General features: G+C 31.5%; 4 protein-coding genes across 4 annotated transcripts; 2 read left to right on the top strand and 2 right to left on the bottom strand.

The window, feature by feature from the left end:
• The first annotated feature begins 4,324 nt into the window (after positions 1–4,324).
• Positions 4,325–8,354, top strand: LOC123202542 (fructose-1,6-bisphosphatase, cytosolic-like). The gene is given in 13 exon segments (XM_044618472.1): positions 4,325–4,744; positions 5,672–5,719; positions 5,849–5,923; positions 5,991–6,052; positions 6,158–6,224; positions 6,353–6,466; positions 6,676–6,762; positions 6,949–7,019; positions 7,099–7,164; positions 7,468–7,532; positions 7,535–7,553; positions 7,683–7,758; positions 8,056–8,354. Coding segments are annotated over 13 exon segments (1,020 nt in total). The 5' UTR covers positions 4,325–4,585; the 3' UTR covers positions 8,167–8,354.
• A 12,538-nt stretch (positions 8,355–20,892) lies between these two features.
• Positions 20,893–41,110, top strand: LOC123203199 (exocyst complex component SEC5A-like). The gene is made up of 21 exons (XM_044619446.1): positions 20,893–21,398; positions 22,100–22,245; positions 22,644–22,738; positions 24,676–24,870; positions 31,241–31,368; positions 31,461–31,619; positions 32,145–32,249; positions 32,759–32,833; positions 33,174–33,311; positions 33,445–33,636; positions 34,364–34,507; positions 35,446–35,572; positions 35,645–35,855; positions 36,472–36,587; positions 36,673–36,907; positions 37,940–38,033; positions 39,116–39,193; positions 39,446–39,502; positions 39,581–39,730; positions 40,389–40,598; positions 40,770–41,110. The coding sequence occupies exons 1-21, from the start codon at positions 21,060–21,062 to the stop codon at positions 41,010–41,012; spliced, it is 3,237 nt and encodes a 1,078-aa protein (XP_044475381.1). The 5' UTR covers positions 20,893–21,059; the 3' UTR covers positions 41,013–41,110.
• An 828-nt stretch (positions 41,111–41,938) lies between these two features.
• On the bottom strand, positions 41,939–44,054 carry LOC123202670 (sm-like protein LSM3A). The gene is made up of 3 exons (XM_044618678.1): positions 43,832–44,054; positions 42,597–42,692; positions 41,939–42,316 (listed from the first exon to the last, which is right to left on the bottom strand). Exons 1-3 carry the CDS (start codon positions 43,946–43,948, stop codon positions 42,236–42,238), a joined length of 294 nt encoding a protein of 97 aa, XP_044474613.1. The 5' UTR covers positions 43,949–44,054; the 3' UTR covers positions 41,939–42,235.
• A 13,765-nt stretch (positions 44,055–57,819) lies between these two features.
• Positions 57,820–60,254, bottom strand: LOC123203628 (WAT1-related protein At1g43650). The gene is made up of 7 exons (XM_044620072.1): positions 59,987–60,254; positions 59,837–59,899; positions 59,631–59,747; positions 59,305–59,542; positions 59,072–59,230; positions 58,489–58,640; positions 57,820–58,114 (listed from the first exon to the last, which is right to left on the bottom strand). The coding sequence occupies exons 1-7, from the start codon at positions 60,193–60,195 to the stop codon at positions 57,967–57,969; spliced, it is 1,086 nt and encodes a 361-aa protein (XP_044476007.1). The 5' UTR covers positions 60,196–60,254; the 3' UTR covers positions 57,820–57,966.
• Between the last annotated feature and the right edge of the window lie 11,835 nt (positions 60,255–72,089).

The raw sequence follows: 72,089 nt of genomic DNA, 5'->3' as shown, positions 1-72,089 counted from the left end.
ACCCCTAAGGTTTACTTCCTTCTCCAGCCACTATCGATGATCGACGTTTTCCACCGATCTCCCTTCTCCGGCTACAAAGAACTATGAAGGATAAACTTTTGTCGTCTAGATCTGGACAACGAAGTATCATCCAAGTCTGGAAGAATAGATGAAGGACGATGTTTCATCATCCTTCGTCGTCTCGTCTGGATGATGCGACGAGTGACAAAGGACGATGAAACGTCGTCTGGGTTGTGTGACGAAGAGATCCCACTAGGAGAAGGAGGAGGTCGGAGACGATGTAGGAGAATACGTCGAAAGATGAAGTTGAAGAGTGAGGGTAAAACTGCTGTTTTTGAAAGTTATAGGGGGTGGCTGAGTTTTAAAAAATACGAAAACCCTAAGTTTGGGGGTAAAAATATTACTTTTTAAAGTTTAAAAACTTTAGGTAAAGGTAAAATATTAGTTTCTAAAACCTTGAGGGAGCAAAAAGTAATAAATTTTATAACTTTAATATAAACAGTAAAATAACTATTTTACCTCTTCCTTTAATAGAAAAAATTAACAGAAGTTTGGTCATGGATAAGAATTTTGGGTTTTCATCTCTCATGGGTATGGGTTTGAGATTAAGCTAAAAGATAGGTGGAAAATAATCTTTTTCCCTATATAATATATGATGATAATGGTATATTAAATTAATATAATATAATATATGTATTATATGATATAATATATTTTATTAATATAAGTTTTTAGAGAAAATAATAATGTGATAAAAGTATATATGAGAAATTTTAAAATTATTTGTAATATTTTTTAAATGATGATTTGTTAATTATAATTTGTTAATTATTTTATTTTTTAAAAATTATATTATATGATATAATACTTAATATATAATAAAAACTTAAAATTTTAATATATAATACGATAGGTAATCCGATTATTATGTTATTAGATTATTATGGTATATTAAATTAATATAATATAATACTTAAATTCTATAGCATCAAACTGTAGGTATGTGACAAAAATTCTTATCAGTTGTATACATTAGGAAAGAAAGAGGGTAATGTTATAAAGTTAATTGATAGATGGCAATGATAATTGCAAATATATATAAAGAGAGAAGAGAACTAAAGAGAAAAAAGAAGTAGAAGCAGAAACGAAAAATGAAGGGAGTGGTTTTATGAATGAGAGTGGAGTGTTTTTTTCGTATATCCACAAGTGATAAAAGTGGGGGTTTATATAGCAGTTTACCGTCACCCTTATCACCTAATACAATTGACAAACTCCCTTTATTTCTTCTTCCTGTGTCAACCCTCACCATTTTTCTTCCTCCATATGCTTGCAATAATAAATGATTTCCCACCACTTTTTCTTGACTTGATTAGGTGGAAAGCCATCTGGATATGTAACAGGTAAAACATTTTTAAAATTGAAGAGGACTGATGTAGACAATAATAAAAAGGGAAAAAGACTATTTTTTATTCAAATTTTATTACAATCTAAGTCATATTTATAATAGATAAAAAATTCAAACTCTCACTCATGATCAAATTGCCATCCAAATTTTTAATTAGAGATAAAAGGTAAAATCATCACTTTACCTATAAAATGTAAAATTTTGAAATTTTTATCATTTCTCCCTTCTAGATTTTAGAAACTAACACTTCAACTCATCCTCAAAGTTTGAAAAGTTTTATTTTACCCCTAGGGTTTGCTTCCTTCTCCGACCATCACCGACGGTTGACTCTTTCCACCGATCTCTCTTTTTTTACTACAAAGAACGATGAAAGATGAATCTTCATCGTCTAGATCTGGACAACGAAATGTCATCCAAATTTGGAAGAACAAACTGAGGATGACACTTCATCGTCCTTCGTCGTATCGAGCAATGAAGGACGATTGTGCGACAAAGAGAGATCTTTTTGTCTGTTGTAAGATCTCTTCATCATCTGGGTTGTACGAAGAAGGGAGATAAGTGGAATGTTGCACTTACCCCTAGATAAGCTAAACAAAACTCCACTTATCTCCCTCTAGTGTAAAAATCTTACACTTATCTCCTATTTACACTAAGCTTTACAAGTGACCCTATTTTTTCGCTAATAGTGTACCATATATTTCATTTAGCCCTTTAGCTTGCAAACTTTGTACATACTTAGACATTTCAGTGCATCAAGGCAATTATAAATTCCTTTTAACTTTTGAATCTATCTCTTACCTCATCTTCAAAGTTAAAATACTCTCTTAAAACCCTAAACACTTAGATTATCAACAAACAATCTACTCATCTGAGCTCGATTCAATTTTTTTTATATGTGAGCTATAAATTATTTATCGAACTGATAATATTTAGATTCAGGGCAAATCTAGACATAGATTAAGATTAATCTCTAATAAAGTATTATGACCACTCAAATGACAATCAAGTGTTCGTCGTGGGTTGCAATTTTACCTTTTATTTTACCGTTTCTTTTACTTAACCAACAAAAAAAAAAAAGTTTCAAAATACCATGCTAAAGGTGTTTCAAAGTTTAACGTAATATACTGAATTTCGAACCCCAGACTAAATTTGGCAAACATTATCCAATACTCATAAAAATTCTTTCAATTTCATGCAAACAAATTTCAAATTCAATGAATCTAAAATAAATTCACAATTTCATAATAAAAATAACAATAAAATTTGGAATATTAATTAGTTTAGTCAACGTTTTTTTTTTCTTTATATACATATATAGTCACATTATTTTTAATTATACACATGTATCCTAAAATATAAAAAATTTTCAACCATAAACCCAAATTAAAATACATTTAAATTATATTTTATGTCAATGAGTAAAACAAATCAAGAAAAAATAATCACAACAAACCTTTTCCCCGGTCTTCACATTAAACAATAAAACAAATCTTCAAAACCAAACTTACAAAGCGCATCCAAAGAGAACGATGGTAATGGAGAGTGATACAAAAGAGATAGACGGAAAACACATTTTGTATAGTTTGGTTGATGAATGTGATAGGTTGTTTGTTGGATTTGTTAGCCAAAAAGTTGTCGAAAAGTGGGTTGACTTTTCGAAAATCCTAAACATGACTAAAAATTTAATTTCTATAAGGAAATTTTTTATCTAATTTGTGTTAGCTCTATTACTTTAGTGTTTAACCTTACCCTAAAAGAATCAAAAGTTGTTTCATTATTTTCACTATTTTTTATCTGTGGACAATAAAAAATATTTTAGTTTTAAAAAATTAAATCTTATTTTTTAGATTTTTATTTAAAATATGATAATATTTTAGTTATATGTAATACTTTTATCTTAAGACAAAAGACTATTTTCTATCGATATTTTATCTTAATCTCAAAAACATACCTGAAATAGATGAAAAATCCAAACATTCACTTATGGACTAACTTTTGTTATAATTTTCTAATAGAGATAAGGGCAAAATAAGAATTTTACCCTTAAACCCTAAAACCTTAAATATTTATATCATTTTTCCTCTCTTAATTTAGAAAACTAATAATTTTCACTCATCATTAAACTTTAAAAAACTGTATTCTTCCCCCGAGGTAATTTCTTCCATCTCTGGTGATCGGTTGTAATTCCCATCGTCGGTCAGCCTTTCCATCATCTTCTTCTCCCCCCACCGATGTTCCCACTTAATCGATTTCATCGGATGAACATAATTCGTCTTCGTTTGATAAAGACCATCGGATAAAGATGACGAAATAGGTCTGGTGAACGTTGACTGTTGAAGAAGAAGATAGTGAAAATGTCGGTAGACAGCAGAAATGACATTCTATCATTGAAGATGAAAGTAAAAACCTTAGAGGAAAAAATGTTGTTTTTCAAAGTTTAATTTGGAGAAAAACATAAGTTTTTTAAATTAAGGAAAAAATAATATAAATATTTAAAGTTTTATAGTTTAATGTAAATTCATGATCCCCCCAACTTTAACAAAAAAATATAAGAAAAGTTAATTTATAGTCAGATATTTAAATTTTTTAACTAATATAAATATATTTTTAAGATTATACTAAAATTTAGATAAAAAATAATTCTTAGTATAGACAGTGACAGCTAAAAAAGTCATAATAAGTAATATCATTACAAATAAATAATTAAATCACCCTAAAAATGTTAAAAGCCAAACAATATTGCCATATTAAATATAAAAATTAAATCAAACGAAATTGACACGTCACTGTCACAATGCCGCACTAAATGATTTACTTATAAAAGGACAGGCCTAAAAAAATAAACGTCGTTCAAATCGGGCACAAGATTAAATAAATATATAAATACGAAAAATTGTCTTCACCTCATCACCTTCAACATACACAAAAATCAACCAAAGAAAAACTCATGACCGTCGCATCAGCTTATGGTGTAGTGGAAGAAGCCGACGAAAATCGTAAACTCTATCTTCAGTGACGACCACCAGCTTTCTCTCACTCACCTTCCACCACGTGTCCTCCGAAACTTTCATTTCCTCTCGATAACGTAATCTCAAACCTCTCTGATATATATATCCTTCTCTCCACCTCTTGTTATAATTATCCTCTCTGATTTTGTTTGAACACAAGAGAGAGCTAGAGATGGATCACGCTGCAGAGGCGCACCGGACTGATTTGATGACCATAACTCGTTTCGTGCTGAGCGAGCAGTCGAAGCACCCGGAGTCACGCGGCGACTTTACAATTTTGTTGAATCACATTGTTCTTGGTTGCAAGTTTGTTTGTTCTGCTGTTAACAAGGTTGTTCTTGTTTTTGTTAAATTATAATGTGAGTTCATTATTTTTCAAAATTTTAATCTAAGGAGTTTTTTGTTTGTTTGTACTGACATGCTTTGATTTCTACAAGTTTGTGATCTCTTGGAAATGTTGAAAGCAAATTTCCTGAACTTGAGACCGTTCAGGATTTTGATCTTGATTTATTAATTTTAATTTTATTGGTTTTGCAAGTAAAATAAAAAGTACTTTTAGAAAAGTACTTAAATCGCAATCAGTAAATGCATTGAAAATGCTTTTTAAAATGTCACATATCATATATTTGTACAAAACACACACCGAGTCTTTTTTTTTTTGTACTTTTAAAATTTATTTTACGAAGTATTTCAGGAAAAAACACAAGCTGGTGAATACATAAACTTTTGTAGTTATTGAAAGCGCTTTAAACCACACTATTACGCAATTTTATGCGCGTTCTTATAATTGAAGACTAAAAGTAGATGAACAAGACCATGGGCAAGACTAACTGGAGAATTGTCACGACTCACGGGCAAGATCTGCCTTAAGATATTATATTTTTATATTTTCTTTACCATTAATACTTTGAAGTTTTGCCGGCCAAGAATTGTGGGATGTCCCTCTTTTCAGCTTTAACTGTGGACCAGATGGGTAATTAGTGTGCAGATTTTTATTTGACAGTCGTTAGAAGTGAAATATGAATGAATTTATAGATAAAATTGCGATATTGAAGTTTTTGTTATGTGATTCAATGGTTTGATGACTTCCGGAATAGGGTCTGAATCTTCAAATAAATAATGGAGGTTTTCTGTTTGTCTTAGTCAATTGTGGTAATCAAAGTGGATTATATGAATAGGTGAAGTCCATTTTGACACCTATTGTTGAATTCTTTGGTCTTAGAAGTTTGATTCAGTTTTAGTATATTTGCTTTTGCAGGCGGGTCTGGCCAAACTCATTGGACTTGCTGGAGAAACCAACGTTCAGGCAAGTATTTGATAAATCTAAGGCAACGCTTATTTATATTATTCTTGTATTTACCTTGTTTCTTGAACTATCTGATTATATTCTTTGAGGTTTTGCTTTAATACGAAATTACTTTCCTATTGACTAAAGGGTGAAGAGCAGAAGAAATTGGATGTGCTTTCAAATGAAGTTTTTATTAAAGCTTTGGTCAGCAGTGGCCGAACAGTAAGTCTTTTAATCTACTTAATTAATACTAAGATGTTTTTTTCTGAAATTTGGGATCTCCTGCCAGTGCATCCTTGTCTCTGAAGAAGACGAGGAGGCAACATTTGTAGAGCCCTCTAAGCGTGGAAGGTGCTTTCTTCTTATCTCTGCTTTCTGTTCCTTCATTTCTGTTAAAATGTTGATTTACACATTCTATACTCTTCTGAGCATGTTGAAATTTTTTTAATAATATAGGTACTGTGTTGTTTTTGATCCATTGGATGGATCCTCTAACATTGACTGTGGTGTTTCCATTGGAACGGTTTGAACCCTCATCTGAGACTATGCTGTATCTTTGTTGTTCATTGAAATTCTGTACTGACAAGATATAAAATGACTATTTTTTCCTGACTAAATTGATATTGCCTCATTGTATTATCTTTCATCTAGATTTTTGGGATTTATGCAATGAAAGATAGTCAAGAGCCATCTCTAGATGATGTCTTGCAACCTGGAAAGAATATGGTGGCAGCTGGATACTGTATGTATGGGAGTTCTTGCATGGTACAGAAAGACTGCCTTTATTATATTATTAATGCTTTTTTTTTTTAAAGGCTTGAATTTGAAAAGTATGTCTTAGAATGTTATTGTCAACTTGATTAGAATAATGTTTGGCTGATAGGATTATAATGGTTTATGAGTTATTCCTAGGAGTATTATTTCCTTGCACTGATTTCTTTTCCCTACTGATTTAAGAAATTTATATTTTGCAGCTTGTATTAAGCACTGGGAGTGGTGTCAATGGGTTCACCCTCGATCCTTCTCTTGGAGAGTTTATACTTACTCACCCTGGCATCAAGGTATATCTTCTAATTTGTTATTAAAAAAACTATGCATTTTTCTTTTGCATTAGCCTGGCTACATCATGCATGTGAATGAGAGAGATCCACTTTCCTAATTGCATGTACATTGTATAATATACATGCCATCTCTGTTTATTTAAAGTGTTGACTGTTTGTTTGTTTCTCATATTACTTTAAGCTCAGATTCCAAAGAAAGGAAAGATTTATTCTGTAAATGAAGGAAATGCTAAAAACTGGGATGGTCCAACAACCAAGTATGCTGTAATCATTTTACTAATCTCTGATTTTTCTGCTCACACTATGTAGTAGTTTCCTGACATCTCTTAACACTAGGTATGTGGAAAAATGCAAGTTCCCTAAAGATGGTTCATCGCCAAAGTCTTTAAGATACGTTGGAAGGTATTATGAAATCTTAATCTAGATAGGGCAATATTTTTTTGTTGTTCACCTGTTTAGTGGTTATCACTACAATTGGCTTCTTATTGGTTATGTACTGTCATTCGATGAAACTATGTTGGTGATTAGTGAAATACATATTCAATAATTTTGGCTTTGCAGGTTTGTTCTTATGCTTCAGATTTGAAATCTGTCACTCATAATTTGTATTTGAGCAGCACAAACATGAATCTGCAGCTGCAAAGTTCATGGTGCTCTCTGCTTTTGACTTACTGTTGATTCTGACACAAACGTTATATATAACAGTATGGTTGCTGATGTCCACCGCACAATGCTTTATGGAGGTGTCTTTTTATACCCTGCTGATAAGAAAGCCCCAATGGGAAACTACGGTTTGTTTTGTGTTACAGTTTCAATGCTCTTTTTAGTTCATTCTAAGCTTGATTACATTCTTTGGCTGCAAACTTTTTATTATTATTGACGATATATTTGGTATTGCTAACTTGATTTGTGTGGAATAGTGTTCTCTATGAAGTCTTCCCCATGTCATTCTTGATGGAACAAGCAGGAGGCCAAGCTTTTACCGGCAAGCAAGGAGTATGAACTTTTTTATTTTTCTGATTTCTTAAAACCGATTTCAATCAAATTAGACCTGTTGTGCCTGACTTAAACTTAAAATTTTGTAATGCCTTAGTTTTGAAACAAAGTGTAAATCTTCTGGGAACTTTATAATACCTGAAGCTGTGTGAACTTGCTTCAAGCATCTTTCTTTATAAAAATTAGTATTTCCGAGGGAAAACAAAAATCTGTTAGTGAACTTATCAATGCTCTTTGGTGTTGGGGATAAAATTCAAATGCCTGGTTGAATATGAACTGATGCCATTGTTTTGGCAGGCGCTGGACTTGGTTCCGAAGAAGATTCACGAGCGGTCTCCGATATTTCTTGGCAGCTATGACGATGTTGAAGAAATCAAAGGATTTTATGCAGCTGAAGCGCTGCAGTAACGTGCTCACCATGACATTTACCTCATTGGATCTCAGTTCTAATCATCTTCTTGTGACCTATCTTCTCTTTTAAGGTTTCTGCATTTTCTAAAATGATAAATTTATCGGTGGACAACTGAAGTCCTATTGATACATTTTAATATTGACTTAAGTGGTAACATTATTATTATAACGGGGTGTTTAGTGTAGCTTATATCTTTTATTATTGCGGGGATGTTTTATTATTATAGTAATTTAACATGTAATATAAAAGATGATCAGATTATTATATATTTAATCTTAATTTTATTTTTATTTATTAATTTTGTAAGGTAGAAATATTTTAATTTTTAATTAATATAATAAATAATATAAAAATATTTTAGAATAACTATTTTTAATAGTTTTTATAATATTTAAATAAGGGAAATTATATTAAATGTCCTTTTTATCCTTTCATTAAGCAAAAATGTCCACTTTTCCTATTCTTAAGTAAAAATGTCCAATTTTCCTATTCATAAGCAAAAATGTCATAAACTTTTTTTAAAATACCAAAATTACCCTTCACCACATCTATATAAACTTTCTCACTCACTCTTATCACACATATTTCTCATATTACTCAAATATTCACTCTCACTTTTATTTTTACTCAATATCAATTAGTACGAATTCGTTCGAAATGAAGAAGTTCGTAATTCTGAATTCGAATAGAAAAAAGTCAGTTCATGAAAAAAGTATTTATATGAATCATAACTTAAAACTTAATTTTATTTGTTAAATCTAGTTTATATGTCATATAAATGGGGCATTTGAATATTAGATAATAATATAGGGGTTAAATGAAATGTTAGAAAAATTGGGGGGTATTTTGATAGTATACAATATATAAAGGATTTAAATAACATGTTAAGAATAGATAGATATATTTTGATACAAGACAACATACAAGGGTGTTAAATAAAAGTGTTAGATAATTATGGGGGGGTCAAATGAAATGTTATAAAAATATGAGGGGTATTTTGATATTAAATATTGTAAGAGCATTAAAAATGAAATATTAGGAATAGATAGAGACATTTTGATATGAGACAACATACAATGGTGTTAAATAAAATGTTAGGTAATTATAGGGGTAAAATGAAATATAAAAAAAAATATAGGGGTATTTTGATATTACATAATACATGAATGATTTAAATAATAGGTTAAGAATAAATAGATATATTTTGATATAAGACAACATAAAAATGTGTTAAATGAAATGTTAGATAATTATAGAGGGTTAAATGATATGTTAGAAAAAATAGGAGGGTATTTTGATATTATATAATATATGAAAGATTTAAATAACATGTTAAGAATAAATAGATGTATTTTTATACTATGGAACATAAATGGGTGTTAGATGAAATATTAGATAAGTATGAGGGGCTAAATAAAATATTATAAAAATATGAGGGGTATTTTGATTTTAAACATTGTAAGAACGTTTTAAATGAAATGTTAAAAATAGATAGATACATTTTGATACAAGATAACATACAATGTTATTAAATAAAATGTTAGACAATTATAAATGGTTAAATGAAATATTAGAAAAATATAGGGGGTATTTTGATATTAAACATTGTAAGAACGTTTTAAATGAAATGTTAAGAATAGATAGATGCATTTTGATACAAGATAACATACAAAGATGTTAAATAAAATGTTAGATAATTATAGGGGTTAAATAGAATATTAGAAAAATATAGGAGATATTTTGATATTAAACATTGTAAAAACATTTTAAATGGAATGTTAAGAATAAATAGATGCATTTTGATACAAGATAACATACAAAGGTGTTAGATAAAATGTTAAATAATTATAAGGGGTTAAAAAAATATTAAAAAAATATGAGGGGTATTTTGATATTAATAATTGTAAAACTATTTTAAATAGTTATTACAGATTTTTTGTTATAAACGATTAATTTTTTTCCAAAAATTTGTCATTGTAGGATTGATAATTAAAATGGATGGTTATGCATCGGTTTGTTACCAAGAAGAATGAATTCAAGGTAATGACAACACAATGAAATATGTTAGAGGATCCAAACAATTGATTAAAATTTCTTATGGAACATCATTTGAGAGATTTATTCAGTTTTTGAAGGACTCTTGCGGTCTTGATCCAATGAAAAACTACTTTCAACTATCAATGAAGTCAAGAAAAATTGAGCTCGACTACTCCGTACAGATCCAAAATGATGAAAATGTCTAGAGTCTTATTTATATGTTTCAATACTTACATAAATGTATTCTTATTTTTGTTACATGTACCTCAATTGAAGGGCATGAGGAAAAAGAAGAAATTAGTGGAGTGAAAAAAAAAAAAATGATTTGGAAAACTTGATCGATTTCAGTAATGATCCATTGTACATTGCAAACTCATGGGCTCATAGAGAGAAAGATAGAGTTCCTGATTGGGGTGACTTTGATGAAAATGATATGTCTAATATTCCTTCTAAAGATGCAAAGCCTAAGTATATGTCACCTATTACCGAGAGTATGAACAGTTTACAGCTTGAAGATCCTATTTCAGGTGGTGGAAATTATTTTAGGCTATTTTTTGACAATGTCCCCACTGATCCATTTAGGTGGCTTTCTGATTTTTCTCCACATCCATCAACATCATCAAGTGGTACAAGATCAATTCAAGAGGAGAATTGTGTAAAGCTTGGTGATATTTTTCATAATAAAATACAATTGAAAAATGTTATGAAACAATTTGCCTTACTGAAAGGATTTCAATTCATGGTCAAGAAGTTTGATAAAGGGTGATGAGATATTAAGTGCAAGGTTGAAATTTGTCAGTGATATATACATGCAACCAAATCTGAAGTCGGTGAAATGTTTCAAATCAACCAAATGGATCCAACTCACACATGTTCAGTTGATCAAATAATGCCACATCACAGACAAGCTAGAGCCGAGCTTGAGCTTTAGGTCAATTAATGAGGTCAAAGTTTGTGTTGATTAATGGAATTTATCACCCTAAGGAAATAATTGTGGATATCGTCGATCAGTATAAAATTGACATTTCATATTCACAAGTTTGACGGAAAAGAATCTAGGCTTTAAATTCATTGAGAGGCTCACTGGAGGAATTATTTATATTCTTACTAGATTATTACTACAATTTACAACATACTAATCCAAGAACCATTACTGCTATTGAAACAGATGATGACCATCGATTTAATTATTTTTTTATGACATTAGGATGTTCCGTTTGTGCATTTAGAGAATATCTTGACCTGTTATTTGCATTGACACTGCTTTCCTTAAAAGTCAATATCTAGGTCATTTATTCCTTGCGATGAGCCTTGATGGTAATAACCAGATATATCTCATTGGTTTCAGTGTTGGTAAAAAAGAAGATCACGACACGTGGTGTTGATTTCTCAAGAAGATTAAAGAATGCATCCACGATCTCTCTGAGTTGGCGATAATCTCATATTGACATCATGTTATATACTCTGCAATGGCTGAAGTCTTTCCAGGTGTCTACCATGAATGTTGTTGTCATCACCTTCTGTGTAACATGCAAACAAAATACAAACGAGATGCAAAAGTATTAACATTTTATTATGTTTAACTTTTTTATACATTTTGATCATAAAGTTCTCATATTATTTACCACCTTACAGGTTGCGGGTGCATATTGGAAAACCGTGAAATCATACACAAAGCAAAATTTGAGACTATGATGCGATCCTTTGATGCGATAAACCCTTAAGCTAGGGCTTCTCTACGTGAGGTTGGATTTGAGCACTAGAGCAGAACACACTTTCCAAGACATCGATACAACATCATGACAACTAATATTGCAGAGTCATTTAACGCCCTTGTTAGAGATGCACGAGGCCTGTCTATCACGATACTCGTCGAGTTCATTTGTGGTACTATATAGTAATGGTTTTATGAGAGGAGAAACCATGCAAGTTCGTACCCAATTGTTAATAACTATGTATTTGATCATGTACTTCTTCCTTTATGTTTGTTATTAACAAATGTGTTGTTAATTTTTTTCAAATTACAGATGAATGCCCTAACTTTGTCACCCCTTGGATAGAGGAGAAGATTAGCTGTCGTTTGTCAAAGTCTGCACACTTGGAGGTTCGGCCAATTATACCTACTCAGTATCAGGTTGTTGGTTTTGGTGGATAAATGGGTATTGTGAACTTCAGTGAAATGTCTGGTATGTGTAGAAAGTTTCAACTTTCACGTATTCTGTGCAAGTATGTCATTGTTGTTGCACGACACATAAGACTTACAAATGTCAATGCATGGGTTCATCCATTCTTTCGCACCGAATTCTACTGTGCAATATATCAGGAACCTATCAATTCTCTTGGAAACTAATCAGAATGGTTACATTCACTAGAAGAAAGAGTTATCCTGCCCGTCGTTCTCAATAGTCGTTGTTCGAATCGCCTTTCTAATAGAAATCAATGTCCTTCGCAAGGAGAAAATGTTACACCTAAGATTTGCAGTCGTTGTTAGGAACCAAGACATGTCCAAACCTAATGTAAAAGTCTAACACCAGTCCTAAGCTCTGCCCAACAATGTTTATCCAAAAAAGGTAAAGGGTCGAGATCTTGACAAACTTCTCTTTAGTTTTGTTACTTATATGATTCATCATTGTTGTACTTCAATGATATTAACCGATGTATTTTTATTATTGTTTCAAATATGTAATTGTTTTCAGATGTGATGTAATAACTTTAGTGTGAATAATTTTTTCATTTCATATTTGTTAGAATGAACTTTTTGAGTATTTAACTAATATCGTAATTTAATGCTAATAACATAATTCAAATATAATATAATTATTTCCGTGATAAGATTATTTCAAAAATGAAATCAAATACAAATTTATATATAATGATAAATAAAGTACATCATACATATAAGCACACACAATAAATATATACATAAGAACATCTGAAGAACGATAAATAAACAATAAGCGAACAAAATATACATCGGTGATCTACTCGATATAGTGGAAATACAACTATAACGTTCGGGAAAAATCGACACTACATAACAATGTCAAACACTAAAAAAAACGTAACATAAACATGTCATGGAGTTTGCCCAAAAGTTGTCCATAAATTCATCACCTCTAATAATGTGGGTATGAATGTTGTGTAAGATCGCATCCACCATTCGAGAGATCCCATATTCCCTGAGTATAATACCTCAGAGTCATACACCCTAATCGATCAATCACGAAAATCTATAACTTCGACCACCCAATGTGCACAATCACAATTTATAGGAATGTAAACCTACAAACAATGACAAATTAAAGTATATTATAAACTAATTCAACGTAAAATATAATGAAAATACTATTATACTATACCTTATCGGTCATCCCCCATGGCTTGTAAAACAATCACAGGGTATAAGTTGCCTCAACCATCCTCGTGAAGAGTCTAAAAACTAATACTCCCTATCTGGTGTGGTCTGCCAACTCTTCCAGACCACCTCAATATATCCTACGAAGAATGTGTGGGCACTCGTCCAACGTTGTGAAACAGTTGAACAGTGATCATCCTGGTGTCGATGTAATATAGGCAAAAAGGAATCCACATGCTAAAATGGTATATAAAACTTCAAATGTGTTAGTAATTGACGAATATATCAAACTTTTAACCAAATTATATAGTATAGACAACTTACATCGTTGGTCAGCTACTCGTGTAACTCTACCACAATTTGCCAAAAACTGTCTTTTGACTTTGACCCAATGAAGTAAACATCATATGCGTCGGATGTTGTAACTTCGATGTACCACGTGAGGAAAGATTCCTCATGCTTTAAGGTAGAGGATGGAATGGTCCTAAACTGTCGTTTTGCCAGCCCTTTGATTAGATTTGTATACGAAGTATGAACGAGCGAAACATTCCGAACGATCAGACTGTGTGCTATACGAACCAGCTACAAGTATACACAACTATTAATTCATTATTTCATCTTACGTAACAATTATGAATTAATCGATTAATGTTACCTTTTTCATGTATGTCAAAGGAGTTTTGGTTGGACAATCTTGTATCATGGTCAAGTCCACCGTGCATACCCCCTCGATGGACTGCAAAATTATAATTTTGAAATTATCAGTGATCAGTATATATGAGTATTTATATACTAATTATAATGGATATACCTCAACATGGATTGCATCAGAAACATCCTCTTGTAAATCCTTCTTCTGTGAACTAATATCTACTGTCCTTCTGCTAGAGCTGGGGATATCAGCAAGTAACCACAACCGTTCATTCTGAAAAGGAGACAAAAAATTATCAAATAAACATAATAATTAGAAGGACAAATCAATCAATAACATTTCTTAAAAAAACAATACCTCTACGATCAGAAAAAGTGTTCAGGGAGAACCCTCGTTCAATAATACCTCAATGTCGATCCCCTATATGCATGAAAAGAACAAAATGATAAATGATTTTTATATAAAATATAATAACTAAAATAATTTTCATACCTCAGTTGGGGGATCTGAAGCAACCGGAGGTCCGATCGAAAGGTCTTCATGAGGAAGACCCTATGCGAATATATAAAATGAATTAATCGATGACAATTAATTTAAAAATAGAGTTCCACCGATAAGTGACATACCTCAGATTGGAAAGGTGATGTAATAGAAGGGCCAACTGATACCTCCTCGTGGCGACTACTTTAAGGTAATAGTAATAATAACTTGATCAGTGACATTTTATATAAAACAAAATCAAAATATAGTAACAACATTTAACATTAAATATTTCTAAGAAATTAAATATAGACCTCATGTGGCTGATGGGATGGTATTGATCTGTCAACAAGCGAGGTCATCTCGACACCACCTAAACATCCATTTTAGGCATCCGTCCAAACAGGAATGTGACATCATCCTATTCATGAAGATATATAACTCAAAATAATTACAATATTCAATGAATTAATCGACTGACAAATTAACGATTACATACCAAGTCACTAGTGAAAATAGTGCCCATATGACTCCAACTAGAGATGTCTCGCATATGCCACCTAAACATCCATGGAAACGCATGGATATCAATCATATCAACCTAATCATACAAGATGTCCAATGTCTCATATATCTAATACTGCAATATAACTATTAATGATTAAAATAAATCAATTCGTATTTTTACCAATTAATATATATAATCAATAAATTTAAAGTTACCTGAAGTGCGAAAGGAAATTCGTAGATGTTATATTTATGCATTTCAGACATCTGTCCAAAGCAGACTCTATCACTCACCTGCGACATAGACTTGTACGTCATCTGCCACATGACAATGCCCTAGGGGTAGGAATTAAACCCGTTTAGATGATCAACCAATTGTAAGTATTCGACAGACACTTTATTTCGTCGATCATTCCCTAACAACACCATATGAAGACAATACAACAAGGTCATATTGACGGCGTCAATATTGTCATCCCCCTATAGCCTGACCAAAAAGACACGCTTTATGTCGTGATACTAGACCTTCAGACAACCCCAAAAGCATGTATCTCTGATCTTATATCTAAATGAACAGGGAATATACGATAAAAGATCAATGAGTTCGCTAAACAATAGCCTTGCCATCAAAGAAAACTCAAACGAGCTAAATCTCACGTCAACCCGTTAACCCTAAACCATAAATCATCTCTGACAGAGGGTCAATGTAGTTGTCGTAGGAGAAATGCATAAACAAACACTCCAAAAAATTTGGTTTCAGGTAGATGAAGGAGATGTCTAAAACATGTCATCTCAAACAGTCAAAGCTGATCCAAGGTCAATGTAGAAGTAATCCTGGAAAATGTATTGTGTTGTGCATGACATATAATCTCTGTCCGGAAGTGTTTGAACTCATCAGGAATTCACAGCTTGCCTTCATAAATTTTTTTTTAAAATTCGTAAGACATTCATAAAAACAGATATGTAAACAAATGTAGAAATGACAAATAAAAAAATTTAGAAAAATAATAAAAAAATCGAAAATTGAAAAAGCAAAACTGAAATTCGAATTCTATAGGTTGAAATACTTTAAAATGTCAACAATCGAAAAATCTTTAAGAAATCTAAAAAAATGAGTTGATCTATCCTAAAATAGAGAAAATCGAAAAAACAAAATTGAAATTCGAATTCTACATGTTGAAATACCCTAGAATGTCAATAATCAAAAAATCGTTCAAAAATCTAAAAATATGAGTCAATATATCTTAAAAAGGTGAAAAATCAAAAAAATAACACTGAAATTTGAATTCTATATGTTGAAATACCCTAAAATGTTAATAATAAAAAAATCATTCATAAATCTGAAAAATACGAATCGATATACCCTAAAATGGTGAAAATTGAAAAAATAAAACTGAAATTCGAACTCCATATGTTGAAATACTCTAGAATGTCAATAATAAAAAAATCATTAGAAAATTTGAAAAATACGAGTCGAGATATCGTAAAATGGCGAAAATCGAAAAAATGAAACTAAAATTTGAACTCTATACATTGAAATACCCTAGAATGTCAATAATCAAAATCGTTAGAAAATCTGAAAAATATGAGTCGATATATCGTAAAATGGTGAAAATCGACAAAAACGAATTTGAAATTCGAATTCTATACATTGAAATACCTAGAATGTCAACAATAAAAAAATCATTCAAAAATCTAAAAAATACAAATTGATATATCCTAAAACTGTGAAAATAAAAAAAACGAAACTAAAATTCAAACTTTATACATTGAAATATCGTAGAATGTTAACAATCGAAAAATCGTTAGAAAATCTGAACAATACTAGTCGATATATCGTAAAGTGCTGAAAATCGAAAAAATGAAATTGAAATTCGAATTTCATACATTGAAATATCCTTGAATGTCAATAATTGAGAAATCGTTTGAAAATCTGAAAATGCGGTCGATATATCCTAAAATGGAAAAAAAAAAACTAAAATTCAAATTCTATACGTTGAAATACCTTAGAATGTTAAAAATTGAAAATTCATTCAGAAATCTAAAAATACAAGTTGATATATCCTAAAGAGGTGAAAATTGGAGAAACGAAACTAAAATTCAAATTCTATACGTTGAAATACCTTTGAATGTCAACAATCGAAAAATCATTCAAAATCTGAAAAATACGAATCGATATATCCTAAAACAACAAAAATCAAAATAACGAAACTGAAATTCGAATTTTATAAGTTGAAATACCCTAAAATGTTAACAATCGAAAAACCGTTAGAAAATTTGAAAAATACGAGTCGATTTATCCTAAAACTGCAAAAATTGAAAAAACAGAAATGAAATTCGAATTCTATAAGTTGAAATACGTTAGAATATCACAAATCAAAAAATCATTCGGAAATCTGAAAAATACTATTCAATATATCATAAAACAATGAAATTCAAAAAAATGAAACTGAAATTCGAAAATATGAATTGATATATCCTATAAACAAAAAAACCAAAATGTTGAACTGAAATTTCGTCATTACATCGTAAAATGTATCAAAAAAGCACAAAAATCGAAAAATCGAATGTTAAATTCAAAAACTACATATCGAAAAACCTTAAAACAAAAAAACAGATATAAAATTCGAAAATTATACGTCGAAAAACTCTAGATATGAAAAATATCAATTTACCCCCTCAAAAAATTTCTACTACAAATAGGTTCAATATTTATCTCTTGCCCCTTCAGCAATTTTCTAATCTCTTAGCACCCTGTAGTTTTAAAAAAGTAAATTTCTGCTTAACCTACAGTTTTCACAGCATTAGCCAACTGTCTCATGACAAATTTTACAAACACCCCTCGTGGACTAACTACTCTCCCCCACCTCTCTAATGTTTTGAAAAAACTACTTTACCTCCTAACCCATGGTCAATTCTCCTAACCGTTGGAGAATTCGTTCTGATCATGGGATCCACTATTCCCACAGACAGGAGCGCTAGTTGTTTTAACCATTTTTCCGACGCAAAAATCGTTGTTTCTGCCTCCAATTTCAACATAAATCAAATGTACATATTCTATAACACAAACTCCTAAAGAAACTCAATCAAAACAACCAATAATCAAAATATTTTTATATTGTTCAAAATCGAAACCTTAGAATTTCAAACAACAAAATCTCTCTCAAATCTCAATAATCTTAACAATAAATTCATTCAAACAATAGTAGGGAAGATGTACTAACATTCTTTACCATTTTTTATCGTCGGAAAACATGAAAATCGACGAAAATCTTTTTGCCTGTGGAATGAGCATGGGATAACTGTGGGAGTCGCAAAAATTTTAGAATTTGCATAGTAAAACCGTGGGAAAATTAAGCGGAAAATAAGTAAAATCTTTAGTTTATATATAGTGGCAGTTTGGGCATTTCACAAAAAGAGCATTTTTGCTTAAATATGATTATTTTGAATAATTTTGTTTAAACCCCTTAATTTTAGTCATTTAATTAATTTCTTTTTAAATAAAATAATATTTTTATAATTTTTATAGTACCTAACCAAATATAATAATTCTTTAGTATTATCATTTCCTTGTATATTCTTTGTTTATTTTGTTTAGACAAACTTGTGATATTCTTGCACTCCTGACATTTCTTTTATTAGACCAAATCTAATTATTATTTTGTTTGTTGTGGGTGTAAAGTTTTAAAGATGATTGAATATAATTATTTTAAAATATTTTTTATTTTGTATATTATATTAATTTAAGAGATGTTAATTAAAATAGATATAAAATTTTGTATCTAAATTTTTTGAGATAACTTTTAATGAATTTTTTTTAAGTAAACTCAATATTTATTCTAATAATAATAATTTTTTTTTTAAATTTTGGTTTTTTTGACAACATTTTCTTTGGTAATATATTTCAATATTATCATATTGATTATAAGAGTGATGACTTATAAATAAAAATGTTTATAAATTTGTTCGAAAAATAAATTTATTTTAAATTTAATTGTTAATACGCCTATATCAAAACAAAAGATAAAATAGGTATAAATACAAATACCGCGTAAAAAATACAAACGCACAAAGTACGAGGAGTTTACAGAGTGCAAAGAGTATAAGAATATAAAAATATATTTATGAAAAAAATGAAAAGCGTCTAGTGCCAATTAATGTTTTTATATAAATATTATGCGTATGCATTGGACGCTTTTCATGTTTTTATATAAAAATATTTTTATATTCTTTGTATTCTATGCACTCATACTTTTCACATTTATACACTCACTCTATTCGTATTTTATATACTCATACTTGCACTATTTGCATTTGTTTCACTCTTCGCTTCGGTCTAAATATATTAATAATCAAACAAAAAATAAATCTGTTTTCAAATAAATTTATAAATATTTTGATTCATAAGTTATCAAACTTATAATCAATATAATGATGTTGAAGTATACTGTTGAAAAAAATAATATTGAAAAAATATACAACTGAAGAAAAAGAATTATCATAAAGGGATATTATTAGAATAAATATTGAGTTTACTAAAAAAAAATAAATTTATTGAAAGTTTACCTAAACAGATTTAGACGCAAAATTTTTTGCTTATTTTAATTGATATCATGTAATTTTATCCTTTAAAAATAATAAATAGGGATGAAATATAACAAAATTAAAATTATCTTTGTAATCTTTTAATACCTAATATAAATGTGCGAATTTGAAAACTTCTTATATTGTTTGTTAGATCATCTTTGATAATAAAAAATTCTTGTATTACATAATAAACCACATAAGATAATGTTAGTAATAAAAAATGAATTTTTGGAGTAATCTTTGATTACTTTGAACCAAATATCCCTTTAATATACGATTACTTTTGTAATTTATGTTTTCTTATCAATATTACTTTGTTTGGTTCGCCAAATTATAAAACAAATTCTTGTATAATAATAAGTTAATGTAAAGGGTAATATTGGTATCTCCATATTAAATATTAAAATATCTTACATTCAATCAAATATATCTTCACTTTCTAAAATTTTAGAACAAAACTATTTTCATTTTTAATTAAAATAATGGATAATTTAACTATAAAATTTAGTTAATCATTACCTGATAATATAATAAATTTTAAAAAATAATTTAATTTATTAATTTTATAACTATTATTAACATCGATAATATTTTACAATATAAAAAAAAAAATTAACTTAAAATAATAAATATGTTAATTAAACTAAACATAATATTAATTTATAATTATTAAAATTTTAACTGAATTTAAATAAAATATGCTCTAATAATATTTTATTATTATTTATAAATATAATAATTATTTATATATATTAATTTTATCAAATATAATATAAATTTTTATTTAGACATCTCATAATAATATCTCATCCTCAACCAAACTGGTATGTGGTGAAAACAATTTAGAAAAAATTAATTATAAAGGATATATATTTATATTTATTAACGGACAAAAAATTATATTAATAAAAAAATTAATTATATAATGATAGTAATTGTAATATGTACATTATTTTATTTATCATTTTTTAATAATGTCACATCTCACAATCTAATGGTACGGCAATTATACAAGAGGCGATATGATATAATCAAACAAAAAGTATTATTTTTTGAACATCTATAAATGCGCGTACAAGAGTACACGTGTTGAAATTTCAGCCTACTGAACCCAAACATATTCTTCTTTTTCTTCTTCCTCTTAACAAAAAAGCGAAACAATAACGTCAACTTAATAAACAGCCAATTAATTCAATTTTGATGGTAATAATCATAATAATAAAAACAAGCAATTCAATCTCAGATCGGAGCTGAACCTCAAATAATTTGCAATGTCGAGCGATAGCGACGAGGACGAGCTTCTTCAGATGGCCTTGAAGGAGCAAGCCCAGCGCGATCTCAACTACAAGAACCCTGGCGCTCGGAAGCCCGTCGCTAGTTACGTTCAGCCTCCGAAATCGTCTGCGGTAAATTCCGGGAGGCCACAGGCGAAGAAGTATGAGGAGGACGAAGAGTCTGAAGTGGAGATGCTGAGCATCTCGAGTGGCGACGAGGAGGTGAGTACAGATCGAGGAGTTACGGCTAAAAATAGAGTGAGACCAGGAAGGCGGGACGATGATGCATGGGACGGTGGCGAACCTAATTGTTGGAAGCGCGTTGATGAGGCTGAGGTTGGTATTTTCGTAATATGACTGAAATTAAATTAAATGAATGCTAAAGTACCGGAATGTAAATTACGTAACGTTGCTAGAATTGCTGTAAGTTTTGGCAACATTTCCTGAGGTATTTACAGGTTTTGATGTAATTATAGTGTTCAATTGCTTGTTATTGGTGTTTTCTCATAAGAAATAGCATATATTATTTAATCGGGTATTGACTATACTCTGTCTTTCTCTGTTATTTTTCCTGCTTCTTGTCAGTCTTTTTGCATTGTTTCTTATTCCATAAGCTTTTTTTTTTTTTTTGGTTTATTTCTGGTCTACTGTTTGATTTCATTTGGCTGTTAGCTGAAGAGAAATGATGAGGTAGTGTCTGTTAATTGAGGAGTGGTTATAAGATTTAATAGTTTTTATTGAGATCTGCTACATTATCTTGGTATGTGGAGCGTTATACCGGTAATGTTTAAGGTAAAAAGCTTAAGGAAATGTAAATTTTACAGCATGTTGTTGATATAATATGTGGTTGATAAATATTATCATATTAACATTGTGATTGTCGAATAATATTACTGATCCCCGTCTCTGAAAGATGCTGATTAGCTTGGTGTTTGGACTTTTTTTCCAAATTTGAGTTTAGCATTATAATATGAAGGTCTCAGTCAAGTGCTTGGAGTTCATGTGAATACAATTGTGCATTTTTGGTTATGCTGCAGCTTGCTCGCCGAGTTCGTGAAATGCGGGAGACAAGAACGGCTCCAGTGGCTCAAAAATATGAGCAGAATTCTGTCATTGGTGGGAAGGGGTTTGATTATACAACCTTACCACGTGGCATTGAATGGGTTGATCCGCTAGGATTGGGGTAAATAATCTTCTATGTTTTGGTCTTCAAGTGAAAACTCGTAATTTCTTCTTATTTGTGTGAATATTTTTCTTAATTGGCGCTTGTTATGCTGTTTTATTTATTTGTTTATTTTGATGCTTGTTTAAGTGCATTATTTATGGACTCTGTGGCTTGCTGATGACCTTGAGTGTTTCCAGCTTTTTAAATTTTTATTTTTTTTAATCAGAATTTGAATTTGAGTTATCTTCTAGTTAAAACAGCAATTTTTTTGCCAGTCATGGTAGTATAACCTGTTTCTTTATAGTATTAATAATACTTGAAGTTAGAAAAGAGAAAATAATATGTACTTGTGGCAATTGAACCAAGTTCAACTTTCTCAGAATATTGGTCTGATATAGTTTCTTCTGTTCGGACAGGATAATAGACAGGAGGTCATTTAGATTGATCTCTGAGAAATTGCCAGATGTCCCATTAATTCCTGATAAAGAGTTTCTAGAAAGCGGCAAATGGGGTATTTCTTTTTTTTTCTCTTACATTGCATGTTTGGTAACTTTTGTGCAAATTATGGGAATTTCGTATTATTTTTTAAGTTAAAGTTCATAACTTCTTTTATAAGTTGTTTTTATGTTTTCACTATTTTTAATTTATATTCCTTGAAATGCATCATTGGATCTTATAGTTTTTCTCTCCATATTTAACCTAGATGAAAGTCGCTTCAATTTGACATGTATTTATTTTCAAACTTCTGTAGCATATTATTGATGAAAAACATTCCTCTATCATTAAGGTTGTGATGTTTGTAATATTTCCAACAAGTTGAATATCTTTTTGGGAAAGATATGTGAAACCCTTGAAACCTTGTCAACCATAAAACCTAAAAATTAGTTTTACATCCTTAAAATCCCTGTAAATAAGACCACTTGTTGAGTTCTAAGCAAGTTGGAAACATTTGTTGCTTGGACAAAAATATCGTTGAATTTTGAAAAGCGTAAATAATGTTAATGTCAAATATTTTGATCACCATTTATTGAAGCTTGAGTAAACTACTTCAAACTTCATGAAATTGATCTTAAAAATTTGAGAGTCAATCAAATTTAGTGATTGTTGAAAATTTAAGGATGTAATTCGGATGGAGAGCAAAGAAGAGAGAGAGACAAATTCTTTATACAGTGGCTATAGAAATTTTTTATGTTGTGAGGCAGGGAGAGAGGGAATCTTCAGCTAGGGCATACAAAAATTAATGTGATTTTGTAAAAGGATGTGATTTGGAGAGGGTGAGAGATGGTTTTCGTAGTTCAAAGGTGTGATGGCTTTCATGTTTAACATTTGTTAACATTAGTGCATTGAAGGCCATAGATTGGACCTTGTAGTTTTCCCCATCATGTTAAATGTTTATTTTAGTCAATTTTTAAGTGAAATGTAGATTCTTGGTTTTAATGGGTATAGAAATATTGGGGCAGTTTCTTAGAAGAAAGTGCTTAGAGTTATGGCTGTCATGCTGAAAGGACAATGTTTGATGTTCTTGCATAATTCTGCACATTATCCTATTATTATTTTTTAATTGAACTTCAAAGTAAGAAAGGGGGAGATTCTTCATTTAGTGCTTGTGTTTTTTTAGAAGGTATGATTCAAGAGATGGTAAGGTGGGCGAACGCTGTGATGGTTTCCAGGTTCAATGTTTTGTTAGTAAGTTCTAAATAAGGCATAAAAAAGACCTAAATAGTTTTTGAAACAAATAAATTGAATAATTTTAACAAAACTGATTTTACTAGAGTGGCATTATATACATGATTTAAATCCTAAACTAAAGGCGTCAGTGAAATACGTAAGGCACACGACCTGACCTTTGAATGGGTCAACCTGCGTTACTTTTAATTAAAAAATAATTTTTTATATTATAATTATTATTAGAGTAATTAATCATTTATTTTTTTAATAATGATGTGAACAGTAACAGGCTGGGCTAGCCCATGGGCCTGATGCCCAAGCCCAAGGCTTGCCCCTGAAGGCCTATGAGTTTAGCATGGTCTATTACAGTACTAGGCTGGGCCACTTTTTTGAGTTACGGCTTGGTCCATTTGCCATGTCTAAACTAAAGGAAAAAAACTGAACATTAGGAACAAAATAAAAAAGGAAGTATACAATCAATACAAATGTTGTACAAACCTTTTTTTTTTTTTTTAAAAAAAGGAACTTTCCAATCAAGGTGAAGTGTTCCAAACTAGGCCTAATGTCCAATAGTTTCTGTACCACTTTTTAGCCTATGTATTAAGTCAATTGGATTTTGAAGTGAGAGAAAGAAAGAGAGTTGCTCTAGGTGAAGTTTTATGGGTTGATGTTATTGTTGGGTTGCATTATACCAAAAATTATATAAATTGTACTTACTAATGTGTTGGAGTTTATATATATTTTGATGGTCATCATGAGATTTTTTAAAATTTTTTGCAGAGAAAATTATGTACTACTCTGAAGGATTTGATGCAAAGTTGTTTCTATCTCGAATTCACCAAGATACTAGTGCAACAGACTTGGAGGCTGGTGCTCTTGCTTTAAAGACTGATCAAAAGGGTCGGACCCAACAGAGAAAAAAGTTGGTTAAAGACAACTTTGATTGCTTTGTCTCTTGCAAAACTACCATTGACGGTATGTAATTATCTCACTTGGAATACTGATGCTATTTTTAATTATAGAAAGGAGCTAAGGTTTTGGAATTGAAATTTCTTATTTGGCTTATGCTTTTATTGTGTGAAGCTTAGATGGATATAAGTTGTAGGCAACAAGTGCATGCTTTTTATTTATATAGTTAGAAAAAGTAATATAATTAGTTTTTGTTGGAAAGTCTATCCCAATTTGGTGGGATGTCTTATTTAGTGGGATTATAATAAGAGTTAACTTTACTTTTTTGTTGGGTAGGTTTTGATTTCTATTCCAAAGATTATGGTAATGAATTATGGATATGGTATCATCTATATATTGGATTACGATTAATAAATAAAATGAATGGCATAAATTTGTCCAAAAGTATATTGCTTAAGGGTATTAAAGCTGAGCGATTCTGCCAATTGTAGTCTTCATTGTACATTTCTACCATGCCAATTTCACCTCCAACACATGGTTGATACAAATCCTTCCCTTTCCATAGTAAAGATTTCTTGGAGCCCCACTATCTTTAACCCATCCTTGACACCTTTACTTGCATTGAATTTTTTGCTAGATAATCATTTTCTTCAAATAACACATTACACGCGCAATGGGTCGAACTTCCAAGAGTGGTTTTGGTCCATTCTACTTGTTATAAAGGGCAAAGGAAAAATGGATTACCTCATTAGTGCTCTTCTGATGCCACCACTGACTACTGCTACCGTCAGAGATTGAGAAGTAGAGAATTCCATAATTATGGCTTGGCTAATGAATTCCATGGAGCTAAGCATAAACCATGTTGAGTTGTATATGAGTTGTATCTCGTAACCCTAATCCTATTTATACTTTTCTTAGTTATCATCGTCTATCCTCACCATATTATGCTTTTGTATCCTCTTTGTCCTTCATTTCAGTTCCTAAATCTGTTAGTAAGACCTTTCTAATCCAGATTGGAGGCAAACAATGATGGATGAAATAACTGCGTTACATCATAATGGTACTTGAGAATTGGTTAAATTACCTCCGGGTCACTCTATTATTAGCTGTTGTTGGATTTACATAGTCAAGATTGGTCGTCATGGTACTATTGATCGTCTCAAGGCTCGGTTGACTGCTAAAGGTTATACTCAGGTCTATGGTTTGGATTATGGTGACACATTCTCTTCAGTGGCCAAAATGCCTTTTGTTCGGTTATTCTTATCTATGGTTGCCATTCGTCATTGGCCCTTATTTCAATTAGACATTAAAAATGCCTTTCTTCATGGTGAGCTTCAGGAGGAGATATATATGGAGCAACTGCCTAGTTTTGTTGCTCTGGGGGAGTCTGATTTGGTTTGTAAACTTTGACGCTCACTATATTGTTTAAAACAATCTCCACGTGCCTGGTTTGAATGCTTTAGTACAATTATTCAAGAATTTGGTATGACTCGATGTGAGTTGGATCATTCTGTATTTTACAAACACACATTGCGAAGAAAGTGCATTTATCTGGTTGTTTATGTCGACAACATTGTTATCACTGGTGATGATCATGAGGGTATCGATCAATTAAAGCAACATCTATTTAATCATTTCAAGACCAAGGACTTGGGAACACTTAAATACTTTCTTGGGATAGAAGTTGCTCAGTCTAAGATAGATATTATTATTTTTCAGAGGAAGTATGCCTTTGATATCTTGGAGGAGATTGGGATGTTGGATTGTAAACCCATTGATTCTCCTATGGACTCTAATACTAGACTTGTGCCAGGACAAGGGGAACCACTTGCAGATCTTGGGAAATATCGGAGGTTAGTAGGCAAACTCAACTATTTGACTATCACAAGACCAAATATCTTTCCAATCAGTGTTGTCAGTCAATTTCTCCAATCTTCGTGTGATTACTATTGGGATGTAGCTATTCGGATTCTGGGGTATATTAAGAGAGCACCAGGAAAATGATTGCTCTATGAAGACAAAGGTCATACTCAGATTGTTGGATATTCTGATGCTGATTGGGTAGGATTTTCGTCTTATAGACGCTCGACTTAAGGATATTGTATTCTTGTTGGTGGTAACTTGGTTTCATGGAAAAGTAAAAAGCAAGATGTTGTGGCTAGATCTAGTGCAGAGGTAGAATATCGTGCTATGACATTGGCTACCTATGAGCTTGTATGGTTGAAACAATTGATTCAAGAGGTAAAATTTGCAGATATATCACAAATGAAGCTTCTTTGTGATAACCATACAACACTTCATATTGCTTCTAATCCAGTATTCCATGAAAGAACGAAACATATAGAAATAAACTGTCATTTCATTCGAGAAAAGATTCTATCAGGTTGTATAACTACCAACCATGTCAGCTCCAATGATCAACTTGCAAATATCCTTACTAAGTCTATTAAAAGTCCTCGTATTGAATTCATTTGTAACAAGCTTAGTGCATAAGATTTGTATGCTCCAGCTTGAGGGAGAGTATTGAGTTGTATATGAGTTGTATTTCTAAATTAGGAAGCTAATAATTAGGAAGATTGTATCTTTGTAAACTAGGAAAATATATATAATCTTTTCTAAAATAGGATTTAGAATTTTATATAAATATTGATGTAAATTCATTCTTTTGAGATATAGAAAAATATTCTCAAGGTTATTCACAAGCCAAACCTATCTGTGTAGCAAGATGACAAATGAGTTTTGGGACATCAAGAAATGAACTATGATTTAGGGAACTCAACTCAATGCTTTGAAGATCATTCTGTTATTCACACCACTTGACAAGGGATGTTGTTTGTAGTTGAGCATTATAACAAGTTACATTAACCATGGTAGGAGATAAACCTATTTATTCCATAAGTTGGACTTGCCTTGATGATGTGATCAAATACAATAAGTTATTTAAGAAAGTGCATATTTGACTTTTTTCCAAGGCCTGAACTATGACTTAGATGAAGTTTAAGGCTGCCTTCTTGGCATCAAACCACTTCCTAACATACGTGAAGTGTTTGTTGTGGTTTGCATGAAGAAAATCTTTGTCGTGTCATGCTCCAACCATTAACCAACCCTGCTACAAATGTTGTTCCTTTGAATTGTGCATTTGTTGCCAATAATAATGATTCTTTTATTTCTAAGGGGACAATGATCTAAAAGGATGAATCTTTGGTGTAACCGTTGCAACAAATTGTATCACACCAAAGATACTTGTTGGGAAATTTATTGTAAATCAGCTGATTGGAAGCCACAAAGTCAAAGGTGTCAAGCTTAATTGGTTTATGCCATCGAGTCAACAACGAAGTCTACAAAATTGAGCCCTTCTCCTTTCACTATTGAACAGTTGGAGATGCTAAAAAATCTTATGCAATTCTCTAAGGTACCCGATGCAAATGTTTCACTAGCAATGACCTTTGTTATTAAAAAAATTATGTTGCCAATGCCCTTTCAAACCCAAATAGTTCCAAGTGACCATTGTATAGTTGACACCAGGGCCTTTGATCATATGACATGCTCCTTCAAAGACCTCTATTCGTATAAGAAGTGTATTGATGACGGTAAACTTATAGTGACCAATGGAACATTTTTCGGGGTTGTTGGCTAGGGGAAATCATTCTTTTTGGCCTCCAACTACTCTTAGTTCTCCATGTTCCCAACTTGAAATGCAACCCTCTTTTTTTTTGTAAGTAAACTCATTCAAGATTTTCATATAAAGTAACCTTTCTTCTTTCTTGTTGTGTTTTTTGGGATTTGTCTTTGGGGACGATGATTAGCAATGCTGAGGAACGAAGTGGCCTTTATTGCTTGTTTCATGTTGGTTTTACTTCAAGCGCCTGATTTTTCAATTTAGTGTCGTGTCAATTGTTTCCAATCCTAACATGATGCTTTGACACAAATGTCTTGGCCATCTAAGTTCTGCTTATTTTAAATGTTTGTACCAAAATTTATTTGTCAATGAAGATGTTTCTTTACTTACCAAAAAAGAGATGTTTTTTTTTTAGTGTAAATTTGGTATTCTTGCCAAAACAAACTCACTAACTCCATCCAACTCATTTCTATTGCTAGTCAAAACCCTTCACCTTTTTTTTTTTTTGAGTAATTAATTAGAAAATTTTATAAACGTGGTAGAGACTCGAACTTAATACTTCTCCATAGAAATTCTAATGTTCTACCAGTTTTATTAATCCTTCTTTTAAAATCCTTCACCTTGTTCATAGTGATATCTAGGGCTCAATTCATATTTCAAAATTGACAAGAATCATTAGTTTATCACTTTTATTGATGACCATACGAGAACTTATTGGGTTTACTTAATGCAAGAGAAATTTGAAGCTCGCTCGCTTTTTTGTCAACTTCATAAATTGGTTACCAATGTCTTCCAATCCTCTATTCAAATTATTCATACTGATAATGGTTAGGAATATTTAACATATGAATTTGATAATTACCTTGTTGAGTATGAAAATTTTCATCAAATATGTTTTTTAGGTCCAAATCCTCTTTCCAAATGTTCATATTTTTAATTCCCTTACTACTTGTGTTTTTTTTTTTTTTTTTGTACCGTGTTTGTCCATAGTACAAATTTGACACAAGTTAAATTAGATCCAAAAACTATCAAATGTGTCTTTGTTGGTTATGTTATAATTGCTATTCTCCTTCCTCAAAGAAAGTCTATTTTTCTTGTGTTGTTACCTTTCTTGAAGATCACCCCTTCTATCCCCATGATTCTCTTCAAGGGGAGAAATCTAGTGAAGAAAATCATTAGGATACTTTCATTTTCTACCTATCTTTCTTCCATCTTTTTCCTCATAACCTAGTAATTTGCCCCCCATGAAGCTCAAACAAAGCCCACTCAAGTTCCAATTAAAAAGGGAGATTTGGAACCATTTCAGGACTGAATCCAAATTCATGTTTACTTGAGGAGATCACAAGTTCCGAAGCAAAGTCAACCACCAAAAATGGAGCCATGTCCAACGAATGATATACGAGAAAGTACTAAAAGTGATACTCCAAGTGATACAGGGTTTGATGACCTTGATGTTCCCATAGCCATATAAAAAGGGAGAAGATTGTGTACTCAACATTTCATCCAAATTTGTTTAACCTATTCCAAGTTATCTCCAAACTACAAAGCATTTACCTCCATGATGGATAATGTGGAGGTCCCCAAAGATATTAAAAGTTCAATGTAAGATTCTAGATGGAGATAAGCTTTCTTGGAAGAGATGAATGCCCTGATGGAGAACAAAATGTGGGAAGTTGTTGATCTACCCAAAGGAAAGAAGCTATTGGGATGCAAGTGGATTTTCATTGTGAAATATGACTATTGGCAACATAGAGCGGTACAAAGCAAGGTTAGTGGCCTAAGGATACACTCGAATATATGACATAGATTATGAAGAGACCTTTCCTTCCCATGGTAAAATTGAACACTATTAATGTCCTATCTATTACCTCCAAACTTGGATGCAGACTTGGGGAACTACATCGGAACAAAACTGGAAGCACAGAGTCTCTTAAGTGGACCCACCAGTTAATAGAAAAATGTACTAGCACTTAGTTGGGAAACTCATAAATCTATCACTAACGAGACCAGACATTGCTTATAGTGTTAGTGTTGCAAGTTAGTTCATGCACCCTCCTGCAAGAAGACATTTTGGTGCTCTGAATCAAATTATTTGATACCTTCAAGGAACATCGAGGTAGGGGCTGTCATCCAAGAAAACTATTCAAAGGAATGTTGAAGTTTTGTTGATGCTGATTGGGTTGGTTGATTGAGGATTCTATGACAACTACAGGGTATTGCACTTAGCTATGTGGGAATTTAGTGACCTGGAGGAGTTAAAAAACGAGCAATAGTGGCAAGGTGTAGTGCAGAGGCTGAATACTGAGCTATAGCCCAAGGCATATGTGAGCTATTGTGGCTGCAAAGTTTGCTAACATTAGCATACCTTTAGAAACACTTACGGAGTTGCTTATATAGCAAATCTTCTATCAACATAGTTCACAACCATTAGACTGTCCTGCATTTCAAACAAGTCTCAAGAAGTTGATATCCTTGCAAAAGCTTTATTAAAATCGGGGCTTGATGAAACTGTAAGTAACTGATAATGATTGATATCTATTGACTAGTTGGAGGGGGAGTGTTGGACAGTCTATCCTGATTTAGTGGATTTTATAGAGCTGATTTAATGAGATTATAATTACAGTTAACTTTCCTTTTTTGTTTTTGGTAGGTTTTGATTTTCATTCCTAGGTTATGCCAACTATTTATGGCATTTGTATCATCTATATATTGGATTACAATTGATGAATTAAATGACTGAGACAGATTCAACCAAAATTTTGTAGTTTTAGTTTTGGCTTATTGGTTTTGACTCGGAGAACATTGATTCTTGTGCAGATATTGAGTCAAAATTGAAGCGGATTGAAGAAGACCCTGAAGGTTCAGGGACAGCTCACTTATTCAAGTTGATGCAGGGAGTAAGTTTGCAGGCTAATCGTGCTTTTGAACCTCTATTTGAGAGACAGGTTGGTAAGATGTTAATTTAATCTTGTACTTTTGCTCATCTAGATTTAACCTGATTAAAAGTTCTTTTTTTTCCTGAATAACCTCATTTTAGTCTCAAGCTGAGAAGATAAGGTCTGTCCAAGGAATGCTTCAGAGGTTCAGAACGTTATTCAACTTACCTAGTATAATTCGTGAGAGTATTAGCAAGGGTGAATATGACCTGGCAGTCAGGGAATACAAGAAGGCGAAGTCAATTGCATTGCCCTCTCATGTATGCTAGAAATCTAACTTTATGCCATACTTGTTTGTTAAGGTTGATATTTGCTGTCTAATTTTCAGTATTGACTGTCAATTGTTTGAACATAGATAATTTGAGTGTTTTATTAGTATTTTATTTAACACCTGTGGCATGCCTGCATGCTGTTATTTATGAAGCTTGTGTTTGCCAAAATAATATCAGTGAACTTTTATTTATCTAATTTCAGAGTTTTCTAAGATGATTAATGTTGTGTTCTAATTTTCGGCACATTTTCATTTAATTGCTGATATCTGAGTCCAGACTTGAAAACTTTTATGTATTTTGACCCCTGTCCGAAAGGATTTTGTAGTATGTTCTTATGTTATGTTATTTGATATCATAAGTTTTAACACTTCTAGTGGTAGCTAATCCAATCAAACTTCTTTTATAGCAGAATGCTGAATAGAGCTTCTGATATCACTATTTATTTAATTGTGTTCATAACCATGCTTGTTTCCTTCTTAAAAATGTATCTTTACGTTTATGCAATACTCTCAGGTAAATATACTGAAACGTGTTCTCGAAGAGGTTGAAAAGGTGATGCAGGATTTCAAAGCCACACTTTACAGGTCTATGGAAGATCCACAAATAGACTTGACAAATGTAAGTTTATGCTTTTGATATTTATCACCGTCCACAATCATGCTGAACAGGATATCAAATGACTAATTTTTTTTTTTTTTACTACTTTTTCCTGCAGAATGTTAAATAAAATTCACATATTGCTAAATAAGCAGTGATAGATTGTTGTTAGAATAGAACAAACAAATTTAGATGGGGAAAGGGAACAAGAGATTAAGTTAAGAATTAGTGAGTTAAGTTGGTAGTAACTTTATGTGTGCTCTGCTTTATTGAAAGGCCCTATTTATTGCAACTTTTAAGTTGTGTTCATGTTTTCCTTATTTGTTACACATGTAATAACTTTAGTATGACCAAAAGAAGTTCATAATTATTACCTTTTAATGATTGTACTGGATGAGCAGCCCTACATTGTTTCCATATATGCACTTATATGACTAAATATCTAATATAAAACATATATATTTTTTGAGGATTAATCTTAACTGTATATTTTTATTTTGGGTACTAAAAGATAGTTCTGTCTTCTGTAGCTTGAAAATACTGTGAGGCTGTTATTGGAGCTGGAACCTGACTCCGATCCTGTATGGCATTATTTAAATGTACAGGTAAGTGAAATTGGAGTTACCTTATACTTTAAGTAAACCTTTGTAAAATCAGTGTATTCTCTCTAGGATTGAGTATTTGTACTCTTGGCAAAATCTCTTCCAGTTCTCTAGCTTTTGATGATAGTCCTGGCTAAGTTTCAAAGCTTTTTGGCAATGTGGTTACCTCCAAACTGATCAGTTGTTAACCTCTAGATGATCTCTTAAAAAAAATAAAAAATAAAAAAAAGGGACTTCAAATTCAATTCCAATATGATCATTAATCTTTATATGTTGCAAAGATATTGTGATTTACCATCAACGGTCAACTTGGCTGGACTCTCAAGGTTTATTGCTTTGACAGAATCAAAGAATTCAAGGTTTATTTGAGAAGTGCACCATGGATCATGAGGCAAGGATGGAAACTTTGCAAAATGAGATACATGAAAGAGCTATGACTGATGCAAGGTGGCAGCAAATTCAGCAAGATTTAAACCAATCTGTATGTGAAATCATTTGGAGTGACATATGCAATATTGATAGGAGATGTAGCCTTTATATTGTGAGGAAGAAACAAGAACCCATGTGCTAACACTTGATAATTGTATCTTATGTTTCCTTTTCATTGTTGTCAGTCAGATGTGGACTACCCTCTTACTCTTGGGAACAACCAACTGCTTGTTGATTCACAGCCAGTGGAGTTGACTGGTGAAGAAGTTGATGCCCTTAGAGGAAGGTATATACGAAGGTTAACTGCTGTACTCATTTATCACATACCAGCCTTCTGGAAAGTTGCTCTTTCTGTGTTCAGTGGAAAATTTGCAAAGGTATTATGAATATTTTTTGTTGTATTGACGTATGGGGATATTATTGTAGTTGATATAACTTATCTTTTGAAAATTTGTTTGCTCATGCACTAATTTATTTAATATATAGTTTTAATTTTTGTGTCAGAAAGCTAGCTCATTAAATATTTTCTTTGGAGATATTAATCTCCAAGTCGTTGGTCGAGAGAACATGTTCCTTAAAAGGTTTGTTAATGGGTCAGTATCATCTGTTATGGCCTCAAGTCGTTGACAGTTTTAATAATATGATGCCAGTTATATCTTCTATGTCAAGTGGGAAGCAAGCATCAAGAAAAGAATCTCATCATCTCGCGTCTAAATCATTTTAAGCTGTTAAAATGATTGAGAACATTAAGGAACTTGGTTAATGCTTAGCATCAGGAATCAAGTTCATTTAACAGTACCATGTTTTCTTATTGCAGCATTGGTGTTAATGTGTATCTGATATACTTCCACATTACTTGCTATTTGGATATGTGCTTGCTTGAGGTTTATTGAATATGAAAATGCATGTTGCAAATATTAGTCTGTATGCCCTTATCTTTGTAATCTTTTCACCTTGCTTCCATGTTGTGAAAAAAAATCTATGCTTGCATCTATTTTCATTGATATATATTTTTCTTCTGTTGGAATATTGAATATGTTTTTTTTTTTCCATTTTGAAAGAACTTGGTATGGTCAGTCTGATTCTGGATTATATTTTTCTTAGTCTTCCCAAGTTTCTTCTGAGTCAAATATTAATTCATCTGCAAATAAAGCTGAAGAGAAAGTTGGAGATGGGAGCTATTCAGTTCATTCTCTTGATGAAGTTGCCGGAATGATACGCAATACATTATCCATGTATGAAATTAAGGTGAAAATGTGCTTATGCTTTTCTTTTGTCATAATTATTATTTGTGGCTAAAGTGGTTGTGGAAAAACTGTGGCTGTTGTTTTTGGCATACTCAGTGATGAATTTTTCTGATTTTTTTTTTTTTGGGGTATACTAGAAGTTCTGTTTATTTTTCATGTGATTTAGAAATGTTTGTAATGAACAGAAAATATATTTCAATTTTACTTTGGTTTTGATAGTGGACAAATTGATACAACTGACAGTACAGGTTTTATGTATTTTAAATTAAGTGAAGTTTTATTTATATTTACAGAGATGAGTTTTTAAGCTAGATCAGAGTTTCCCATTCCTGCTTCCATTATACTCATATGGACTTAATTTGAAATATCTGCAGTTTAAGTTTGACTAAATTGGTAAAGGGAACGCAGAATGTAATAGAAGAGTATGTAACTACGTAGTTTAAGAGTTTTATCATGTAAGCTTCACCTGTGTGTGTTGAGGGGGAGCATCATTTACACTCAATGGGTCAAAACTTTTATGTTGCCTTATTTTTCCTTGGCATGGAAAGGTCCTATTGTTGGAGGTGTCTGAGAAATGTGAAGGGATCCCATGAAGGATTAAATCAATTTTCAGTCCGTAACTCATTTTTAAGTATTGTTTACATTTTAGGAAGTATCTGAGAATCATATGTCACAGATGGCATCAGTGCAGGTGTTAAATGTGCTAGGACAGGTGTGTGTGTGTATTGAAAGGCATGGTTTAATGCTTATCCCATTTGGCTTTTCTAAGAGCTGACTTGTCAAGTTTGAGTCTGTTATGTTAAAATGCCGAAATTTTAGTAAAAGAAACACAGAAAACATGAAATTAAGGTTCTTTTATTGTGAGTTGGTGCTTCTGTTCTTCTATTCTGCTATTAATTGGGATGTTGGTTGGTTTCAATTGGTTCATTCTTGACGTAGGTTCACAACACATTTCGTGATTTTGAAGAGTCCAATATTCTCCGATCATTCATGAGTGATGCCATAAAGGAAATATCTAAGGCATGCCAAACTCTTGAAGCGAAAGAGTTAGCCCCTGCTATTGCTGGTATTAAGCATATTCCAAGTCTTATTTTGTTACTTTTTAATCAATTCTGACTGTTTGTTCTTTGTCCTGCAGTTACGTCACTCAGGACACTTCAGGCAGAGATCACTAAGATTTACATTGCCAGGCTATGCTCTTGGATGCAGGGCTCCACAAATGGAATATCAAAAGAGGAAATATGGGTGCCAGTATCCATTCTTGAGAGGAATAAATCTCCCTACGCCATCTCTTATTTGCCTCTAGCCTTTCATTCAATTGTGAAATCTGTGATGGATCAGATCAGTTTGTATGTCTCTAGAGCTTTCTATTACATATCTTCTGTATGTTTATTGATAGTGATACTCATGAGCTTGTGTGTGACCCATCTCTCCACGACTTTCTCGATCACATAAGTGTTGAGGTTGAGTTCAATCTCATGGTGTTATAATGGTAAAGTTTTACCAAAATCGGTGACTCATATTCTCATGTTTAAGAAAGAGAAAAGGCCTTGTAAGGCTTGATCACTTGCAAAATTGGATATCTTGAACTATGAAATATTTAAAGAAACAAATATGCATCATCAAGCTTTTCTGGGCTAGTGGTGATAAAATTATCAGCTGCAACATTCTTATCATGCCTAGTGTGTGGCATGGTAATGGCAGTTTTCATGAACACACCTTGAAGAATCTTATCAAAATAATAATAAAAAGCTAATAGATATCGTGTTCCATGGTTAGTTTAGTTCCAATGTGTGATGAAACATTTGTTTAACTGCTATTTTTGGAAATTGGGAACTAGGCAAGTTCTCCCATGTTGTAAGCATATTTTACTGGTTTCCTCTACCGTATCCCTGCCCCTCCATTTTGGGGATGATAGAGTTGTCCTTCGTCTCTCTAATCATCTTGTTTTACTTTTTCCTTTAGGATGATTCAGTCTTTAAGGAGCCAGGCTACAAAATCAGAAGATATGTTTACGCAGCTTCAAGAAATTCAAGAATCTATTAGACTATCGTTTTTGAACTGTTTCCTACGGTTCACAGGTACTGTTGACAAATTTGTCTTATTTTTGGAAGCAATTATAAATTGCAGTTAAGTTTGGAACTGTCGTTTTTGCACATTAATCAGGTCATTTAGAGAATGTTGCCAATGAGCTTGCTCAAAACAAATCAGCCAACGAAAATCCAATTTTGCCAAATGGTTATTCATCTCAACCATATGGAGAGTTGTTGTCTGATATCCCAGGAAGTGTTGTTGATCCACATCAACGTCTGCTGATTGTCTTAAGCAATATTGGGTACTGCAAGGATGAATTATTGTCTGAGCTGTACAATAAGTACAAACATATCTGGCATCAGTCTAGGTATAGTCAATTCCTTGTCACATTTCCTTTTTTTTCGAAGAACTTTCAGAATATGCATGGCATTTTTCTTTGTGGTAGTCATTGTTTTCAATATTGGCATCATTTCCAAAATATCATTAGCTACATGTTTGCACATCATTTTTAGATAACAGTTTATATAGTAATACATTATTGTATCATTAAAGCATAACTTTTATCAAGGTTTACGGTTGATGAATCTTGTTGAATTTATAATCTTATTTTAAATTAAAGATGTTATATTGTAAGATGGACATAGCAGCTATGACCTTTTTTTTCAAATCAAAATATGACACAGACCTACATGTTTGTATCTTCGTAAATTTGATTTGGTCCTTTGCCATCTATTCTGTCAGGATATGGGTTTGTGGTTTAATTTACTTTACATGAAAATGGGGCATATTAAAATTTCATAGTTTAAGCTTTTTGGTCAGGTGGTTTCTTAACTTTTCATTTCTTCAATCATATAAGATATTTGGGATATGTGGTATTGGCATATCTATTAAGTCTTGTGTAATTCCATAATTTAAATCTTTTACATGTCATTTATTGGTCATTGTGATTTGCTTAGTAGCACAGACTACTGATGATGTTATTTGATGAAATTAACATATAATATTATGAAATCAAATTCAATGATGATGTCATTCTAAGCGCAAGGAATTGGAGTCATCTTGAGGATTAATCCAAAATTCTCTAATCCACTCCTACTTTCTTAGTTGATCCGATTGTCTTGTTAGACTAGAATTTATTATAAAGGGATGTCAATCTGGACAAGCTTTGGCCCCATCTGATGCATGTCTGGTGTAATTACCCTAGCCCGTTCCTCTAGGTCCTACTTTTAACTAATTATTTTAAGAAAATATTCTCTTTCTGCAAGTTCCTGCATAGGCCCAGTTACAAAAGGTTTGCATTATATTTTTGTTACTTGTGCTTCAAAATGTGGGTAATTCTATCATGTAGTCTATCTACTGATGACTGTTATTACCATGCTTTCATTGTTCACTGCTTTAGGGAAAATGATAACGAGGAGACTGATATACAAGATTTAGTGATGTGTTTCTCTGGACTTGAAGAGAAGGTTCTTGAACACTATACATTTGCAAAGGTAATGTTAACAATGTTGATGCACACATGGGGCTGCTTAGCTTAATAAAGTTTTTGATTTTTGGTGGCAGTTCTTGATGAATATTATCTGTGTTTTTCACTGGATTGAAGTGCAAAGGGTAGTCAAGTAGCTTTATATGGTGTAGTAGGATATAAAAAACCCAAATCTAATTTATTATTTAGGGGGTGCTAAACATTAATTATTTGGAAAACGCACTTTATTAGCAATCTCTACTGTAGTCAAACAAAAAAAAATGGTCAACGTATCTTGAAACATGATTCAGCTGGGTGCGTTTACTGTCACAACTAATTTGTCATGTAACAAAGTTTTCTAAGAAGTCAAGAAAGTATGGGAGGAGAGCTGCATGAATACTTTATTTGAGCCTTTCTACTGGTGCTGTTATATCTGATGCAATATTAAATAGTTAGCTTCATGGTAGCTGATTCATTAATCCATTGTTCTCTATATTTCTATTTGGGTTCTTCAGAAGTTATGGAGACTGAACATTCATAAACTTTTTTAACTCATTTTCAGATTGAGTGCAACATATTTTTATTGCCTTTTTTTCTGTTAAATGAATTGATTAAGATGAGCTCATTAACAATGAAATTGGATGGAATTATCATGTTAATGTTATGTAAAATTCAGAATTTAATTTCTATCATTTGCAAAATTGGTATCATAGTGAGAAATTATAATTTTCTGCTTATTAAGCTAGTTTCTGTCGCCAGTTGCTTCTTTAGGACACTAGCCATCTGCACTTCATATGCTACTGGTGGTTAAATATAAATTTGAGCCTCAACCTAAAGCAATATTTCTTGCTCGCATTTCATAGTGAGAAATCATGGAACTAAACTATATAAAGTGAAATTAAAAGCCAATGTTCTTTCTTTCTGTTTTCTCTTCCCCATTTAGATGGTGTGGGTCAATTATAGCGAATGACTTGCTGAAAAAGGTCCTAATCTTTGACTTGTTTTGGGAATAATAATGGGGTAGTTTTATACTCAAATAGAAGTAATATACTCTTATGCAGTGCTTTTTTGGACATTCTGGCTCATCTGAAATTTTGCATCTCACTGCAGGCAAATTTGATCAGATCTGCAGCCACAACTTTTTTGTTGGATTCTAATGTCCAATGGGGAGCGGCACCTGCAGTCAAAGTGAGGAATTAGTGATTGCATGCTTGGTTACTTACTTTCTTTTGATATCACTTTACTTTATGCACAATACTATGCATACTCACTTTGAGTACACAAATGAGTATACATTTATGTATATCATTATATGATTGGGTTATCTAATTATATGATGACACACATCAAGTGTGCACTTATTTATGTATTCAAGATAGGTATGCATAATTTTATTATTACTTTATATTGAAGCACCTTTAAAATGCTGATATCTTGCAGGGTGTGCGTGATGTAGCTGTTGAATTGTTGCACACTCTAGTAGCTGTTCATGCAGAGGTATGTCTTTTGTATCTTATGAGCTGTATACATAATAGCTTTCTTACCTCTGGTTAAGCTGTTTAGTTCTTATCACAGGTCTTTGCTGGTGCTAAGCCTCTCTTGGACAAGACACTTGGCATTCTTGTGGAAGGCCTGATTGATACTTTTCTTAGCCTTGTTGACGAACACAAATCCAAAGATCTCAAGTCACTTGATGCAAATGGCTTCTGTCAGCTCATGCTTGAGGTAATATATGATGTTCCATAATCTCTTTCAAAGATATATTAAAGTCAACAGTTTATTTACTTGGAGTTCCTTGTTGCTGATATCACTCGAACACTACAATGAGAAGTTCCATGTAAATTTTGCAGGTTTAGATATTTTAAAAGAATTATACTGGTAAACTTCATGTTTACAAAGAGCAACGAAATTGTTACACTAGTAATATACACTTATAATGAGAACCAATTTGTGTATCAATAATGATGTGTCATTATCTGTCTTTCGAATGGTATTTTATTCTTGATTCAAAATCATCCAATTATATAGTAACACATCATTATTGATAACCTAAATTGGTAGTCATTATAAGTACACATTGTTTTATTGAGTGTTACACTTCCTAGGTGATAGTGCATTAAAAACACAATTATTACTTGTTTGACCCCTTTACTAAGATGATTTTGTTTTTACTTTATAATAAAATAGTACGTATCTACTTTGAATATATAAATGGGTACATATTTGATGTCTTTCATCATGTGATTGAATGATTTTGAATTAAGGATAAAGTAAAACTCAATCACTAGATGACACATATAAATGTATACTCATTTGTGTACTTAAAATAGATAGCTCTTTATTATTTCTTTGTGGCTAATTTCTTCTGACATGTCTTCTGCAGCTTGAATACTTTGAGGTGATACTAAATCCATATCTTACGCTTGTTGCAATGGAATCTCTCAAGTCTTTTCAAGGGATGCTATTGGAGAAGGCCACTGAGAGTGTTTCTGAGGCTATGGAGAATCCAGGCCATCATCGCCGGCCAACTCGTGGCAGTGAAGAAGCAGATGAAAGACAGCCAGGGATGACTGTGTCTCCAGATGATCTGATTGTAAGAATCTTCATCCTCATTTAAAATGTTCTTGCAGTATGCTCACGTAGAAGCACAAGAGTATCAATTATAAATCCACAGATGATACCTACATATATTTATGCAATAAACGAATTTGATGTATTGTCCCTTAGTATGCTGTGCTGACACAATGGTTGTGGTATGCTGCAGGCTCTTGCACAGCAGTATAGCTCCGAGTTGCTTCAAGCCGAACTGGAGAGGACTCGTATCAATACAGCATGCTTTGTGGAGTCGATCTCGTTGCCGGAATCAGCTAAAGTTGCATATGTGCCCTTCCAAGGTTCAATGAATGCGTTAAGCAGACCCCATGGAGGAATGGATTCTCCAAGTAGAAATTACAGAAGTGCACAACCAACAGGATCCCCTAGTTTTTCCCGGCATAGGCATAGATAAATGTTAGTGTGTTGACCAACAATTTTTGCCAAAATGAAATTTCTTAATTGTTGTATTTTGGTTGAAACATTTTATTGAATGTTATCATTTTCTTTCCATTGGAAATCCCACATTAGGTGTAAGTTAGATTTAAATTAAACCAAGTTTGAATTCACTTAAACTTAAATTCAGTTTGATTTGAATAAAGTCAAACTCGAAGTCAAGCTCCAATTTGTCGTCTCTAAGATATTTGAGTTTGGGTTATTTGAGAAGAGCTCAAATTCGATTTGAATTCTAATGTGAATTGAGCTTTAAACTTGATTTAATATTGTAACTAAACAAAAATAATTAAAAATAATACTGTTTTAATATATATTAATTAATATAATATCATTGATTAGTATCAAAATTTCTTTGGGTTAACAAATTTATCGAGCCAAACAATCCTAAGTCTCACGTTTAAAATTATTTCACTTGAATCAAACTCTTTTTGGACTCATTGGAGCTAAAGTTTGATAAAACTTAGTTTGAATGTGATTTCAGTTTGGAATGTTCTCTCTACCAAGTACTTTGTGATACACGTGTTTGAATCTAAATAGTATATACATATTGGGGGGCTTACTGAAGCCAACCGGCCATACCATCTTTTCTTTGCTGCAGAGGGACCTACATGTGAAAAATGAACCGATCATACGGAGATTCCCGAGGCTTGCTGCCTATGCCAGATGCTCCTTTCTTTGGAAATACTAGTTGGTCTTGCCTATGAAAAGATAAAGAGTCAAACAGGGTAACTTGAGACTGAAAGAATTTCATCTGCTGGGCACATCTCTGTCTAGAGTATCTGACTTCACCCTGCCCCTCCACATATCAATATAGTAAACGAAAGAAGCTACAAATGCCGAAACTGCAACCGCAGACAGGACTGAAACCGATTTATGAATGAAAACTTATGAATAAAAGCTAGGTTTTACTAAAAGATGAGTTGGTTTTACAAACAGTAGCCAGGCCTGCATATAACCATCACTGCAAACAAAAACTACGGCAGGTAATAAAACAATTACAAAGTGATCCATCATTCGATTTTCTGTAACAAGATTCTGATAGTAACAAATACAGATTCATTAAAGTCTATTCTAGCAAATATGTGATCAGCTGGAAACATTTCAGATTGGAAAGGATAAAACAAGGGACAGCACCAAAGTAATTAATATGCGACAGGTGATGTGCAAATCTACATTAGAAAATCAAGCTGTCCTTAATGGAGGAGAGACCAGTATGACTCCATCACCTCTTACAAAGAGAAATGGAACATTGCGCTTCGTGGTCTGAAAGAGAAGAAACACGTTCAATAAAGTTGGTATCCAAAAACATAAAACAAGTCAAAATCCGAGTTTTTTATTTCAATTGAGACAAGACAAATTTCTCAGGATGCATTAACATATGGAAAAGGTCATACTGAATTTTCAGGCAATGAGATATGTGATCATGTAGGGGAAATTCCTCTTCAATGCAGAACACAGTGTTTCTACTTTGATTGTATAGCTTCTACAGCAGATAATAACACAATAAGAAATGCAGGACAAGAAATTTAAGATTAAAAGATACCCGAACGATCTCTTCATAAGTTTCATCATCAATCTCAACGGTAGTAACAACTTCTTCAACATCCCCAAGTATCATATTTAAATGCTGATCATAAGCCTGCAAAGCTAGATTGTCAGCCAAAGAAAGGAAAGACTACTCAAGAATCAGAAAAATATTAATCCCTTTTTAGAATGGTCAAAATCATGGAGTAAAATCTATGTATATTTGAAAAAAAATTATAAAGAAAAAACTTAGGAATTCTATAATTTAGTTGTTGTAAAAGTCTTACGTTTTTGCAGAAAAAAAAAAATATTATTTTAAAAAAATATATAGAAAATACATAATTTCTTCTACATGTTCATTGTTCCACCACAATGTTTAGGTTCTTTTTCTCAATTAGAAAGGCGGCAACAAATTTTTTTCATTAAATAACATATCCTCAAGTCAAACACTTAAAAAACTAAGTTTTTTTTTCTAATAAAAATCTATGAATGCATCTGTGTTTGTTTTCAGCATAGAACAAAGACCTACTGCAAGATCTAGGTTATGAAAATATGCTGCCATCCACAAATGCATAAAGCGACTGTTAGCTTCTATATTCTCCTCTATGCATGTATAAACTTATCTGTGAATAAATAAACTCCAATAACTATTGGACTCCATTAGCAAAATTTATCATATAAATCAATACGACAAACTAATTTTCCAATTGATGATGGCTCATTTCTTCAAGACCACACACAGGAACCTTCATTTCAAAACTCTCAACCAAAAACTGCTTACAAAATTGTCTACTTTTCATTGCCTTGAAAATTTAATTCCAACTATAAGGATTTGGCACTATCATTAGAAATCTAGTAAAATCCAAAATAAAATTTCTAAAAAGTAAAATTCTCAGTTACTTAAATATCTGCAACCTCCGCAAGCTTCACTTTGTTTTTCACACTCTCCTAAAGCTTAAAACTTTATCTCGTAACACACTTACTTCATTGAAATAAAAAGGAAAAATTAGATTGATCCGCTAAAAAAAAATAAGAGTATTACTAAAACCCAATTGTTTTGTCATCGTCTTCTGTAAAACCCTAGGGTTAGTAAAGTTGATTTCTCCAAATTTCGAGTACCCAATTCAAGAAATAAATTTAAAAAAAAAACCCTATAACCCATTAAACAAACACCCAAATGCCCACAAATTAAAACTCCAAAACAAAACCATCAAACAACTAAATAGAAAACCAAACACTATGAATGAATCATACATGGAGTTTGCCACGGAGTTCACGGTCGGATCGGAGCTTCACGTAAATACGCTCGTCAAGACTGAGTCTGATCAGATCCAACGGCTCCTTAACGGCGCTCTCTTCTTCGGTCGCCATTGTTCGTAAGTTTCTTTGCCTCGTTCAGCAACCTACGCTACAATAATTAGTACTCACCTAGGACCCGAATAATGCACTTGGAACCCGTATTCGCCACCTAAATCAACTTTTAAAAGGGGTTTAAAATAATTTTAAAAAAAAGGTTAAATTTCAAATGTGAAATTAACTGAAACAACCCAACTACAGGAGATTTATACTATGTATAATTCTAGAGACTATATGCATATGGTTAAGAAAAGGGGTTTTGAAGAAATTCTTCAAGTATATAAAAGAGATTGGGATATTGAATTTTTTTAATCCTAATTTAGGCCACATATATAATTATACCACACTTTTCACACTCTAAATATTTTTATCATTTTATATATTGGAATACTTAAATTATTCTTATTTTCAACCTTTAAAAGCCATACAAGACAACATTATTATTTCTTTTTATATATTATAGAGAGAAAATATGTGTAGATATTTGGTATCAATATTTAAAATAAGATTTATATATGTGTTAGACATGATCAAGTAAATTTAAAAATTTTTAAGTTTAAATTTTTTAGATTAAATTTAAAAAAATTTTAAACTCATTTGATCTTATATTTGTAAATTTTAGTTGGCATTAGTCTCATATTGAAGTTGTACATGAAAAAATAATCCAATAAACTACCCGTGAAGAGCATGCAGTGAAGGCCTTGATGTAGAATATACGAAAAATTTAGTGTATTCCAAAGAAGCAAAAAAGCAAAAAATTTGGGCCTTGACATAGAATAGCACAAAAAATATTTTTTTATATATCATATAAAAAATATAATATAATATGCAAAAAAACAAATAATATTTGCACAAAATATTGTATTGAATATTGCAGAGAATACTTTCTGCATGCTTGTTTGCTTCCGTATATTCATTCATGTGAATGTATATATCTACAAGCTTTTGCATATATTTTCTACAAAAGTATTTGCTTGTTTCCCATGAAAATCATATAATATATAACAAAAGAGTATTAAGCATATATAGCATAGATTATCTAATTGCTTCTCTGTGCATAAAAAAAATTCAGTGAACAACTTCATTGATCATTAGCCAACGACGAAACTTCTTGGATTAGCAATAGCGACGTAATAGCAATACTACATGTGAGGTTTCTTTATAAAAATGAAAGTATAATTGTATCGTATCAAATTTAATTTAATTTAAATTTAATTAAGTAATTCAATGTAAATTTTGATTTGATTAGGACTGAATTATTATTTAATTTAAATTCAAGCTAATTGAAGTCGCAATTCGTTGTTGGGATAAAGGAGAACCGCCAACCATTAGTGTTGCCGCCAACCATTGGTGTTGACGCCAACCTTTTCTTCCACCAACCACTGCCACCAATTTTTGTTTCCAATTTTTTTATATCTCATCTATCCATTTTTTTTTTTAAATATGTTACTCAAGCTGGTTAGGTGAATATAATTTATTTTATATATATTGGTGATTGAGAATTATTGAGTTTTAAATTTTTAGATTAGGATAAGTGAAATGACAATTAAATAAAACTAGGGGTATAATTAGTTATCTGAAAATATTAGGAACACTCATTAGGAAGATAAATGAAGTAAATAAAGAAAAAAGTAATCTCATATCTAATTTAATAGTTTTCATGTATAGTTTATAAGTTATGAAAAAATTCATTTTAAAAATATAACTTTAAGACCATTATTAATTTTGAAAAACAAAAGAGTCAATTGAATTAGTTGATGCCAACCATATTCATTTAATGATAATTCAATTTATTTGATTAATCTTTGATTAAAAATGATTGTCTTTAATTAATCTTTTATTAATGTAATAAACGAATTAATATATTTTTCAGATATTTGTAATTGACTATCAAGATAGGGTGTACAAATTTCATCAAGCGTATGGATTCTGAGCGCATATGTTGCTTCGAACAAAGATAGACATCGTGATTATAATTAAGAACAAATTAATGCTTACTCAAATAACTATTTTTCAGACAACTTGTTTTGGACACTTATTAGATTCGACAGAGCCAAAGTTTAGTGTCATTTTGATGTATGCGATATTACTTCATATGATTAACCGCAGGGACCCAATGAGAGAAATGTGGTTCAAATTAAATGGTCTTGAGTTCTGATTCAGCCTTGTTAAGTTCATGCTAGTCATTGGTTTGATATTTAGGGAGGACATAGAGGTATTCAACTACGTTGATTGTACGAGGATGCCTCGATTGAGAGAGGAATATTTCCCAAAGATTAACAAGTTGTTATCGCATAAAGAGATCAAGTAGTTGATGATCAAATTTAGGGAGACAATGACGAGGACACAGTGAAATTCGCGGTATTGTTTTTTGCGTTTACGAGAATATTAAGAGTGGACAATAGAACAAAAATACCCAATTGTTTTTTGCATTTAGTCGACAATTTAGATGCATTTAATCAGTATCCATAGGAGATAATGACATGGAATAGAATAGCTAAATCGATGCAAAAGACATATATAACAAATATCAGTATTGTGTACAACACTACTCGCCCTACATGAGTCCACTCCTAATGCTTAGCTAAAATATTTTCATATATCCGATTGCTTTCTAGGTAAGTATCACATAATAGATAAAGTTAACATTCATACCAATGATTGTAAATATTAACTATAAATGTTGTACATTGTGTAATATTAGATTTATGAGACAATTCACAATCTATCGTCTTATATATGTTTGGAAGCAAATGATCAAGTCTTAGGTATCTTGAACTAGAAGAAATTGTGCTACCAATCTGAGATGACATATTGATACTTTGGGACGCTCATTTGGTAAGTTACTCATTGGTAGATTTATATTTTATCATTCTATCTTTCATTTCATTAATTTTTATTAATTTTTTTCATGTTCTACGAAGGGATTTTAACTGCATTATATTTGACTGAGACTGAGTGCAACTTTGAGTGGTACATATGGTCTTTGGAGTCTATGAGAGAACAAACACCATATACATCATCAAATGACAAGTTTATAGCTTTAGACGATGATGATGATACCTAGTTGATTCGTCTTGCTGCCTTTTAGGCAGCCTTCAGAGGGTCTTCGTGGTATTTACCTACTAGGTCTCAAGTCTTCCATATCCCCATGACATCCCCCCAATATAGGTTTTCTCGACTTATGTGGCTAACCTTCAAGCCTCCACCGCTTTTGTATGGATATCTTTATCACAAGGGCCTTAACTTGTTGTTTCTGGCACTTCTCGTATTAGATGGGCATCCCCTTTATGGGTGTCATCTATTCGCACCACATACCTTCAAGAGTCATATAGGGCCTCTCATAATGTACATGTATCCCCTCGATGAATGTCTACCTCTCATGCCTCTCATCTTAGAGGGTATCAGAGGGCTTGCTGCGTAATACACTCAAATCATAGAACTTTGTACAATGGTGTATCGTATGACTGTCTTCAATAGTTTTTAATAGAGCATGGAAGAGTCATCAACTCTTAGATGCAGTAACAACTTGACTAACATGATATGATGATGCACATCGAGTGAAAGCAACATGCATCGATGATCTATGGAGAGATATAAGGGCAAACATCGATGCTTCGTAGGGAGATGCAACAACAGTGGTAGCAACAGACATTAGTGTTTCGTAAGGAGATATAAGAGCAGTGACAACAACAGACATCAATGTTTCATAGGGAGATGTAAAAATAGTGGCAACAATAGATATTGATGTTTTATGGGGAGATACAAAAACTCCAGTCCTTGTTAAAGCATCGAATTACAAGACTTAAGAATTTATATGTTTAGACATCAGGATCATTACATGGTATTATCCACCATACTTTTTTTTTATTATTTCAATTAGTTATGTTATAGAATAATGAGAGCCATATTTTTTTTCCAGTTGGATAACTTATCGGACAATGATGTACAACAACAAGATGAGGACTAATTGACAACTCTTGAGAAGTCGTTGACTACCAAAAAAGTGTCAACATTTGGACATGTGCTACGAAAAGGAAAGTAGTTGGTAAGTTCTTTTATAAATCTAATGAAGATGCAAAAGAACAAACAACCCAGACCTGAGGATCATCCTATGGACTCACGATTAGCTGAGGACTACTTAGAGTTCTTATTGTGGTATCACAGTGCTTCAAATAATGATAGTCGACTTGTCTTCCTAGGGGAACAAATGGAATGACAACAAATGTGAGCAAACCCTGGTGGACCTAAATTATAACTCAGAAGTAATAGTTGGAAAAGATGGTATGCACCATTTCTTTGTTTTCGTTTATATTGGTTATCACTTTCAACTTATGGTCTAACTTATTTGTGTACATAGTACATTAAAGTTTTCATGGGAATACTCTGTAAATCTTTTCGAAATAGTAATTGGACAACTGTTTAGACTTAGTTTGTTGCACATCTCCTATAGTGCTACAAAGTTTGGGTGTAAATATAGAGTAGCCCTCATTTTTCCTAGATCAAATTAATGACATCTCGCATGTACAACCCAATGAATATTTTTGAAATGGAGTAGTGTTAACAAGGTGGTTCACAAACATAAATTTTTAGGGTTTATAATTATTGATAATTGTACTTATTTCTCTTCATTGGTTTGCAAAGTATTTAGTTCCTTCAACTTTGACAACCAACATTGGGTGTATGGCGTATTTGATATCAACGACTGGAGTTGAATATACCACTAGCTTAGAGAGAATGAAAAAGTTGATGATGCCATATAGGACGTTAACATGTCTAATGAAGACAAGTAATTTTTATATATCAAAAGGAATCTAACTACTAGAGACTCCACTAATGTTACAATATAAGTGTGTTCGTGACGTGCTGAAACAAGATGTAGCAAACGGAGATTGTGACCTTTTTTTACTTATATTTATAGAATACCATCCAAACATTCTAGGAGGCTAAAAAGGCGCATGCCCATAACCATATTCTAAAGGATGACCTTCAATAAGTATTTAAGGTTTAAAGTTTATTTATTTGTTCCCAGATTTTACTTAATTAGTCATATTTGTTAAATTCAATTAGATTATTAAAATGCAGGGTTTGAAGATTTCACTTAAGGCGTGGGTGGGCATGCATATAAATTGGATTTTATTTTATTATTGTTTCAATGATGTATTTGCATTTTCTTTCATAACTTGCTTTTAATTATTCCTTAATATTTATTCATAAAATAAAATGAATTAAGAAAATATGTTAATATAAAATACATAGTGTGTTACAATGAAATCAAATATATATATATATATATATATATATATATATATATATATATATATATATAATGAACAATAATAAATAAATGATACTGTAATTTTATTCTACTGTTTTGAGCCACTGCCATCGCATACATGTAATAGCCTAAAAATAAAAATTTAATACATTGAAATTTAGATAAAACCTAACAAATAAATTAAATATGCAATATATATACATTTAAAATTACAGTATCAAATAATAAATAAAATTAACCATGATAATCTATTTGGCCATATAGGTTGCACCGTGACTACGATGACCTCGTTTTTGTCCACTACCTGATGTGTGGGACAAGCTAACCACTGGGACCAGGGCTGGACTCGAACAATTCAAGCGATTATGGCTAGGTTGATGACATCGACCGTAATTTTGTGGTCGAACTTCCTCTGCTTGTGAAGGTTTTCTTGAATAGTTGGAAGGATGATCGATCCATTGTTGTTCTATCACTAGAGGATAAATCACAAACATATTTGATGGTGTCCAAGTTGATTGATCCCCTAGTGGATTAATATCTTCTCTATACACCTCTCATAAATATTTCGTTGAGTAATATGCATTGACCTATTTTACACAATTCGAAAGGTTATTGTATCTTGCAATAGCTGTGGTGTGTGCATATGAAATCTGGGAAAGTTGAAATTTCTCACAGTCATAAGTTCGGTAGAGAATATTCACGATGAATACCTATTGTTGTGAATCATAGATTTTTGTATTGTTGCATATTGATTGGTTTAATCACCATATTGGTAGATTTGAGCATATGTCTAGCAAGCTTGTTCTCAGTTCATGGTGTTAATGGGTGAGATCTCTGACCTGTAAAAACAACTAATAAACGCAATGAGAAAAAACATCAAACTAATTTTAGTCACATGTACCAGCCATGTGTTCACCAATTGAAAAACCAATGTTGCATTGTGCTCCTAAAAAACTCAACTAATATAGTGACAAGTAAAAATGCGAGTAGTCTGTGACAAAGCGTTAGAGGACTCAATAATATTGGTCATCCTGATATTGTATTGCCATCATTCAAAGTGGGCACATGCTTATCTTTCATACCTAATGTCAGTTAAATAAGGTGTTATAATGGGATTTAGTCAGATAATTTTACTCATGGCAGCTTGGAAGTCCCTGAGGCGATATGCCTTAAAAACTTTTCAAAATAATCTTTCAATATGTTTGTTTTTTTGAACTGTGTACGTATGTTACCTTTTATATGATAATTACAAAACCCATTATGGGCATGAGACATTGCATTCACCACCGATATAATTATTGAATGATGGTGATAAGAAATAATGGTCAAATATGACAAATCACTAATACACATACGTAAGTATGTTAAAAAGGATGTCCATGTATCAATTCCCTCCTTATGGTTAATAACGAAGGTGAGCGGGTAAATTTAATTATTACCATCCTTCGCAACAACAATAAAAAGAGACCCAAGATATTTTCCCTTTAAATGTACAACATTAATGCATATCATTGGACGACAAAATTATTAGAACCTTTTTATTGAACAACCTATACACATGAAAAAAACTTGAACCTATTTTCTAAGTCGATATCAATACGTGTCATGGTTCCTGGATTCTTAAGCTCCAAATTATAATAATACTCGTACAATAATATAAAAGACTCTTTGAGAAATCCTTGTAATGCATTTAGTGCATATGTTTTGGCACGTCATGCTTACGTATAGAAAATGTCGATTTTGTATCTGTCTGTCATGTTTGAAATAATTTCCTTCGATCGATAAATCTGATCAACTAGAAACATTGATTTAAGTATGTTCTCCAATGACTATACACTAGCTTGTCTATGGTGTGATAATATTTGATCTCATGGACAAGTGTGTGTCTCGTTCATACATCGTAACACCCAATAGTCTCTATCTTTCTCTCTCATTGCTCGTGCCCACTATTTACATTGTGGATGTACGTACATAAACTCATACCGTATATTATCAGAGTGACCAACTTTCCATTGAATTATTGTCTCTAATTCATATATTCAAAATAATGTTTTCAATTATACTTTTGAATTATAAAAACCTATCACTTGCAAATAGTTGTCCCTTCTATCAAATGATCCTTTCGTTCATACATCGTAACACCCAATAGTCTCCATCTTTCTCTCTCATTGCTCGTGCCCACTATTTACATTGTGGATGTACGTACATAAGCTCATACTGTATATTATCAGAGTGACCAACTTTTCATTGAATTCTTGTCTCTAATGCATATATTCAAAATAATGTTTTCAATTCTACTTTTGAATTAGAAAAACCTATCACTTGCAAATGGTTGTCCCTTCTATCAAATGATTCTCTTTTTCTTCTTCATGAACATTTTTGGTTTGTTAATTATCTCTTTCGTCAATTGGACTCTTGGTAATATAGAGTTTGGTCAATCCTTGTAAACTTCTTGCTTTAACCATCAAATACTTTAGATCATCATCGTCTATATCTCCATTGGGCCTACATCACTTAAGGTAAATATGTGCATATTTGAATAACTTCGATTGAGTCTTAGATGATAGCTTATTCTTGCTATGAATCCTTCAAAATCAATACTTGTGTCAATATACATCCCTCTCTCATTCCCACTAATATATTTTATCACATTATCATCCCCTTAAATTCATTGCTCTCCATAGCGAATTTTAAATGCTGTTTTTTTCATCTTGACTTAAAATAAAGCTAAAAACATAAAAACACCTGTGTTTAGGGAAACTTTATGTTCTATAAATAGAACCTATCAGTGAATAGTATCTTTCGATAAGAAACAGTGACCTCAAAATGAAGAAAATCATAATTACCTCTCACAAACAACTAATGCTTTGCTACCAATTTGATGCATAACACCATACATGTTATTCGTCTAGTTTTTAAACAAACCTAAATTTTCATATTTTTTAACCATCAATACAATATTAAACAATATTATGACAACATTAAACAATACAATAATATGAAATCACAACATTAAACAATTTAACAATATGAAATCACAAAAAAATTATATTTCACATGAAGTCATAAACATGAATATAACATACATTATTTAATTTTTAATTATTAAACAAGAAAACGCATAACATAAGGGCTTGAATTAAGACTAACCTGAATATAGATAATTTTGCTATGATATGTTTGTAATAGATGTGAATTCTCTAAAGAAATTTGATAATTTTCGTCTCTCTCTCCCTTGTCTCCAAGTTGAATAATTTATAATGGCTTTCTCTCATGGGTTTTATTATTCAATTGCAGGTGTCTTCTTTGTTAAAGAATTTTTTTCATATTACAGAGTTTCCTTCCCTTGCTAGAAGTCTGAGAAAAAAAAGAGAGATTACTATTGTAATATTATCTCTTTCTGCATGAATCTGTGTATAATTATATCAATAGGAGCATTTTGGAGAAATAGATAACTGTTATGATATTTTTGTTTAGAGTTTGAAATGAGTGGCATATATGTATAAATGGTTAAAAACCAAAGAGATTTGGCCACTATTAATTCAATTCAAATCATCTATGCCACATATTGAAATTCTCCAACTCAAAATCTTTGATTTTTCTTTCTTGTTTCATTTTCAAAATAGGTAATAAAGTTATTATTAACTAATTTATTTGATTATTTTAATGTTAATTATGATTATTTTTATTTTCATTTATAAAATCCAATTTTCGTAAATAATATCAGATTTTTGAGTTTGAAATTGGTTGTCAGTTAATGGAAAAATGCTTATTTATTAGATGTGTGATTTGTGTGTTGAAACTATAAGTTTTGTCAAAAAATGGTTGATTTAATCAATAGAAAGTATAGGGTTTAGGGTTAAATTGTCGAATTTTGCTTAGGAAGGTATTATGTTTTAATTTGAAATTAGCTATTAGATAATGAAAATTATTTTTGATTAATCTATGGTTTGACTTTGTTAAGTGAAATGATGAATTTGACCAAAAAAAAAATTTCCTGTTGTTTGGATCATAAGGAAAGTTGGGTAAAGATGTTATTCTTAGTGAAATTCACCTATAATAATAATTGTTAAACGACGATTTAGATGGTGCCTTTTGAAGCATTCTATGACAAGAGATGTTGTTTTCCTCTATACCAGGGTGAGTCGAGTGAGAGAGATGCTTGGGAGCCTCTTGGATTGGAGTTAACTCTAAAGATGATTGAGGACGTCTAGTTGATTAGGCAAAAGATGAAACAAGCCTAGGATCGACAAAAAAGTTATGTCGATTAGAGATAAAGAGATTTAGAGTTTAGTGTGGGTGACACATTTTTCATTAGAACAACCCCTTATAAGCATATAATAAGGTTTGAGAGAAAGGGTAAATTGACTCCAAGGTACATCAACCCTTATGAGATAATGGAGAGAGTCAGTAATGTAGCTTATATGTTAGCATTATCGACGAGTATAGATCACATTCATAACATGCTCAATGTTTCATCGTTATGCAAGTACGTTGGTGATCTGTTGCTTGTGTTAAAGATTAAGGAGATTTAGTTGTTTGAGGACTTGAGTTATATGGAGAGATTGGTTGAAATTCTTGATAGGAGGATTAAGCAATTTAGGAACTGACAGATTCCCTTAATCAAGGTGTTTTAGAGGAATCATAAGGTTGAGGAAACTACTTCAAAGATGGAGCATGACATGAAAGAAAGCATCCTGAGTTATTTCAGTAAATTCTAGAGACAAAATTCTAATAAAGAGGGCGAAATTATAACACCCATATGTACGTTTCAAGGGCATAATAGCGATTTTACATTATTATGATTGATGTATGAATGAATTCAAAGTGAATTTAATGTTAAATAATGATTTTTGGGTGACATACATCCATGCATAGAAAATTCATGCCTTTATGTTGATTGTCATGTCAGTCAGATAAGGCAATCATGCATGAATTTTGAATTGAGCAATACACAGTTGTGTGTGGTGAAACATATGCCTATGTTTGGCATTACACAAAAACAACTTTTATAAGATATCTTTGCTACGTTTTAGGGATTTTTGTCTTTATCTAAGTGCATGCGTTTTTCTAGAAGTGTGAGAGAGAATTGAAGTTTGAGTGTTGGTGATTTACATAGGACCTCCGACTATCAGTTTCCAATGATGTGGTGAGAAGGAAGGAAAAGAGAAGCAAGACAATTGCATAACTTCAAGCACTTGGGAGATAAGGTAAGTAGGTTTGACCTATTATGTTCCTTGATTAATTTTGTGTAATGAGGCTCATGCCTCTGATGATATGAGATGACTAAAAATGAGGTAATTCTTATGTGATTATGGTTTAAAACACTTAATATTTTGTGGATGATGTGGATTTGGTTATTTGTAAAAATGAGATATTTATTGTAATTGTTGTATACACCTGTTTACTTCATGTTTTTGTTCTTTCATTGTTGGTTTAAGAGAAGTTTAAGTTAACATATCTCTTTGAGTTCTTATTCTAAGTAGAGATATATATCTGGATAAGGGTGTTACAAATATCTATATGTTATATGCTGCAAACAGATCAAACAAGTACAACTTTATAAGGAAAAACAAAGGCGATTATGAATAATTGGTACCTGATTGTGCGAACGATGACATTAACCCTTAGTAGTTTAGATTCAAGATACATATCTAGGATATCATTTAGGTACTAAAATCATACTTTGATACCAACTTGTGACATACCTCTTCCAAAAGTACCACCTTAGAGGGTAGCTTTACTTTACCTGACTTAAATAAGCATGCTTAACACTTAAAAACTACATCCATCCAAACATAATATAAAAATTCCATAAATACCATTAATCATTTATCGCATAAATCAGAAGAGACAAAAGATGCCATATAGAAAATAAACTTATCAAACATTCATAGTGTGTGGCATAACTTAAAGAATAACTGAAAATAGTTTCATTATAGCCTAAATTAAAGAACACATAAGAGACCATATTGCCCTTATACTGATTCTATGTTTGTTGACCTCGGATTGCAACCATCACAATTACTTGTTAATTGCAAAAAATTAAACATAAGAGGAGTGAGTGATAAATCATTCAGTAAACAAAAGAATCTATTTAAACTTAACTTAATCCCCACTTAATCCTTGACTTGGTTCCACCTTAACTTAGTCACCAAGAGTACTCTTATTGAACTCCAAACTTTAATAAGGTGAAACTTTCTTTTCTTAACTTTATCTTGAAAACACCTTTAGTCTCATATGGTCATCTTGAGAAACATTGAGGTCCCATAATATGATGAATCAATCTCTCGGTTATCTTGGATACACTTGAGATCTTATACTAGGATAACTCTTTAATACTTGAAAACTTAAGTGAAAGAACTCATAACTTTTCCTGATAAACTATAACCTTTGTGTTGATCAAATTGGATCAAGACATGAATTTTACACCTTGGTCATGTGAGTAACATACTATATAGTCCCTTTTCCTTACAATATTGGACTGCAATATCATGTTTGGGCCACACTACGAGCTACTATACCCTATTACAAGTATTGTGTGCTATAATTGTGTTCTATAGTGGAACAGTGCCCTATGGCAAACATGTGCAAAGAGAATCTTAAATGTGCCCCTTTATAATGATTCCCATAAAACACTTAAGGTATAAATATACATCTTGAGTCACTAGATTAACTTAGGATTGTAAGTTGCTTACTCTCTAGCTTGTTTTTCTCTCATGCCTTCATTTATGGTATTTCACTCTCTAGGCATGGCTTGGTACCACAACATACCTTATACTAGCTAACATGCATTGAATTCCATCATAATAATTCCAGATTGTTATAGCATTAACAAATCCATCATCTAATTTTACAAAATCAAACACATACTAAAATCTACAAATTGTGCTCCTACTTAATTGGTCACCTGCTTGGATGAATTTAGAGTCATTTTCCTCTCTTGAAACCTCACTAGAAACCTTCATTGTCATTGGAAACTCTCTACAATATCACCTTTTCTTTCTCTCTCTCTCAGCAAATATTAGATAAGAACATATAATTTGATCATGGGATAATGATCCCTAGAATCACAATAACGTGCCTTTTAAAGACTCACTCAATAACCAAATGCATAAGAGTGCACCCTAGATTGTGCACCATTTCAAAATTTTCAATATAACATGTTATTTATTTTATTGACGTGACATATAAATAGGTGTGTACCCTTATGCACAATCGTTCATTAATTTAAAACCTTGATTTCAACACTTATTATGCAACCTAAATTATGTCACATACAACCATGATCATAAACATGCATAAAATGATAGTTTTGCTCTTAAGATGTACTTGTAAATGTTACAACTTATCTCCACTTCTACTTTGTGACAATCAATTTGCTTTACACATCTCTATTTCGTCTGTGAGTCGGTTGCTCATGGGGCTTTTTGTCTTTAACATGCTCTTATGGTCTCTTAGCATACAAATATATTTACTAAGAGCTATCTTGTGAGAGTGCCTCATGTCTCTAACTGCAGTTTCGTGAACTCCCACTATAATTGTTTGGTAGTGTTAAATGGAATATATGATTCTAATCCAATTTTAATTCATTGTATATTATTTTTTCTTATATTAAGTATAATCAATTATAATCTGTTTATTTATTTAATTTTCATAAGATTGGGGTTATACTATATATTGTACAACTTTTCTTTGGACTTCAATAATATTAAATTCCATTTACAATTCTTCATATTGAAGCTTCCGAGGAGAGTAAAGTCCGTCAGATTTGTGAAAGGATTTCTTGTCAATCTTACTAATGGACGTGGATGAGAACAAGAACGAGAAAGATGCGGTTGAATCTGATTTGCCAATAAGATTCGTTGTTGCTGCCTATGACAATACAAGCACAACTAAAGTTTGCAATGTAAAATATCTTCAAGTGTGTGGACAGGTTTGCAACGGGAGCATAATATCATAAATACCTCGCAGTGGAGTGCTTCGTTACACAAAACTAGTATCTGATTGGCTATATTGTGTATAAATCACGACACAAAAAGAGAATATAAAACAAAGAATAATATTTTTATCAGATATTTCTTGACGAGGTGTAACACTAATTATGTTTTTTGGTTTAATAAAATTGTATAATCAAATAATCTAATATCAGTTTATAAATAAATTTAAATAATCAATAAAGATAAATTCGTATATTTAAAAGTTATGATTTGAGTAAATAATATAAATGTAAACCTTGAGGTTTATTAGATCAGGTCAATTAATCTATTATAAACCCTAAAGTTTAATTTAGTACTTTCTAATATATGAGTAAATAATGAGATTATAGTTAGTTGATTTATTTTATTCTATTTATACAAAATAAGCAATTTTATGTATTTTTCCCCAAAATTCAATGGCTTTGTTTATCCTATGTGAAATTATATTGAACAATGTCAAAGTTAATTAACCCCTGCATCGGTTGGGTTTTACATTTATAGGTGCAACTGCAAAACCTTTTTGAGCCGGTCTGAAACGATCTCTTAATGATTTGTTAATTAATTGAAGATTATATATAAATATATGGCCATTGATACAAAGTTAGACAAAGACAAAGGAAAGAGAGAGATAAAAAAGATGACAAACTGTATATATATTTGCTAGCTAGCTCTAGTGGAGATGGGCTCTAATGCGGTAAGTCTTTGCAGTGGCTTTATATATGATGAGAGTCATTGAGCTTGGCTACATTTATATCTAATCATCATCGAATGAGTAGTCAGTGATTTGTTGAGGTAGTGCTCTCCAATATGGTTTCCTCTTTGGTTTCGGGATTTTCTGCGTCATTTGTTACACTTTTTCCATCTTTGCTCTTTCCCCACAACACGCTATAGAGACCAACAACCAGCAAAACAGCCCCACCAACTCTGCAGATTCAAAAACGCACCCTGTCAAATCTCATGATTTTACACCATTCATTTCCTACCCACTACAGTGGAACCATTTAATAAAATCAAACAATGCCTACACAATAGATGATTTATACTCAATCAGCATAAGAACACAAAGAAGATCAACATCGAAAGAAGAATGACAAAATATATATAGCCGAACCTCAAAGCACATGTTAATGGGGCTATTTGCAGATATGTTTAATTAATGTATGCAAAAAATAGTGTGTGAATAATATATATATGGTACCAAAAAAACGGCTGAGTGTGGACCTTCTTTATTTATGAAAGCATGTGAATATTTAGATTTCTGAATGTGTGTTGTGGCAGGAAAGGAGTTGTGTATATACCTTCCCCAGTAGAGGGTTTCTTTCCAAAAGAATGCTGAGAAGATTGCTGTTATAATGAGAGCAAATGGTGTGAACAATGCGGTAAAAACTGGCCCCTTTTTCTCAATAGCCCAAACTTGTAGCCAGTAAGTAATGCCATTCACAACCACACCCTACCATATTGGACTACACCGTCAGTTTATAAGAAGATGCAACATAATTCACAAATGTGACATAGATGTTAGCATAATATCTCTGGGATAGTTTAGAGTTCATTTAAGGGAGCCCCTACTGCCACAACCATTTTGGCTGTGGCAACACTCAAAGGGAAAAAAAAAATATGAAAAGCATGTCAATTTGAGCAACAAAGGCAGAATCTAGAGCCCCAGGAAATCACAAAAGAGCAAAGAACTGCAGAAATAGATTAGGAAAAAGTATGTGGGATTTTACTCATTTAAATAAGGTGAGTGAAGAAATAGATTTAGGATGGACTTGTCTAAAAAAATTGGCCATGGGCTGTGGCGACAGCCAAAATGATTGTAGCTATAGGGCTGCCATAAATAAAGTTGAGAATTTTGAATAGATGAAAATGAATGAAACTTACACAATAGACCACAGAAAGAAGGTTAATATTCCATTCAAGTTTCCATGCTGATGGATTTCTCTCAGCCGCAACAGCCCAAAAAGCTGACTGTATGCAACTGAAGAAACATTGGAGAGTGGTAAGACGTATTTTTGCCGGATATTGCTTAATTATTGGACCCTGAATAACAAGATCACAGTTATTAAAAGAGGAAAAAACTTTCAAAAAAAAAATCCATCGTGTAAGAGATGAACCTGCAAAACAAGCCACAAAGACCAGACAGTATTGGCTGAAATCATGATGAGAGCACCTTTGATTCCTTCTCCTGAAGACCAATCTTTTGCTGATGAATCTGAACCATTCGGATTCCATTTCATGAATGGAAGAGAAGGCCCCTTCACAAATGCAAACACTAAAGCCCCAGAGACACTCACAATTGAACCCAACACTTTGGCAATTCCATAAATTTGTCTTATCGAAATGCTTTCCATCCTGAAATGGTAAAAAACCATTACTTTAGACTTATTGTTAAAAAAATTGGAGTAAAAATGAATTTATTATATATTTTTTATTTTTTCACCTTAAGAGACCGGCCAAGACAAATGTAATGGCAGGAATTGCGTTAGTGGAGGCAGCGGCAAATGTGGCCGTAGTATACTTGATTGCAACAAAGTAGAGATTTAAACTTAGAGTCATCCTGCGATTTTTTGGATACAGAAGCTATTACTAATGACACTAAATTTGGCTTTGATTGATAGTGAAATGAAACTGAAACCAAGTTCATACCCAAACAAGGAGATCAAAAAGATCTTGCAGAGCAAGTAGTACGATAAAGGAGAGGTCTTCTTACTGCAAAATTACAAATTCAAATCATGATCATTAATTATATCAATAAGCTTCAGAAATTGAGAGAGATTGAAGGCAAATATATATAACCTTTCGAGAAAGAAGGCAAATGGAGCTAAGGCGAAAGAAGCGAAAGCTTGTCGATAAACAACAAACACAAAAGGGTTCATTCCTTGAGCAACAGCTGCCTTGGAGAACAAGGCCATGCCTGCATAAACAAACTGAACAAGAAGCATGGCAATGTAAGTTTTATGATTCTCTGAGATCAATAAATTTTTACAGAAAAATGAACTCGTCATATTGTTGCACTAGTTGATTTCTGTGGTCTCAAAAGTGATAATTTAATTTGTGTTGTTTAGATTGACCAGAAGCCATTCAATATATAGAGAAGAGAAGCGGTGGAGTAGCAATTTGTTTATTTATTTTGATTATTTTTTGATTTTTTATTGCGTGATACACTTTTTCAAGTATGCTTGTCAGTTACAAAATATGAACTTTCATTGTTAAAAGTGGAATCAACTTTTAGCTCAGTCATACGATTGCAAGCTCTAAAGGGCCGCAATTGTGCTACATCTAGACAAAGCCATGGAGGACCACCGAACACAAAGGCCTTCCCTACATTGTATTTCTTTTACCAATTCCACTATGATTTGCTTACAGTAGAATCAAGATATATCTGCATGTTATTTTCTGGAATATTTTTTATAAATCGCTTGCTAGCTTTTAACAATTAATGACTTCGTGGTGTAGCTTAATCTTTTAGAATTTAAAGCTTGTCTATATTACCTAATGCAAAGTTGAACTGAAATAAAGTAGAATATTGAATGTAAAGGTTTTAGTTACAGTATGATCGTTGAGTTAATGTCAGTAACGTCAGTATGAAGCTTAAGAAGGGGTGGATAATACCATCTGATAGCCCCTGTGTGTTAGTTTGATGGCAAGTGAATTAAGAATAGTAATTAATAAGAAAATTTGGTTGATCACATTAGTATTTTTCAAAATTTTCATTAAATTATAATACTTAAACAAATTATTTAAGAATTTATTATGATGATTTATTTAGATAAATAGTCCAAAAAAAAAGAAATTATACATTACGTTGTATATTGTTACATATGTCATGAGCACTAACGTATAGGCATTCCATTTAATTTGTTGGCTAAATTTATGAAATGGTGGACACGCACTGCAAATCATGTCAGCTAAATTTATGGGATCTGCCGCTCAACAAGTGATCAAAAAATATAAAGTTTGATGAAGATCAATGTTGAACAATAGAGTTAATTGCTTTTACCCCTCTGGGATAAAGTGTAATGTCAAGTCTTACAGTTTAAAGTATCAGCATATACCTCCAGACTCTAATAGAAGAAAAAATTGATAGTCTGAGTGTAAACTTAAGCTTTTAAAACATGGATTCTGCGGCATAGGACTTAGACCATAGTGATCAAAACCTAAAAGTGGAAAAATATTCCTCTCATGTTAAAAGGTGTAAATGGTGGAAATAGATAATTTATAATTGCTTGAACCTTGAAGCTAGAGAATCATTTGACACGGCTTTGAAAAATGTAGAGGCCAAGATCTGTATTTGCTTTTTATGTTGGGATTTTGTCGACAGATATGTTTCCACAATTGGGAAATGCAAGCCAAAACACACCCATGTTGCTGATGGATATATTGGTTAGTAGTGGAAAAAAAATATATATTGACCTATGGGGCATATATATATATATATATATATATATATATATATATATATGTATATATATATATATGTATATATATATATTATGTATAAAAATTAATTGAAGTAAATGACAAGCCAAAAGATAAAAGAATGGTATGCAGAGTTTGTGGTTTACGATCAAGTAGCTTAAGCCAAAAAGAATGGTCCCTATTGATCAGCTTTCCAGAAAGAACAATAGATGAGCAATGTGATCGAATTGAGGATGTGATGGTCAATGGTAGTTAACTGATTTATTGAAATATATATTAGTTCAGATGTCCCTTTCTCAGGTTGCTGCATAAAGCAATTCGAATTAAACTGAATAAAGTGAGACTATAATATATACATAATTAAGTGATGCGTTTTCATCTGAAAACAACCAGCAAGAAGATTAATAAGGATTAACAGAAAACTTTTGAGAGAAAAACGCCTTTTCAGTACCTTGAACAAAATATCTCAACAGCTTATGTACAAACAATCTGCTGCCAGATTGACACGGTTGGAAATTATGCAACCTCAGCCATCATATTTTAACAAAAAATTACAAATTTGCAGTGTAGGTTTGGTTACTTGGTATAATTTAGAACAAATCTATAAATACAAACAAATTATACAAATTTATTTTTACAAACTGAAGTGACAATTTGTAATTAAGTGATATAATTATTTATTTTTTTTCTTACTTTAAAATCATTCAATTTATCAAATCGTTTCCATATCATGAACTGATTATTAACTCTCTCAACAAAAGAACCTTCATAATCAATTTTATCATACAAAAAGGGAGTTGGACATAACTTCAAACTTGTTAAATGCTCTTCTTAATCATACGCTCCAACTATGAGGAGAACTAGAGCACGCTAGTAACGATTGTTCTCTTCATTGAGTCTTGGGTTCACCACTTGAATATTTGAAACCAAAAAATTACTGAAATGAGGCATTGAGATACCCCGAGTACTTTTGTAGTCTAGGTTTTTTTTGGACAGATCAAATGAATGAGAACCTGATGAAAGATTAGCCATCGATGCATGTCTTTGGCTCTAATACCATGAAAACAAACAACAACAAGGTTAAGGAAATATTGAATTAAAAGCCATAATTGTTTTTTCATTAACTAGAACAAAATATCTCAACAACTTGTGTACAAACAATCTAGTGCCAGACTAGCACAACTGAAGAAAATACAACAACAACCATAAGATTTTAACAAAAAATTACAGAATGACATGGTCGTTACCCTCTCGATTTGTTGAGAGAATAAGGAGAGAAGAAGAACCCTAGCAAAAGATATATCTCGAAGCAAGATCGCTTTTTGATTTTACCATATATGAAATGGTGAGATTTTAATAAAACTCACGATTTTATTTGACCAGCGTTCAACTCAACTGATTTCCTATAAACTCTGGCCAATTGACCCTCATTTGAAATATTCTTTACGTTTGCTTTTTAAATTAGCCTAAACACCTCATGTTAATTTATTCAATAAAAGTACGTACTTAAATAATAACATATCATTATATAATATGATAATTTTGAATTAAAGATAGAGTAATATTCAATTACATAATAACATATTATTATTTGTATATAAAATTGTGTCTATTGTTTATAGATATAGTATTATGCTAATTTATTTTTCCCCATGTAGAGAGTTCTTGATAATAGGGGAAGAACTCTTTTGATTTTTTGTACAGTTTGGTTTCCTCTATAGACTTGTTTCAGGGGAAATTTTAATATAGAAAAAAAAAAGCTACTTGTATGAAAGGAATAGCATGTCATTCGTATTAGAAAAATAAGATATCTACGTCTATATACAACGATTATTTAGTGAAGTTGAAATTCATTGAATTGAGTCACATTCAAAACATTATTATTATTATTATTATTATTATTATTTCTCACTTATATTATTTTAATATATATTATTTTGATACATTACGACATGTATAGATTAAGTGCAATGGCATAGCCTTTCTATGCATATCCTTATCAATTTCAATAGTGGTTAACACCAAGGAAATATGACTATCGAATTTTAGCACATGTTGTAATAAAAGTGATTGACCATCACCTACTCCACTCGAAGTCAAGCTTATCAAATTGCTCTTGTTCATCCAAAGTTTCTAATAATGTTCCCACTATTTATTAAAAAAATTAATTCATATTGCGATTACTTCTGGTACATCATGCTAGAATATATATATATATATATATATATATATATATATATATATATATATATATATATATATATATATATATATATATATATATATATATATGTATGTATGTATGTATGTATATATGTATGTATGTATGTATATGTGATTCATGTACATTAAAAAAAGTACAATAATAATATTATGTATATTTTATCATGTGATTTGTTTGATAATATTTTAACCAATAAAATTATATAGATAAATGACGGTGTTTTATTATCTGATTGAATATTATTTTATCTTTAATTTTTTATCATCCAATTATATGATGATAAATTATTGTTTATGTACAAAATTATACACATAACACTACTATATTTTAAAGGCTAAAAGGGAATATAGTCTATTGAGGAGACAAGGTGTATTGTAGTTAAATGATGCGATAGAATATGGGTCTTCTCTCCATTATAAATAGTGGCAGTTTGTTCAATTCAAGGAGAATCAAAAGCACAACATTCATCAACAAATCAAACTTTCATTGATCAAGGTATGTGTACAATTTTCCAATTACATTATTTGTAAAATCAACCAATTCAAGTTCTTGGGATTTTATGAAAATTAAAGTTTATTTACTACTTAATTCAAGATTATAGTTTAAATTAGGGTTTTCTCAATTCACTTTGATTCTATGCAATTTGGATGTGTTTTACAGCTTAATTAAAGTTTAGTTTTTTCTTTTCATGTCATTTCATGAAATGATATAATTTGAAAACATGTTAGACTGTGCGAACATGATTGAGAAAAACACTATATCATTTTCTGACATGTGATAATATTATTATTGAAGAGTCATTATATTGCTATTGCAAATGTCAATATGGGATACCAAGAATTTGATGTCTGGAGATGGGGAGCCCTACCATTACTTGGAACCCAACTCAGAGATGGCTACTCTACTGAAAATTGACGTTTCCACTCAAGTTATATTTAAAAAAATATATATTAATGTAATTAAATATGTAGTCCACCCCAAAAATATACATATATATATATATGTGTGTGTGTGTGTGTGTGTGTGTGTAAAAGGTAGAAAAGAGTTACAAGATTCTCTTCTTAATTCTAAGAATTGTTATGCATAAGTTTGATAAATACTCCTAATTTATTCTTCTTTTGTAGGATTAAATCCTTTGTTGATATGACTTATGTGGTTGAAAATCTTTTGACCTAATTATTGAATGTGCTATTAGAAATTGAACTTGTAAGCTTTTGTTGGTTATATAGTAGACATATATAGACCTTTTGCTTGGTGTGGGTTTCTATTGCAAAAATAGTGTTCAACACTCTCACAAATTTTGGATAATCCAAACTCAATTCTTTTGCTTAACAAATTATAATAATATTATTTATACATTTTATGTCTATCTACCATGAGAAATATAAGAATCTACCAATATTAATGGTAATTTCTAGTAACAATTATGACTAAGGGGGTGATTTTTTAATGGGTAACCTAATTATCAACAGCAGGGAGCTGAAATTGTAATAATAAACATCAAAATCACTAGCTAAATGTTTATTAAAGTCAAATGAACCACACCTTTACTCAAATTAAGGTTGGCTAGTTCAACAAATGTATGCCTTTCAATTAATGGCCTTGCTAACTGCCAATGCTTATCAATAAAATTAATTTCAAAAAGGTAATAGTTAAAGCTGGATGTCCCAGTTTGATGAATTTCGAAGGAGTTTTATTCCAATTTGCACATAAGAGCTCAAAATTATCTATACCAACTTTTTCAAAATTTGTAGATAATCCCCTTTTTAAATGTTAAATTAATTTATTATACAAATCTCTTCAATTTGCATGTGAAAGATAATTAATTTATAACAAATTGAAGCTTTTTCATGAGACGTAAAGCTATACCAGAGAGCCAGCAAATGCATAAATATTTCAATTTCATTCATCATCTTCATTTGAATCATCCATCTTCTCTACTATTTCCATGGGAGATGCGCAGAATTCATGATCATAAATAGATTATATTAAATTATTAATTATTATTATTTTTTTCTTAATGAAGAATCCCACCTAAGTCTATCCACCCATATTGAGGCCTGACCGACCACACCTGATAGGTAAAACTCCAATTCCAGATTCAATAACTGGTCTAAAACCGTTGCATCTAGTAATTAAAAAATCTCATCTTGATTAGGTATCATAGGGTCTCAAACCCTTGCCCTCTCTTGGACCCAAATGAGATTTCACAACTCTTGCTAGTCAAGTTACCCTTGGGGGCTAGATTATTTGTATCTTCTTCAAACAAAATCCACTATTGTGGATTTTATTTTCTGTGTATGCATGATTTGGTCTAGTAGTGCCCATGCTCCAGTAAGGCAATGACAAAACACAAAGGTGAGGAGCTCTCTGTTTCAAGCATGTATAAAGTAATACATTAATAGATGAGTGGAGCAAGATATAATTAATTTTCATACACACGAGAGATTTATTAGAAACAGGACAAACATGTGAACCAAAACGCTTTAAAGATGCCTGCTCTTATCTTTTATATGTCAAAATAGGAAGAAGAACCACAAAACTTCTGTAATCATGCAACTTCTTTCCTTCATTTCTTCCTTTTTCCTTTTTCAATTTTGCAACTTATTCTTTCAAAACTGTTCTTCAAAGTCACCTTGAAAACTGCTTTGTGAAAAGTAACACCTTGAAAACTGCTTTTTAACAACAATTGTGAAAAGTGTTCTTTAAAGACACTTCTACTGTTTTTCTTACGCATTTTATATCCGTTTCACTAAAACATGCCATCGATCATGTGCTTTCTTCTCTACAAAATTTTCCAAATATTTTTGTTTCGAAATTCATTTCTCTCTCTCTCTCGCACACACACACACATATATGTATAAAAATTAATAATAGTCATTTCTTTTCTTTGGATGCGTTGGACCGTGCTCTCTTACCCGTGATATATTTGCCTAGCAAGTATCACTTTTCCGAACTAGTCTGAGCAATCATGATCATTGGCTAGCTACAACAACAGTAACCAAATATATTTCATATCCGCCAAGCGTCTAGAAATGTGGAGATCTACCACTATGCAATAGCGAAAAAAACTTTATAAAGCAATAAATATCTTTGAAGATATTTTTGACAAACCATGGAAGTTTTATGATCACAAATCTTAAAGTTTATTGTGTACACGCAAAAAGTCACTTTGTGATCACATTTTCGATATATTTCTTTTTTGATACAAGACATAAACTAGTTATGAATTAAATCTGACACATTTCATACCTTTTTGAATTTTGTTACAAATGCGTTAGGTACATCGGAATCTGGTTTTACAAGTGTCATCAATCAAAGGTATTTGGTTTAGTATATAAACGATCCTACTTCATGATTTATGACATGTATTGTCTCTCTATAGATTTTGAAGATTGACAAAGATTTGAGATTGAAAGGATTTCAATCTCTCACAGTCGAAAGGATTTTGACTTACACGTTCAAAGGGATCTTGAATTTACTTCATCTAAGCTGGAGGCATAGAAAATGAGTGGGACACTTGTCGTATAATGTTAATCATTTAACTTTTGGTCTTAGTTTAGGTTTTGGAATCTCTCATATTTAGTAGACATACTCCTTGTTGGTTCTAAATAACTTGTTTTCATATTATTTTTACAAACTTGTCTATCCTCGTAATGAATATATTTCATGTAGGTGGTTCAACAACTAGGCCACTCATATTGGATGGAACCAACTGTAAATATTGAAAGGCAAGAACTGATGAAAAGGTTTTGATTTCAATTGGCAATGAATGGTTACCCGCTGAAATAAAAGAAAAGGCTTAATCTTACTAAAGCCTATGGAATAATGGATTAATGTTGAACTTGAAATGTCGAATTTTTTTTTTTATTGGTAAGTAAATAATTAACCAAAAGTTGTTCAAGCTATTTTTAATGATCTTTCAATTAACCAAATGAAATTGATGAAAAGGTTTGTAAGGTTGTATGCTTTTTACTTGAAAGGTTTCTAAAGTCAATTGAAGAATGTTGAAATGTAGAAGACATGGACCTTGATGAATTGATGGACACCCTACGGACATATGGACTCACCTTTAAAATATGGGAGAAAAAGAAGTCAGGTACAAGTCTTGCACTTAAATACTCAATTAAATGTTGTTTTGATTGAAAATGTTAATTTAGAATTTTGAATGATAAAAAAATTGTCATGCTGACTAGGAAGTATGCCAAGTTTTCTATGAAGAACGTGAGAAAATCAAAAGTTAATAAAGCAAAACAAAAATTTGACGAAATAATTCAAATCAAACTTCAGAAACAGACAATATTTTTAAGTTTTTTAAAATTAAAATGAGAAGAAAAAACAAATTCAGTGTAGAAAATCTAAGGTTTATTATTGTATACAAGCAGAATGTGCTAACACACTGAAAAAGAAAGGAAAAGTAATGGTTGTAACTCTTACTGGAAGTGAGTTTAATTAAGATGAAAATGAGTCGGATGAGACTAAGCCTGTTGAAAATTTTGTAGCATTTGTAGGAAACATGTCTAAAATAATTAATAAATCCAATGATTTTAGTGATTTTGATGATGAGGTTTATGATAAGCTACAAAAAACCTGTGAATAGATGTATGTTATGATGCTTAAAATGGTTCGAAAGGTTAAAAAGGTTGAAGCCTTGAATGAGAATTTGGAAAAAGGAAAAGTCGAGTTAAATGAACAAATTTCCTTATTAACTAGAGATATAGCTAACAAGCAATTATTATTTGATGCTACAGTAAAGGAGTTTGGCTCTACCAAATCTACCATAAAAAAGTTAAATGCATGAAAAATCAAGCTAGATGAAGTGATAAGGCAAATCTCATAAAGACAAAATAGGATTTGGCTTCACACCAAGTGTGGGCACATCAAACTCCATTATGCGCATATTCATTAAAGCAAAGGATACAGTAGGTAAGATTGATTATGATATTGCTCTTGTTAACACAAAATTTGTTCCCACATGCCTTTTTTATGGTAAAGGATGAATACTAGGTAAAGGATCAATCAATTAAAATTCTCAAATTACAACATTTTGTAAATGGACTAAAAGCTAATCTCATCATCATAAGTTTAATATGAAACAAGGATCATACTGTTCAATTTTATAAAAAATTAGGGACAATATGTTATTTAGTTTGAGGAAATTATTGTTTTTAACAATTTATTAAAAAAATTAATAATTTTTTAAAATAATTTTAACATATAGAAGAGAAAATGATTTTTTTAAAACTTAAAAGGTAAAAATCGGTCATTACATCAAACATTGGGTGGAAATAGTCATTTGGCCAATATATATTTAAAAAAAATATGATTTATGATTTGGTTTGGTTTGAAAACCTCCCAAACTATGATGGGGGACCAAGGCATGAAATAAAAATAAGGCTAAATATGAAAATAAAAGAGATCAACGGAAAATTTGAGGTAAGAGAGAGGTTGGATGGAAAAAACAAATAAAGAAGAGAATGATATTAATGACAATGAAGACTCATAATAAGAGGACGGTAAGGTGGAAAATATTGAAGATGATGAAAAAAACAAACCAAATCGGAGATGATAATGTGGCACTTGATGTGATAACTAAAAATGACATGACAACATGTTTGACATGATCTGACAAAATTATATGGCTTGCTTTTGTGACATGAAGTGACATGTTTCTTAGTTGTACAGAGTTTAATTTAATTAAATTTTCTTAATATTATTGAATCTTTAATTAAATTAATTTCCTATTATTTTGGTTCAATTATTAAGTTGTTAAAGAGTTTTATTTTGAGTTTAGAAATATTTTGTATTTAAGAAGTTATTAAATATAATAAAAAAATTTTAGGAATATTTGTTTAGAAAAAACTTAATTTTAGTAAAATATATTAATATTATTTCTTAGAATCATAATTTTCTAAAATTTGAATTTAATTAATTCTAGTTAAACTAGTATCATATTTTAATAAGTTTTCTATTTTAGTATAATTAAGATTTATATTTTAATTAGGAGAGTCATTAACCTACATAAAAAGCTTAAGTTATTGTATTCAATTCAATCAATAAATTTATTATATTATTAATAAAATTTAGTTAAGTTTTCTTTAAGAAACATTGTTTTTTAAAGCATTATTCTTGTTTATCCCTTCGTTAGTTTAAGGATATCAATCTTTAATCGTTTTTGTAGACGAAATCACAACCTCAATTATGTTTGTTATGCGTCAAAGTACAACCCAAATCATAAATCGTTTTTTTTTTAATTTATCAATTTAAACCAAATTATTTCATAAACCAAACTAAACTAAACTGTAATTTTTGAATGATCTAATTCGATTTTATGATTTGAACCAATTATGCACACCCCTAGTATTAAACATGAATTTTTAGCTCCAAAAACACCTCAATGGAATGGAATAGTTAAACAAAAAATAGGGTTCTTCAAGAGATAACCAGAGTAATTCTTAATGCAAAATGATTGCCAAAAAGGTTATAGGTTAAGGTATTTAACATAGGATTTCACCTAGTTAAGTTACAAAGTTTATATGAGACTAGGTATGAAACAAACTCTATATGAACTTTGGAAAGATAAGAAGTCTAATGTTTTTATTGTAGATGTTTTATACTTAACGATTGTGGGAAACTTTGATACTGAAAAAATGATGAAAGAATTTTCTTGGATTATTCTATTAAGGCCAAATGGCTATATCCCACCTGAGGTATAGTGAAAATTCAAAGTAACCCTCACTAATTTTTTAAAAATCCAAATACTTATCCTTCTGTTAATTTTGGTTGTTACTATCAGGAATAAAATTATCATTTAGAAAATTTATTTAAACTCATAACTAGGATTACCCTTGAGCTTTGAAATTTTTATTTTTGACCCCTAACTTAAAATTTATTTTTGACCCCCCCCCCCCCCCCCCCCACAAGTCTAGGGTTTCAATATAACATATCTTTTACCCACTTACAACTGCCCCTTGCCCTTTGAAAAATCTCAATTTCACCCTTCTTTGATTTTAGTTTTTGGAGTAGCTCTAATGTTGTTCTCCCTTAGTCGTCGACGTCCTCCTCTGCCAAGACCAAGCCATCATCGCATCCTCCCTTCACTGACCATCATTGATTGACAAAGACATGATTCTAGATGGCTTATTTTGATGTTTTGCAAAGACAATTCCAAATCATACGATGAGGATACCTTTTAGGGTTTTTCTAAATGAAGACAAAGATGAATCGCATCTTCGTTTGGAGATGAACAAATATCGTCATTTGCAGACTTTGTTAGTTGGTGAAGGGAGGATGTGACGACGAAGGGAGAACGACGCTAGAGATGCTCTAAAACTAAAATCAAAGAGGAGGTGAAATTGAGAGTTTTCATAAGGCAGAGGGTGGCTACAAATGGGTAAAAGATAAAGAGATTGGAATTTTAGATTTGAGGGGGAAAAAGTCATTTTTTAAACTTGGAAATTTTAAGTTAGGGGTCAAAAATAAAAATTTCAAAGCTTAGGGGTAATCTTAATTATGAGTTTAAATACATTTTCTAAATAAAATTCTTACCCTTGATAGTAACAATCAAAATTAACAAAAGGGTTGGTATTTAGGTTTTCAAAAATTAGCAAGGATCATTTTGGGTTTTCAGCATACCTCGAGTGGGAAATAGTCATTTTGCCTTATGTGTATTATCACTTGATTGCGTACACACTATATATATCATCACATAATTAAATATTATTTTTTTTTAATTTAAAATCACTTAATCACATGATAATACATATAAGTATGTATTTATTTCTATACTCAAAATAGGTACACATAGTTTTATTGTTTTCTTATTTATTTTGCAAGTTATAGGTAAAGATAATGATTATGAGATAGCATGTCAATTGAGCAAATGTATGAAGGCATGTGATTCGAGATGTTAGATTATGTTACTATGTTTTGAGTTATTATGTATGAGATTACTTATGAGACTACTGTGTTATGACTGCATACTTTGATTGACTTGATGGTTTTATTAGAAGGGTATTTTAGTAATTTAATTAATGTTTTCAAATTTCTACGAATTTCATATAAGTCTTATCATGCATGTTAAGAAAAGTGATAGTAGCGTTTCTCTTCGGAGGTCAATACATTTGAAGAGGGTTGTTACGTAGGAGGAAGCAGTGTTTTAGAAGGAGTAGAAGTTTGCCAAGGAGCAGATTTGAAAAAAAAAAAATTATTTTGATGAACTATTCACATTTTTATTTTGTTGAACTATTTTTACTG

This window comes from Mangifera indica, chromosome 19 (assembly GCF_011075055.1).
Source record: "Mangifera indica cultivar Alphonso chromosome 19, CATAS_Mindica_2.1, whole genome shotgun sequence".
Classification (NCBI taxonomy): Eukaryota; Viridiplantae; Streptophyta; class Magnoliopsida; order Sapindales; family Anacardiaceae; genus Mangifera; species Mangifera indica.
This window is presented reverse-complemented; position numbering and strand designations above follow the sequence as displayed.

What these genes read in the sequence shown, in the direction of transcription:
- LOC123203199 (XM_044619446.1), top strand. Translation starts at nt 21,060, where the DNA reads ATGTCGAGCGATAGCGACGAGGACGAGCTTCTTCAGATGGCCTTGAAG. An exon ending in CACAAATAGACTTGACAAAT is followed by an intron (nt 32,250 to 32,758) that starts GTAAGTTTATGC and finishes TGTCTTCTGTAG; the next exon opens with CTTGAAAATACTGTGAGGCT. An exon ending in GTTAGCCCCTGCTATTGCTG is followed by an intron (nt 35,573 to 35,644) that starts GTATTAAGCATA and finishes TTTGTCCTGCAG; the next exon opens with TTACGTCACTCAGGACACTT.
- LOC123202670 (XM_044618678.1), bottom strand. Translation starts at nt 43,948, where the DNA reads ATGGCGACCGAAGAAGAGAGCGCCGTTAAGGAGCCGTTGGATCTGATC. An exon ending in AACTCCGTGGCAAACTCCAT is followed by an intron (nt 42,693 to 43,831) that starts GTATGATTCATT and finishes CTAGCTTTGCAG; the next exon opens with GCTTATGATCAGCATTTAAA. An exon ending in CTTATGAAGAGATCGTTCGG is followed by an intron (nt 42,317 to 42,596) that starts GTATCTTTTAAT and finishes CTTCTCTTTCAG; the next exon opens with ACCACGAAGCGCAATGTTCC.
- LOC123203628 (XM_044620072.1), bottom strand. Translation starts at nt 60,195, where the DNA reads ATGACGAGTTCATTTTTCTGTAAAAATTTATTGATCTCAGAGAATCAT. An exon ending in TTCTTTCTGTGGTCTATTGT is followed by an intron (nt 58,641 to 59,071) that starts GTAAGTTTCATT and finishes CCAATATGGTAG; the next exon opens with GGTGTGGTTGTGAATGGCAT. An exon ending in GAAACCCTCTACTGGGGAAG is followed by an intron (nt 58,115 to 58,488) that starts GTATATACACAA and finishes TTGAATCTGCAG; the next exon opens with AGTTGGTGGGGCTGTTTTGC.